This window comes from Armigeres subalbatus, chromosome 1 (assembly GCF_024139115.2).
Source record: "Armigeres subalbatus isolate Guangzhou_Male chromosome 1, GZ_Asu_2, whole genome shotgun sequence".
Classification (NCBI taxonomy): Eukaryota; Metazoa; Arthropoda; class Insecta; order Diptera; family Culicidae; genus Armigeres; species Armigeres subalbatus.
The window spans coordinates 110,249,502-110,308,474 of NC_085139.1; the positions used below are offsets into that span (position 1 = coordinate 110,249,502).

At 44.0% G+C, this 58,973-nt stretch overlaps 3 protein-coding genes across 3 annotated transcripts in view; 2 read left to right on the forward strand and 1 right to left on the reverse strand.

Annotated features, from left to right (window-relative positions):
• Nucleotides 1-10,456: 10,456 nt before the first annotated feature.
• Nucleotides 10,457-24,295, reverse strand: LOC134205339 (CLIP domain-containing serine protease C9-like). The gene is made up of 7 exons (XM_062680513.1): nucleotides 24,100-24,295; nucleotides 23,966-24,034; nucleotides 23,291-23,588; nucleotides 23,150-23,232; nucleotides 11,815-11,912; nucleotides 11,190-11,746; nucleotides 10,457-11,125 (listed from the first exon to the last, which is right to left on the reverse strand). The coding sequence occupies exons 1-7, from the start codon at nucleotides 24,149-24,151 to the stop codon at nucleotides 10,540-10,542; spliced, it is 1,743 nt and encodes a 580-aa protein (XP_062536497.1). The 5' UTR covers nucleotides 24,152-24,295; the 3' UTR covers nucleotides 10,457-10,539.
• Nucleotides 24,296-27,968: 3,673 nt separating this feature from the next.
• Nucleotides 27,969-39,176, forward strand: LOC134206424 (RNA-binding protein spenito-like). The gene is made up of 2 exons (XM_062682141.1): nucleotides 27,969-28,052; nucleotides 38,307-39,176. The coding sequence occupies exons 1-2, from the start codon at nucleotides 27,969-27,971 to the stop codon at nucleotides 39,012-39,014; spliced, it is 792 nt and encodes a 263-aa protein (XP_062538125.1). The 3' UTR covers nucleotides 39,015-39,176.
• A 14,563-nt stretch (nucleotides 39,177-53,739) lies between these two features.
• LOC134206425 (uncharacterized protein K02A2.6-like) overlaps nucleotides 53,740-58,973 on the forward strand; it is a 5,343-nt gene continuing 109 nt past the window's right edge. The window contains exons 1-4 of the mRNA XM_062682142.1: nucleotides 53,740-53,967; nucleotides 54,012-55,018; nucleotides 56,610-58,412; nucleotides 58,458-58,973. The exon at nucleotides 58,458-58,973 is cut by the window's right edge and continues 109 nt beyond it. Of these exons, the coding sequence (XP_062538126.1) occupies nucleotides 53,740-53,967; nucleotides 54,012-55,018; nucleotides 56,610-58,412; nucleotides 58,458-58,973 (3,554 nt within the window). The remainder of the gene's footprint in view (nucleotides 53,968-54,011; nucleotides 55,019-56,609; nucleotides 58,413-58,457) is intronic.

Here is a 58,973-nt window from a genome sequence, read left to right on the forward strand (position 1 = left end):
CAGCGAATCAGCAGCCGCTGGGTTTGCCGAGAAGCCATAAAATAGCGCAACGCGATTTTTTCCTTTCATTCTGACCGGGACAAGCGAAGCAACCGCATCATCGATTGAACACTCACTCACACCTTTTAGCAGGGAATGAAGTCATCGAAGCCACCATCATCAGCCGAAACCTAGCCAGTACAGCAGCAGTCCACCCTACAGACCCGACAAAGCAGCAATGCTGAGCAGATACCGGCAGCAGCAGCAGAGTCGAGCCGAGACCGGCCGGCATTGGTGATGAGCCGAGACAGGCTGAAGAAAAGCCACATGATGCAGCATGCATGTCCAAAAAACAAACGGTTCTTCAGAGAGCCAATGATAGAGATCAATATCAAAGCTTTCAATTTCCTTCGGGATAGAAATTGCAGGGTTGTTACGGAGATCCTGAAATATTTTCCGCGCCAAATCCACGCCATTTCCGCGCGACATGAAAATCCATTCTGCGCCAAATCCGCGCGACCCAAAACTAAATTCTAAGCAAATACATGTTAAATATCAATGCATTGATCAATGCAATATTGGCATTGATAAAAAATATGTAGAAAAACATTGTTTGATACTGACCGCACACAAAGCGAACGTGACTGAATGATCGTCCCATGTTATGAATTCTAAATCTTATCACCCGAAATCCCATGTCCGGGTGTTTCCTTCCTTCTACTACTAACAATGTTGTCTCAGAAAAGAACACCCTACTTCCCACCTGAACTGCAATTCTAAGCTCGCTTGCCCGGCTTATTGGCCTGTATCAAGCGAAAAGTCCCGTTAAGAAATAGACGCCAGCAGCGAGCAACAAGCGTAAAAAAGAAGAAGCCCTTCTCGAACGCGTTGATGATGATGACGCTTTGGCTGACAAAGAAGCGGGATACAAGACACTAGCTGATTGGCCCACCAATTGGGAAGCAGAGAAGATTCAAAATTAAGTAGTATACATAAAAGAAAAGTGCATTCGCTCGCAGAGCATTCAGTCTTTTTTATACCATCACTAGAAATTCGCGGTTATTTGAAAAAAGATCGTTTTCTTCCTTTTTGCACTTAGCCGAAGCAGACAGCCTTTTTCAAGGCTCCAAGAGTTAAAAATAATGTTCTCCTTCAGTCGCTATCGCACGGATTAGAAGGCCCTTCAGTGGAAGGGCTGAGATACAGTCTACATCCCCTGCTGAGCCAACTTGTGGTTTATTTCAGGAAGTCCTTCAGTGGGAAGGTTGCCACTGTCGAGGCTAATATTTCGTGACCGGACAGATACTTGCTGAATTTTTTTGATGATTTTTGTTCGAGGTAGATTTGATTTCTGTGTCGGTTTGATGAGAAGATTTTGCCAAGGAATGGTATGCAACGCCGATTATTTATCCAAAATAGTTGATGTTAGAAATTTGGAAGAAATGTTAGAAATGTTAGATGTTAGAATGTTAGAAATTTACATAATATGTATGTATCTTAAAGGCATGGCCAAGTCAAGTCCTACGTCCACTTAGCGGTTATGTCACAGACATTACCTACTGTTCGTTTTTTAGGCGACTTTAGGCGCCAGGCTCATTTTCTGTTGCGATTAAAAATAAGCGGAGTAGTTTTTTTCATGAGCCGTACAAAATTGCTTTGCTACCATAGACAACCTTAGTAGCCATGTCTTTCAACAGATATAGATGAATACAACTTTCTGTCAGAAGATACCCTTCCAATTGTTATTTTGCTCTCGTCCCGTGCGGATGTGTAACAGTCAGATTGTTTTCGGATTATTTTTGGGCAACCTACAAAACATAAATGTGTTTGACTTGCCACCACAACTACCGGATACCGAGCTAAACCAGCGCCTTGCGGAGTACGGTGAAGTCGATCACGTGGTCCGAGAAAAATTCCGGCAACATAAGTCTCGATCATATGTGCATTGGAGTGAGAAATATTTATATCGACGTGAAGACGGAAATTCCTCCATCGCTGGATGTGTCGAATTGGAGAGGAAATGCGTAATACAAGGATCTACGGATAAAATGCTTCGTGTGTAGGGCAGAAGGACATCGAAAGGATGCGTGTCCACAAACTCGGACAGAAAATACCATTGAACAAAGCTAAGATTGTTATTTCAAATTCGTTACATTTCATTGAAAATACTTCGAAATTTATTGTTTTAACAAGATTGGTTATCAGAAGGAATTAATTATTATTTCTACAAACTTTATCGGAAATGAGCATTGTTAAAAAGCTAAGATGGTTTTAAATATACATTTGAAAATAACCTTGATAGGTTTTGTGAAACAAATTCAATATTTAGTATAAAGCCGCTAGTAACAATTTTTACTAGTTATTAGATAAATCAAACAAGTTGACGTAAGCAAACGCAACTCGATCTGAATTTTAATTTTAGAAGCTAATCGCGTCTTAGGGTAGCTGTTTTCAAATAAGACATTCCCAACGGTGCAACCTTAGATCACTTTTTACTTGTTAACTAAGACCAATTTCCATTTTTAAATACATATTGGATTGGATTTGGATTGGATTTGGATTGGATTTAGATTGGATTTGGATTGGATTTGGATTGGATTTGGATTGGATTTGGATTGGATTTGGATTGGATTTGGATTGGATTTGGATTGGATTTGGATTGGATTTGGATTGGATTTGGATTGAGTTTGGATTGGATTTGGATTGGATTTGGATTGGATTTGGATTGGATTTGGATTGGATTTGGATTGGTTTGGATTGGTTTGGATTGGTTTGGATTGGTTTGGATTGGTTTGGATTGGTTTGGATTGGTTTGGATTGGTTTGGTTGGTTTGGATTGGTTTGGATTGGTTTGGTTGGTTTGGTTGGTTTGGATTGGTTTGGTTGGTTTGGATTGGTTTGGATTGGTTTGGATTGGTTTGGATTGGTTTGGTTGGTTTGGATTGGTTTGGATTGGTTTGGTTGGTTTGGATTGGTTTGGATTGGTTTGGATTGGTTTGGATTGGTTTGGATTGGTTTGGATTGGTTTGGATTGGTTTGGATTGGTTTGGTTGGTTTGGATTGGTTTGGATTGGTTTGGATTGGTTTGGATTGGTTTGGATTGGTTTGGTTGGTTTGGATTGGTTTGGATTGGTTTGGATTGGTTTGGATTGGTTTGGTTGGTTTGGATTGGTTTGGATTGGTTTGGTTGGTTTGGATTGGTTTGGATTGGTTTGGATTGGTTTGGATTGGTTTGGATTGGTTTGGATTGGTTTGGATTGGTTTGGATTGGTTTGGATTGGTTTGGATTGGTTTGGATTGGTTTGGATTGGTTTGGATTGGTTTGGATTGGTTTGGATTGGTTTGGATTGGTTTGGATTGGTTTGGATTGGTTTGGTTGGTTTGGATTGGTTTGGATTGGATTTGGCTTGGTTTGGATTGGTTTGGATTGGTTTGGATTGGTTTGGATTGGTTTGGATTGGTTTGGATTGGATTGGTTTGGATTGGTTTGGATTGGTTTGGATTGGTTTGGATTGGTTTGGATTGGTTTGGATTGGTTTGGATTGGATTTGGATTGGTTTGGATTGGTTTGGTTGGTTTGGATTGGTTTGGATTGGTTTGGTTGGTTGGTTTGGATTGGTTTGGATTGGTTTGGATTGGTTTGGTTGGATTTGGATTGGTTTGGATTGGTTTGGATTGGTTTGGATTGGTTTGGATTGGTTTGGTTGGTTTGGATTGGTTTGGATTGGTTTTGATTGGTTTGGATTGGTTTGGATTGGTTTGGTTGGTTTGGATTGGTTTGGATTGGTTTGGATTGGTTTGGATTGGTTTGGATTGGTTTGGATTGGTTTGGATTGGTTTGGATTGGTTTGGTTTGGATTGGTTTGGATTGGTTTGGATTGGTTTGGATTGGTTTGGATTGGTTTGGATTGGTTTGGATTGGTTTGGATTGGTTTGGATTGGTTTGGATTGGTTTGGTTGGTTTGGATTGGTTTGGATTGGTTTGGTTGGTTTGGATTGGTTTGGATTGGTTTGGTTTGATTGGTTTGGATTGGTTTGGATTGGTTTGGATTGGTTTGGATTGGTTTGGATTGGTTTGGTTGGTTTGGATTGGTTTGGATTGGATTGGTTTGGATTGGTTTGGATTGGTTTGGATTGGTTTGGTTGGTTTGGATTGAATGTGGTTTGATTTGGATTGGTTTGGATTGGTTTGGATTGGTTTGGATTGGTTTGGATTGGTTTGGATTGGTTTGGATTGGTTTGGATTGGTTTGGATTGGTTTGGATTGGTTTGGATTGGTTTGGATTGGTTTGGATTGGTTTGGATTGGTTTGGATTGGTTTGGATTGGTTTGGATTGGTTTGGATTGGTTTGGATTGGTTTGGATTGGTTCGGTTTGGATTGGTTTGGTTGGTTTGGATTGGTTTGGATTGGGTTTGGATTGGTTTGGATTGGTTTGGATTGGTTTGGATTGGTTTGAATTGGTTTGGTTGGTTTGGTTTGGTTGGATTGGTTTTGGATCGGTTTGGATTGGTTTGGATTGGTTTGGATTGGTTTGGTTGGTTTGGATTGGTTTGGTTGGTTCGGTTTGGTTTGATTTGGTTTGGTTTGGTTGGTTTGGATTGGTTTGGATTGGTTTGGATTGGTTTGGATTGGTTTGGATTGGTTTGGATTGGTTTGGATTGGTTTGGTTGGATTGGTTTGGATTGGTTTGGATTGGTTTGGATTGGTTGGTTTGGATTGGTTTGGTTGGTTTGGTTGGTTTGGATTGGTTTGGATTGGTTTGGTTGGTTTGGATTGGTTTGGTTGGTTTGGATTGGTTTGGATTGGTTTGGATTGGTTTGGTTGGTTTGGATTGGTTTGGTTGGTTTGGATTGGTTTGGTTGGTTTGGATTGGTTTGGTTGGTTTGGATTGGTTTGGATTGGTTTGGATTGGTTTGGATTGGTTTGGATTGGTTTGGATTGGTTTGGATTGGTTTGGATTGGTTTGGATTGGTTTGGATTGGTTTGGATTGGTTTGGATTGGTTTGGTTGGTTTGGATTGGTTTGGTTGGTTTGGATTGGTTTGGATTGGTTTGGATTGGTTTGGATTGGTTTGGATTGGTTTGGATTGGTTGGATTGGTTTGGATTGGTTTGGATTGGTTTGGATTGGTTTGGATTGGTTTGGATTGGTTTGGATTGGTTTGGATTGGTTTGGATTGGTTTGGATTGGTTTGGATTGGTTTGGATTGGTTTGGTTGGTTTGGATTGGTTTGGATTGGTTTGGATTGGTTTGGATTGGTTTGGATTGGTTTGGATTGGATTTGGATTGGATTTGGATTGGTTTGGATTGGTTTGGATTGGTTTGGTTGGTTTGGATTGGTTTGGATTGGTTTGGTTGGTTTGGATTGGTTTGGATTGGTTTGGATTGGTTTGGATTGGTTTGGATTGGTTTGGATTGGTTGGATTGGTTTGGATTGGTTTGGATTGGTTTGGTTTGGTTTGGATTGGTTTGGATTGGTTTGGATTGGTTTGGTTGGTTTGGATTGGTTTGGATTGGTTTGGATTGGTTTGGTTGGTTTGGATTGGTTTGGTTGGTTTGGATTGGTTTGGATTGGTTTGGATTGGTTTGGATTGGTTTGGATTGGTTTGGATTGGTTTGGATTGGTTTGGATTGGTTTGGATTGGTTTGGATTGGTTTGGATTGGTTTGGATTGGTTTGGATTGGTTTGGTTGGTTTGGATTGGTTTGGATTGGTTTGGATTGGTTTGGTTGGTTTGGATTGGTTTGGATTGGTTTGGATTGGTTTGGATTGGTTTGGATTGGTTTGGACTGGTTTGGATTTGGTTTGGATTGGTTTGGTTGGTTTGGATTGGTTTGGATTGGTTTGGATTGGTTTGGTTTGGATTGGTTTGGATTGGTTTGGATTGGTTTGGATTGGTTTGGACTGGATTTGGTTGGTTTGGATTGGTTTGGATTGGTTTGGATTGGTTTGGATTGGTTTGGATTGGTTTGGATTGGTTTGGATTGGTTTGGATTGGTTTGGATTGGTTTGGATTGGTTTGGATTGGTTGTGTTGGTTTGGATTGGTTTGGTTGGTTTGGATTGGTTTGGATTGGTTTGGTTGGTTTGGATTGGTTTGGATTGGTTTGGATTGGTTTGGATTGGTTTGGATTGGTTTGGATTGGTTTGGATTGGTTTGGATTGGATTCGGTTTGGATTGGTTTGGATTGGTTTGGATTGGTTTGGATTGGTTTGGATTGGTTTGGATTGGGTTTGGTTGGTTTGGATTGGTTTGGATTGGTTTGGATTGGTTTGGTTGGTTTGGTTGGTTTGGTTGGTTTGGATTGGTTTGGATTGGTTTTGGATTGGTTTGGATTGGTTTGGATTGGTTTGAATTGGTTTGAATTGGTTTGAATTGGTTTGGATTGGTTTTGGTTGGTTTTGGATCGGTTTGGATTGGTTTGGATTGGTTTGTGTTGGTTTGGATTGGTTTGGATTGGATTCGGTTTGGTTTGATTTGGTTTGGATTTGGATTGGTTTGGATTGGTTTAGATTGGTTTGGATTGGGTTTGGATTGGTTTGGATTGGTTTGGATTGGTTTGGATTGGTTTGGATTGGTTTGGATTGGTTTGGATTGGTTTGGATTGGATTTGGTTGGTTTGGATTGGTTTGGATTGGTTTGGATTGGTTTGGATTGGTTTGGATTGGTTTGGTTGGTTTGGTTGGTTTGGTTGGTTTGGATTGGTTTGGATTGGTTTGGATTGGTTTGGATTGGTTTGGATTGGTTTGGTTGGTTTGGATTGGTTTGGATTGGTTTGGATTGGTTTGGATTGGTTTGGATTGGTTTGGATTGGTTTGGATTGGTTTGGATTGGTTTGGTTGGTTTGGATTGGTTTGGATTGGTTTGGATTGGTTTGGATTGGTTTGGATTGGTTTGGATTGGTTTGGTTGGTTTGGATTGGTTTGGTTGGTTTGGATTGGTTTGGATTGGTTTGGATTGGTTTGGTTGGTTTGGATTGGTTTGGATTGGTTTGGATTGGTTTGGACTGGTTTGGTTTGGATTGGTTTGGATTGGTTTGGATTGGTTTGGATTGGTTTGGATTGGTTTGGATTGGTTTGGATTGGTTTGGATTGGTTTGGATTGGTTTGGATTGGTTTGGATTGGATTGGTTTGGATTGGTTTGGATTGGTTTTGGATTGGTTTGGATTGGTTTAGATTGGTTTGGATTGGGTTTGGATTGGTTTGGATTGGTTTGGTTGGTTTGGATTGGGTTTGGATTGGTTTGGATTGGATTTGGTTTGGATTGGTTTGGATTGGTTTGGATTGGTTTGGATTGGTTTGGATTGGTTTGGATTGGTTTGGTTGGTTTGGATTGGTTTGGTTTGGATTGGTTTGGATTGGTTTGGATTGGTTTGGATTGGTTTGGATTGGTTTGGATTGGTTTGGATTGGTTTGGATTGGTTTGGTTGGTTTGGTTGGTTTGGATTGGTTTGGATTGGTTTGGATTGGTTTGGATTGGTTTGGATTGGTTTGGATTGGTTTGGATTGGTTTGGTTGGTTTGGATTGGTTTGGATTGGTTTGGTTGGTTTGGATTGGTTTGGTTGGTTTGGATTGGTTTGGATTGGTTTGGATTGGTTTGGTTGGTTTGGATTGGTTTGGATTGGTTTGGTTGGTTTGGATTGGTTTGGATTGGTTTGGTTGGTTTGGATTGGTTTGGATTGGTTTGGTTGGTTTGGATTGGTTTGGATTGGTTTGGATTGGTTTGGATTGGTTTGGATTGGTTTGGATTGGTTTGGATTGGTTTGGATTGGTTTGGATTGGTTTGGTTGGTTTGGATTGGTTTGGATTGGTTTGGATTGGTTTGGATTGGTTTGGATTGGATTTGGATTGGATTCGGTTTGGATTGGTTTGGATTGGTTTGGATTGGATTTGGATTGGTTTAGATTGGTTTGGATTGGGTTTGGATTGGTTTGGATTGGTTTGGATTGGTTTGGATTGGTTTGGATTGGTTTGGATTGGTTTGAATTGGTTTGAATTGGTTTGGATTGGATTTGGTTTGGTTTGGATTGGTTTTGGATCGGTTTGGATTGGTTTGGATTGGTTTGGATTGGTTTGGATTGGTTTGGATTGGATTCGGTTTGGATTTGATTTGGTTTGGTTTGGTTTGGTTTGGATTGGTTTTGGATTGGTTTGGATTGGATTCGGTTTGGATTGGTTTGGATTGGTTTGGATTGGTTTGGATTGGTTTGGATTGGTTTGGATTGGTTTGGTTGGTTTGGATTGGTTTGGATTGGTTTGAATTGGTTTGGTTGGTTTGGATTGGTTTGGATTGGTTTGGTTTGGTTTGGATTGGTTTTGGATCGGTTTGGATTGGTTTGGATTGGTTTGGATTGGTTTGGTTGGATTCGGTTTGGATTGGTTTGGTTTGGATTTGGTTTGGTTTGGTTGGATTGGTTTTGGATTGGTTTGGATTGGTTTGGATTGGTTTGGATTGGTTTGGATTGGTTTGGATTGGTTTGGATTGGTTTGGATTGGTTTGGATTGGTTTGGATTGGTTTGGATTGGTTTGGATTGGTTTGGTTGGTTTGGATTGGTTTGGATTGGTTTGGTTGGTTTGGATTGGTTTGGTTGGTTTGGACTGGTTTGGATTGGTTTGGATTGGTTTGGATTGGTTTGGTTGGTTTGGTTGGTTTGGATTGGTTTGGATTGGTTTGGATTGGTTTGGATTGGTTTGGTTGGTTTGGATTGGTTTGGATTGGTTTGGATTGGTTTGGATTGGTTTGGATTGGTTTGGATTGGTTTGGTTGGTTTGGTTGGTTTGGATTGGTTTGGATTGGTTTGGATTGGTTTGGATTGGTTTGGATTGGTTTGGATTGGTTTGGTTGGTTTGGTTGGTTTGGATTGGTTTGGATTGGTTTGGTTGGTTTGGATTGGTTTGGATTGGTTTGGATTGGTTTGGATTGGTTTGGATTGGTTTGGATTGGTTTGGATTGGTTTGGATTGGTTTGGATTGGTTTGGATTGGTTTGGATTGGTTTGGATTGGTTTGGTTGGTTTGGTTTGGTTCCGGTTTGGATTGGTTTGGATCGGTTTGGATTGGGTTTGGATTGGTTTGGATTGGTTTGGATTGGTTTGGTTGGTTTGGTTGGATGTGGTTGGTTTGGATTGGTTTGGATTGGTTTGGATTGGTTTGGATTAGATTTGGATTGGTTTGGATTGGTTTGGATTGGTTTGGATTGGTTTGAATTGGTTTGGTTGGAATGGATTGGTTTGGTTTGGTTTGGATTGGTTTTGGATCGGTTTGGATTGGTTTGGATTGGTTTGGATTGGTTTGGATTGGATTCGGTTTGGATTGGTTTGGTTTGATTTGGTTTGGTTTGGATTGGTTTTGGATTGGTTTGGATTGGTTTGGATTGGTTTGGTTGGTTTGGATTGGTTTGGTTGGTTTGGATTGGTTTGGTTGGTTTGGATTGGTTTGGATTGGTTTTGATTGGTTTGGATTGGTTTGGATTGGTTTGGATTGGTTTGGTTGGTTTGGATTGGTTTGGATTGGTTTGGACTGGTTTGGATTGGTTTGGATTAGATTTGGATTGGTTTGGATTGGTTTGGATTGGATTTGGTTGGTTTGGATTGGTTTGGATTGGTTTGGATTGGTTTGGATTGGTTTGGATTGGTTTGGATTGGTTTGGATTGGTTTGGATTGGTTTGGATTGGTTTGGATTGGTTTGGATTGGTTTGGATTGGTTTGGATTGGTTTGGATTGGTTTGGATTGGTTTGGATTGGTTTGGATTGGTTTGGATTGGTTTGGATTGGTTTGGATTGGATTTGGATTGGTTTGGATTGGATTTGGATTGGATTTGGATTTGGATTGGATTTGGATTGGATTTGGATTGGATTTGGATTGGATTTGGATTGGATTTGGATTGGATTTGGATTGGATTTGGATTGGATTTGGATTTGGTTCGGATTTGGATTGGTTTTGGATCGGATTTGGATTGGGTTTGGATTGGATTTGGATTGGATTTGGATTGGATTTGGATTGGATTTGAATTGGATATGAATTGGATTTGGATTGGATTTGGATTGGATTTGGATTGGTTTTGGATCGGATTTGGATTGTATTTGGATTGGATTTGAATATGAATAGTTGAAATTGAAATGATTGAAATTCTTCAGATTGCAAGTACTTAGAGAAAAGTGAGTAGTGTTAGTGAGTAGTGAGGATATCGTGAAAAGTAAAGAACGAAACGAGAAATTATACGTTTTTCACTTTTCATAATAAATAAAACGTGAGATGTATAAAGTGGTGGGTGAAAAAATTAACTTAATTACTTTAAGTCAAGTTCGAGACAAGTACGACCCTACTGTTGAGATCGCAATACGGAATTGTACAAACTCGTCTTATGACAAGTAGATTTCTGTTGTTGATTGATGATGTGATTTCCTGAGGCGTTGCTGTATTTAATGTGGTTTTCACTGATGAAAAAATCTCGCAATTATTTAAATGGAATGAATTATTTAAATTTGACTGTGTTTTTATTTTCAGCAGAAAGTCCGGAAATACATTTTAATGGCATTTTATTCTTAGTTACGACACTCAATCGCTATTTTGAGAGTCCAAATAAACAACACTCTTGATCCACTCGTGGTACTCGCTCACTCGCGTGTACAAAGCTGGTCCGCCTTTATCGCACTGATAGCCGCTGTTGTATATCCCAACGATATACGTAACCGGCTTCATATCGTCTCCGTAGTACAAAGTCGCGAAAAGTCCGCTGCCGGGCTGTCGGCACAGATTCTCCCATTCCTTAGGTGCGCACTGCTGCTGCGATCGATGATTGACGCACATTTCCGACGGTACCAAATCCGGATTGTACAAACCACGGCAGTCACTGTAGTACAACGGACTGGTTTCAACCGACGTGGGGCTACGGTCATGCCCCTGAACGCTCACAGCACTCAAATCCGACGGCATTTTGGCCTTCTCCCGCCACAAACAAGCGGGAACGCTGGACGACTGAATTAGCACCGGATACCGAAGTTTGATCACGGCCACGTTGTAGTGGTTGGATTTCGCGGAAAACTTGGGATGTGGCAGGACGGAGTGGATTTCATTCTTCTGAACAACGTTTTCGATATCGTTTCCGAGTCCGAGCCATATGGTCGTTTTTTTGATATCCAATCTGGAAAAAAAATAAAGCTCGAATTTATCTTAAAGTTATTAAAATGATGAATTCCACCGGTTACCCTTGGACACATAGTGCTGATGTGAGCAGATACCGAGCGGTGATCAAAGTTGCACTGCAGTTCGTCGAATCCTGGCTATCAATGATGGCTACCTGGGAGTGCAACTGATGCTCTTCCGGGGTTCGTCTAAATTCGTCGTACAGCATTTCGCAGTACTCCATATCTTGGACAATATCTCGGAAGTGAGCTTCTGTGTCAGGACCTTTGATCATATCCTCCGTGGAACAACAAACAAGGATGTCTCTGTTATCAAAACCGCATTGGTCGCTAACTGTTCTACCTTTCTTGATATCTTTGATATTCCTGAATGCCGCTGGGCATGTCTCGATCGGTATGCAAACTCCTGTTACGTTATCACTTTTGAAACATTTCTCCCCCAAACCGACATCCGTGTAGTTGTATTCTAGATTCGTGCTCTTCGTTACCTCCCTAATCCAGGGCATGTGTTTCGCAATGGGAACTATCTCGTTTTGACTGTTACAACCAAAGCTGGCTATCATGGGATGCATTTTGTGCTGACCCAGTTGTCGGATTTGCAAAAATCCAGTGAATGATTTCTGAAAATGGACAAGAACACGATTATTTAGCCGCCAATCAATTGCACTGAAAACATTGGCGATGATACCCTTTGACACCACAGCTCTTGGGACGATTTGAGGCACTCGTTTTTGCGTTCTCCTGAGCAAACCGTCGAATTGGACATGGGTTTCTTCAATGTGGAGTCTGAATTAAAAAAATGATAAATATCAAGCAAGTGTAATCATCAGCTGTGAAACTTGGGTAAGGTAATGCAGGTATTGCTTATTTAATTTTCAATGAATCATTAGTATTGCATTATAATGTGGATTTTTATTTATTTAAGCATATTTAAATGAAATGGCGACTCCTCTCGATTTTTTTACCCGAAAATAATAATTTGAGGAGGGCTACAATAAAATTTCTTGAAAATGTTGAGAATTTTCAAAACATTCTTTAACAAATCCGAGGAGTTTTTCTTTCATTTTAATTTTTTATTGTTTTCTCCCCAACCCCCTCCTAGGCCTTTTGGAGAATAGTAGGACATAATTGTTATTTAATACTAGCAAACTCGACGAACTTAGTTTTTCCGGAAATTGATTAATTCTCTGATTATTTCTCGAGTTATGCGGAGATTTCTATTTATATTGTATGGGAGCCCCCTTTCCAGAAGGGGGATTTTCAAACCACTACAGAAACATATCTTCCCTCCCAAACCCTCACAATTTTATTTATTTATTACCAGACTAAGGACGAAGTGGCCTGTGCAGTACATAAAAGTCTTCTCCATTCAACTCGTCGCCAACCACGCAGTCTGCGGAGGATCTTCAAATCGTCCTCCACCTGATCGATCCACTCAAAGTTACGTGCCATAATATCAATGTCGTCGGCGAAACCAAATAACTGGACGGACGTCGTGAAAATCGTACCACTCGTGTCAATCCCTGCCCTTCGTATTACTCCCTCCAAAGCGATGTTGAATAGCAGACACGAAAGACCATCACCTTGCCGTAACCCTCTGTGCGTTTCGAAGAGACTTGAGAATGCCCCTGAAACTTGAACTACGCACATCACCTGATCCATCGTCGCCTTGATCAACAACGTTTTCGTGAATAGGTCGTTGCCGATTGTATCGAGTCGTATTATCTTCCATGTCGTTCGTAATGGTTGTTTTCATAGGCAGCTTATTGGGCCTGCGCAAACCCTCCAGAACGAGGATACGAACTGGACTGGACGAGGACACGAACGCGGACGACGTAGTCTCTTACGTCAGAGACCAATGCGGTACAGAGGTCGAGAAGAAGGGGTCAAGCGTTACTAGAGGCGCTAGCGAAGTTCGACGAAGTGCTAGTCAATGATGGTTCTGCTAGCACGTTCAGAAGGAACGGGGTCGAGTCATGGATTAACGTAACGTTTATCAGTCCTGGTCTGGCACCAGACTTGGACTGGAGGGTGTATGGGGGTTACATCATCTAGCAATTTACTTTAAGATCAACTATGGCGTGCTACATCCGAGGTTCGGGGATTACTGTCAAGTCCGTTGGTGGATGACCAATTACTTCGACAGCGATGTTCCTGGGACTGGGGCTGGAAGTCAACACTGAAGGTCTAAGCGGGGATGCGTTGGTAGCTGTTCCATGCCGAGAAAAGTCCTGCCGAGAAATGGCAGACGCCCGGTATACTGGTAGAGTGCCGAGATTGCGGCGCTTTGATCAACCTGCCTGAATGCTAGACGAAGGATGCAACGTGTCCGCACCGATGATGAAAAAGCGGACCGCCGTCAAGTGTTTCGAGCGGTGAAACTGGCCTTAAAAGGCAAAAATTGGTGTTGTTGCCGAAGGGCAGAAAGCCGCCGGGCGATCCGTCGGCATATAGACCAATCTGTCTTATAGACACGACGGGCAAGCTGCTAAAGAGGATCATCCTCAAGAGGCTGACCCCGTACGTAGCAGGTACGAACAGCAATCAGTTCGGTTTTCGCAAGGGTAAGTCCACTACCTGTAAGGTAGTCCCGGGGGGATCAGGGTATTAGCAGAGAGGGTAACTCAAGTAACCTTCCACTATTTGGGTGGGTTTAGAGGTTGTCGTCCTTCTGTCAACCCCACTCACTGAGTGATAATTTCAGGCGTCTGTTTGCAGATTTGCTTTCATCCCTCTATATAAAAAAACAGCTTTAAACCTAGCAGTCCAAACAGGTTGATATGGATTCCAGACCGCAAAAACAAACCGATTTTGACGATTCACGTATCAAACAAACCGGTTAGGTCTCTAGTTTTCAAACCTGGGAAGAATTGGCATTGGCCTCCTGATTCCAGAATAATTCTGGGGTCGAGTGGGGTATCTTTTTTTCTCAAATCAAATGACCTTGCTAAAAGTCTTAAAACTCATTTTTTTGAGTGTTCTACTTTTTGAAATCATGGGACATGTTCAATGGTGCCTCTTCCAAGATTTCTTGCTGGGTTTGGACAGGTTCTACGGCATTCCAGAAACCTGGTTCCCCCGGGGAATTGCCCACTTTTCGATATGATCCGAAACCCATCTTGCAACGTCTCAAGCTGCATGATTTCGCAAAACAAGCTCAACAGAGTCTAATTTGAGGTACATGAGTGATTCTGGTCGAGTTCTGTGGTATTCCGGGGACCTGGTTCCCCCGGGGAAGTGGCCACTTTTTGATATTATCTGAAACCTTGCGATGTCTCAAACTTCATGATTTCGCCAAATGAGCTCAATAGAGTCTAATGTGAGCTACCTGAGTGGTGCTGGTTAGGCTCTATGGCATTCCGGGGACCTGGTTCCCGCAGGGAAGTGGCCACTTTTCTATTTGATCCGAAACCCATCTTGCGATGTCTCAAACTTCATGATTTTGCTAAACGAGCAAAATAGAGTCTAATTTGACGTACCTGAGTGTTGCTGGTCAGTTTGTGGCTTCTTCCCCTCAAGGTGGGGTTCAGATCATATCAAAAAGTGGCCACTTACTAGGGAGAATCAGGTCTCCGGAATGCCACGGAGCCTAACCAGCACCATTCAGGTACCTCAAATTAGACTCTATTGAGCTCGTTTCGCGAAATCATGAAGTTTGAGACGTCACAAGATGGATTTCAAATCACTTAAAAAGTGGCCACTTCCCTGGGGGAGCTAATTTCCTGGAATGCCGCAGAACCTGTCCAAACACACCAAGCAATCCGAAAAGAGACACTATTGAACATATCCCGTGATTTCCTAAAGTAGGACACACCAAAAAATAAGTGTTAAAACTTTTCGCAAGGTTTAAAAACAAGAGACCTAATCGGTTCGTTTGGTTGGCGAACCGTAAAAATCGGTTAAAATTGTGCCTGCGCTCACCTCTGTCGTCCTGGTTCTGACGCTAACTGCAGATTGGGGGTCTTCCAGCGTCCGACGACAGGCAAGTACAATCAAGTTTTCGTTTCTCTGACGTCTGATGCCGATCCGCTTTTCAGTATCCTGTGTTCGAAAAATCTACGTGCTGTATCCCCTATATGGCCTACCTTTGGGAATCCGGAACGCGACGCAGAGAGACTCAAAGGAGCCAGCAACTTCTACGACTCAGTCAAGCCTCTTGCCATCTCCGCTCATCACAGTCGCTCCGGTCCTGCTGTCGGAAGCGGGGAGAGGGTCGTCCAACAACTTGAATACGGCGAAGAACCTGCTTATCCGTCAGCTCAACCAAGACATGATATCGCACACCTTGCCTCTACATCCAGTACGCTCTCGGAACGCACTCATGCCGCAAGCTCTGAGGAAGCCCCTAATCATCCCAACTCAGTTGTGCCATTCCTGGCAGCGACCAGCAGACGTCCCGGTCCTGTGCTTGGGTCAGTAAATGGGGTCTTCCGAACTCCTTATGTCGGCAAGTACTCTCAATCAATGAATTCTTCTCTGCCTGACAGTGTTCCGATTTGCAGTGCTTCATCCGTTCCTCGTAACATGCAATCCAACATATCCATCTACTACCAACGTTGGAGGAATTAATGGCCTTCTGGACGAATATCGACTATCGTTCTTGATCAGAACTACGACGTCATTGTTCTCGAACTATTTCGAGCTACGTCTTTGGAGCCGGCTACGAAGTTTTTCGCTGTGATCGCAACACGGAGAATAGCAGGAAAACTACCGGAGGTGGCGTACTTGTTGCAGTTAACTCCAGCTTGAAAGCATAACTGGTTGAGGACGATTCTTGTAACACCGTTGAGCAAGTATGAGTTGTTATTTAGCTTGATAGCAGGCAACTATTCCTCTGTGCTGTGTACATCCCTCAGGATCGGACTCGCGATGTGGATCTTATTGACACACACTGCCGATCTGTATCTTGTGCTTCAGATATGACCGCGCCTTGTGATGAGGTTGTGATTTTGGGCGACTTCAACCTTACGAGCATTGCATGGACTCCTATTCACAGCGGCTTCCGTCCGTCCTGCACCCTCAGTTAAGGATGTTGCTCATCATCGCCCTCTAGTGATTGCCGTCAAGGATAATGTTATGCGTGATTTCTTCAACCCCCCCGCCGTGGTGTGGTACGATTTCCATAAGGCGGACCATCGCAGTATTACTAAAGTGCTATCAAATATGGATTGGGAACACATTCTCGATACAGTGGACATTAATTCTGCTGCAGAAACTTTTTCTCACATCATGCGGTGTACATCATCGACAGGCATGTCCCAAAAAAGTCCGTTTGATCAGACTCTCGGATCCCGTGGATGACGAATGCTCTCCGGTCGCTGAAAAGTTGCAAGAAAGCTTCACTCAGAAGTTACACGAAACACCGTACGTTGCCACTCAAATTCCACTATGTCAGACTCAACAACGAGTATAAGCGGATCAGTCGTTATCATTTCCTACGCTACCAAAGAGGGATACAGCGACGACTAAGATCTCACCCAAAGTCCTTTTGGAGCTACGTAAATGAACAGCGCAAAGATACTGAATTTCCATCGTCCAAGGTATTCAATAGTGAATCTGCAAGCACCCAAAAAGGTATATGTAACCTGTTCTCAGCTAAATACGCCAGTGTGTTTGAAGACGAACAACTACCTGTTTATGTCGTGACCACCGCTGCCAGCAACGTCCCATTAGTGAATCAATCGCTCGGTGATATCGAGGTAAATGTCGAAGCCATCTCAAGAGCGATGTCTAAGCTTAAGACATCATCTAAGCCTGGTCCTGACGGTGTTCCATCGATTATTCTCAAAAAGAATATTACCTGTCTGCTTGAACCCCTTCTCCTGTTATTCCAACTCTCTCTATCCAGCAGCACATTCCCATCTTGGTGGAAGACTGCAGATATGTTTCCGGCAAGCATTGCAATATCATCTGAGCACAGGATATTATCTTTGCTTATGCAAAGATATTATCCCTAATCAAAGAGCACTCTGGAAAGATATTATCATTTGAGCATTCAATGATGATCCAGATAGCCAGCGTGTTTCGGGGTTTGTTCACGTTGCGAAAGCGTTGCTACAACAAAAACAGTGAAGAAATGTTTCTCCATGGCGAACATTGCACTTTGTTTACTGAGCAGATAGATAACTAAGATCGATATCCCTGGATATCATCAGTATCTTTGCTCAGAAGATCGAATGATGGGATAAAATGCAATGCCTGGTTTCCGGTCTACAAAAGGGGGAGCAAGCGTGATGTGAACAATTACCGGGGTATCACATCGCTTAGTGCAATAGCGAAGCTTTTTGAACTGGTTGTCATGGACCCGGACCGTTTAACAACCACTAACTTGTTATGCCTAACTTCGTTCGTCACGGATAGCATGATTGCACGCACTCAAACGGACGTGATTTACACGGATCTTTCTGCTGCATTCGATAAGCTGAACCATAAAATTGCAATCGCCAAGCTTGATCATACATGACCGGACGCCAGCTGGTGGTTGCTTTAGAATCTTTTTTGACCGCAGTTTCTTCTGGAGCCCGTAGTAGGCCCGACTTCCACAGATGATGCGCCTTCGTATTTCACGACTAACATTGTTATCAGCCGTTAGCAGGGATCCGAGGTAGACGAATTTCTCGACCACCTCGAAGGTATCCCCGTCTATCGTAACACTGCTTCCCAGGCGGGCCCTGTTGCGCTCGGTTCCGCCCACAAGCATGCACTTTGTCTTTGACACATTCACCACCAGTCCAACTTTTGTTGCTTCACGTTTCAGGCGGGTGTACAGTAGAGTGGCCCAGCCTAGTATGGGGAAAAAAAGTCGTCGGATTCTACGGGGCACCCTCCAGGATTTTGCCTTTAAGTAAGAAAATCATTCTCTGAAAATTTCAGCCTGATCGACTATTGCATAAGCTGGCGCAATTGATTTGAAGTTAGTATGGGGGTTTCAGCCAAAATATATAGAAAAATACACCTCTGTTACTATTTCGTACAGGAAATTAGATGGAAAAGTCCGTTTGAGCCCAGACTTGCAAGAAATGAAGTTAACATGCCAATGAACAATTCGATATAAAATTCTACTATGATTAAATAAACTTTGAATTAGTTTTTAGCTGATTTACCGTGCAAAATCAAACTTCGGACGCTTAAGCACTATCTGATAAACAATCATTTTCAATCACACCGTTTAAATCACCATTGCAAACACTAAGTACAGTATTCATCGTTGAACTACGTATTTAATATGTACAAGATATTGCGAAGAATGTTTGCAATTTATGAAAATGTCCGGCTTCTGTTTGATTCAAACCTCGGACACTAGCGGAGTTGAATTCATAATTCGGACGCAAAGATTCAAATTTTGGACACCTGATTACACAATACCGGGAAGAATAATTAAAAACAATTTTCACTACACAGCTAAGACTGTATTTTAATCATGTCGTAGCATTGTTCTAACATGTCTTATTAGAATGTAACTATACTAAAACAAGCTAAAACTATTAGTCCTTCCGAATCAGCTTGATGAAACATTTCGATGAAATATTTCAGAAAATTTCCCATACGAATTCAAGCGTCCGAAGTTTGAGTGTGTCCGAAATTTGTTTATCCACGGTATTTGGAGTTTGGTTGAGCACTTTGAAATTCATTAATAGCCATGAAAACATACGCATGCAATCAAAGGTGCCTGCGATGCATGATTCCGCGTGCCATTACACATAGGGTAAGGGATGTATTTTGGGCCACCAGGTCGACGGCTCATATTTTGGACAACTGAGTGCAACTTCCTCTTGGTGGTTCAAAATAAAAGCCACCTTAAGGGTGGTCCAAAATACATCCTTTACCCTATCACAGCTACCTTCGATTATATGCGCTTGCAGGCAAGTGGCCAGCTTTTCCGGGCCCATTTTGATGAGCTCCGCTCCGATACCATCCTTACCAGCTGCTTTATTGGTTATTAGTTGTTGAATGGCATCCTTAACTTCCCTCAAGTTGGGGGCTGGTTGGCTTCCATCTTCCGCTGAACTGACGTAGTCATCTCCTCCGCTGCCTTGACTTTCACTGCCTGTACTCTCAGCGCCATTCAGATGTTCCTCGTAGTGCTGCTTCCACCTTTCGATCACCACACGTTCGTCCGTCAAGATGCTCCCATCCTTATCCCGGCACATTTCGGCTCGCGGCACGAAGCCTTTGCGGGATGTGTTGAGCTTGTGATAGAACTTGCTTGTTTCTTGAGAACAGCACAGCTGTTCCATCTCCTCGCACTCCGCTTCTTCCAGGCGGCGTTTCTTTTCCTGAAAAAGGCGGGTCTGCTGTCTCTGCTTCCGTCGATAACATTCTCCTCCAGAATCTGTCTGCACTCTTCGTCGAACCAATCGTTCCGTCGACTTCGACCCGACGTTGTTCACCGCTGCGTCGTTAATGGCTGCTTTGACTGTATTCCAGCAGTCCTCAAGAGGGGCCCCATCGAGCTCACCCTCTTCCGGCAACGCTGCCTCGAGATGCTGCGCGTATGCAGTGGCGACATCAGGTTGCTTCAGTCGCTCTAGGTCGTACCGCGGCGGTCGTCGGTACCGAACATTGTTGATGACGGATAGTTTTGGGCGCAGTTTAACCATCACCAGATAGTGGTCAGAGTCGATGTTAGCGCCGATGTTAGGTGATCTTTCTTAGGCCACGAATAAACACATAAATCTTAAATTTATGTGACTATTCTGTCCTAATAGTGTATGTGAAATAGTAACGCTTCGCACACCCCTGCTCGGTTGCACAAGCCTACCGAGGCGAAACCGTGGTACCCCTAAAAGCAGAGGCAACCCTAAAAGCCGAGGCTGAATGGAAGAAAGGAAGGAAAAAAAAAGGAGAATCAACGAGCAAGGTGTAAGATCGTGGCAGTCGATCCAACACCAAGCGAAGATCAAGACGGAATAACACCAGACTACAACCTTCTTTTGAGGGCATTTTATAAAAACCGCGTGTGAAAACGGTTGGAACCGGGACCCGAGCATCGAGAAACCCACGAAAATTACGATTCAAGACCTTGGATAGGGATCCAAACCGCGTATCGCCGAGTGTTTTCGAAGGCCTGTCGTGGCGTCTGTAGGCACACGTTCCACGGGTTGGCTGCAGTGGTCGTAATTCGCTCGGGTGGCTTTCCGCCGTTATTGGCCGTGCCGCTGTTATTGGCCGACAGTACCGCAATCGTTTGGCCGGAGTCGTTCGTCATCCGACAATTTTCGGGCGGATGTGCCCGGGGATAAACACGTGGTCAACCCTAACCCTACCTGCAGCGTTCGGCGAAGCCACAATTCGGGAACAAGCCTCCGGGTCCAACCCCAACACCGGCGGCGTTGTGCCGCACTCGGCAGTGTGCTTGGCCTGCTTTCGCCAGCCTCCGTGTCCAACCGCAACCATCAACACCGGTGGCATTTTGCCGCGTCCGGCCATGTGCCCAACCTGCCTTCGCCAGTCTCCGCGTCCAACCACAAACACCCACCCCAGCGGCATTGTGCCGCATTCGGCCGTGTGCTCGGTCTGCCTTAGGTAAGGCCCAGTCGTCAAAGAAAGTCTCCGTGTCCAACCTCAACCACATCTGCGACCCACCGCCGCGCTCAGCGAAACTTGGAAGGCGGTCCCTCAATCATTCGAGAGCCAGCAGGTAGCATGCAGACACGGTATGTTAAATCGCATGCCAACAATGGGCCCCAACGTCTCAGGCCGGCCACCCCACTACTAATCCTATGAACTAACCCAAAACAAAAACTTAAAATTAAATAAAACAATGCTTTAAGATCTATTTTTCATTTTCAATTCCTTCTACCAACGTGTTTGTTGATTCGTCCTGGTAATATCCGTATCTGCCTCTTTGGTGTCGTAGTCCCCTTAAGCAGGTTAGAAGTCGACCCTGAGAAATTTGGTGAGCTAGTTAGGGACGTTTGGACGTCCACTCCATAGACGTGAGGACGTCAAGGGAGAGTGTTGCAAAACTTGTCTGCTTACCTGAGGGAACCAGGTCCCCGTAATCACTTTCGCACGTGGCCAATGTGTCCAACATCTCTCAAAAATTCATCTATTGAGCTTGTCTTTCAATATCATGAAGTTTGATATGTCGCAAGATGAGTTTTTATTTATTCACTTTGTCTTCAGCTATGACTGTACAGACGGATTAAAACTTACATGTCTAGTTGTCCTAATAACAAACATTTAAAAGAAACTTTACACACATTGAAATCAAAGCCTTCAGCACCGTTCAGAAGCGCAAAACATCTCTCAAGCGGAGCTGATCGAAATTTGATCGCTTTCTTGAGAACACCAGGTTCCCATGAACACTTCCGGACGTGGCCAACGTGCCCAAAATCTTTAAAAAATTCACGTATGGAATTTGTCTTTCAAAATCATGGAGTTTGATAAGTCGGAAAATGGATTTCGGTGCTAATCGATTCAAAATCATGAAGTTTTATATTTCGCAAGACTGGTTTCTACACCACTTGAAAAGTGTCCACTACCCCAGGAAACCAGGTTCCCGGAACATCCGGAACCATGTCCTGGCGTCCTGTCCTGTCCTGTCCAATTGTATCAAAACTAACTTCTGATGCTGGTCAATGATGATTGACCACGTTCACATCAACATTCTGGGCACTATCGTTCATTTATTAATGGTTTAAAAAATGAGCCGTTTTGACTGCACCTGACCCAGGAGCACCACCCTTCCCTCCCCCTTTAATAAATCCAGCCGGATCGAAACCATAGACATAATGACGCTTCTTCCCTGAAAATTGCATGGCAATCGGACATAAAATAAGCTCATATTTCAATTGTGAATTCTAGGTCAAACCGAAACGGGTTTTAAGAAAATTTCCTGGACCGGAACGGGAATCGAACCCGGTTATCTTCGGCATGTTCTTGCTTTGTGGCCGAGTATCTTACGGAACGACTATGCAAGGCCCTACCCGAGCAAAGTCTGAAAACATAATGAGAGCATATAGAAAACATATTTTGATATTGATATCAAATCGAAATCATAATTTGTTTTCAAATATGAATCATCATTACTGATTACATGTTTTGATCTCATTTTGCTGTTGATTTCTAAATTGTATGATCTGACATCAAACTGTGTACTTATTTTGTTATCGGAACCAATATCAAAATTAGTTTTCGATTTGCTCTCATCGATAGCAGGAATAGTTTTCGATTTGATGTCACAGTAAGATTTTTCTGCTGTAGATTTTGATCTTTTAACCGTTAAAACGACCAAAAGGATATCAACCTGAGTTATCAAAATTAGGCGATTTTACAACAACAAAATTAGTTATCGATTTGCTCTCAAGCTTTGCTCGGGTAGTCAGTTATGTTCTGTTAATTTCCGATTGAATATGTGATAATATAATATTTTCATAGATTTCACAAGCAGATTCTTCTACACAACGAATTTGTTACAAAGAAATTTGCTGGCGTAGTTGTATTTTTATGGATAACTTTCTTATTTTATGATCAAATAGTTGATTAATAACATTAATAACACATAGTTAAGTTTGCCATTTTAAGGTGTTTTTATGAAATATTACGAAAAAATTCAGCTGCCGGTGGGACTTGAACCTACACTATTCCATTAAGTACACTCACGTGTTACCAATTACACAACAGCTGCCCTTGCGAGAAGTTGTTCCATAACCAGCTAATAACGATGGGATATCAGTCAATTCCCCGTATCCATCGAATCTGCTTTGGCAACATTTCACACCTTTTCTCTCTATCCAACTATGTGTATCAGAATTGAACAACAGTCGGTTACGTTTGCATCACAAACATGTGCTTCTATTTGTCGTATTGAGGCGTGTTTGCTTCTGAATCTTTTTTTCGCAATATCTAAAAAAACACTTTAAAATGGCAAACCTAACTATGTGTATCAAAATTAAACATCACAAATCATTAATCAAGAATTAATAACTATGTTACATAAATATTTCTATAATACACATTTACGCAGATATTAAATTCAAATGTCGCGGATGTGAAGTATAGTAAACTGTAATACATACCGTAATCTATTTCCTGTACTTTGGAGTACATTTCTATGGAGTCGGTATCCCATAGACATGCTGCGGCGATGTTTTTGCTGAGACTGCAATCCAAATTGATTAGTTCTTTTCGACGTTCCATCGGTTTTCCCGTTAACTCACCTAATGGTTGAGTTCAATTTCAGCACCGCCAAATCGTTCCCCTCCGCCAAATTGTAATCCGGATGACTATGAACTGATGATACAAACAACGCCTCGTTTGGATTACTAGCAGCGTACAATTTCAATTCATTGGGTTCGCTTGACCCGATGCAACTGGCACTCGTCAGGATGAACTTTTCGGATATAAATGCACCAATGCAAGGGGTATCATGAGGTTTGTCATTCTTGCTAGGAATGTCGATCAAAACCATGTGAGCATAGTCCGTGCATGTTTCTATGTAATACGTGAAGGGGCATGCTGGAAAATTGAATAGAATTTAAAGACAAGTACCAAAGAAGCGTTTATATTTTATGGTCAATCAATTTTCAATAAAAAATATTATCGCCAAATGCAATTCGTTAAAAGCAAACCGCTTGAGGATAAGTCCCTGAAGACGAGTGATTTTTTTTGCCTTTACACCTTCAGCGTACAAGAGAAGCAATAAGTTTCATATTAGTCCATCATATTACTCTTTGTGAAAAGTATAAAATTAGGCACCTATTCTATTGTAACACGAATTGCAAAAGAGTGAAATTTTCATCTGGAATTGCTTCTAAATCATCTTCAAAAAGTACTTATGACTCGGTAAACTGTTTAATTTTCAAATTTACTGAAGCAAACACACTGATACTTACAATCCAACCCTTTCCGCTCGTACGAAATAAAAGAATTCCTATAGTCCGAGAAACCACTCTCGCCCGCCGCTAGAAAAACACACATATCAATCAGTTGAATTATTTCGACCGACAACGCAAGATTCAAAACCTACCGGGAAAAACCAGTGCGGCTACCATTAGGCCAAATATTGACACTCGAAACATATTTAGTACCGAGATCAGGTTTGAGAACGCTTAATCGGTGACTCTTTAACAAAGTGCGGTTTATCGATGCCCGTGTGCTTCTCGCGCAAACTGTTCACATTGACGACCGGAGTCAAACTGATCGCAGCATCTCCACGGTTTCTGTTTCCGTGCTTCCGAAACGTAGACGAAAGAAGCGAAAAAACTGTGAACCCTATAGATAGTAGAATCTATAGATAGTGGAATATATAGATGAGCGAAGATAAATCCTCTGTCTCCAAACGAACTGTCAAACGTGTCTCCAAACGAGCATGACGTCACGATTTCAATGAAATCGTTAAGGGCTGTGACGTCATATGCGCGTGTGCACGGGCAAAAAAATCGACTCAGCCATGCTTTCGCTCATCTATAGATTCTACTATCTATAGTAGAATCTATAGATGAGCGAAAGCATGGCTGAGTCGATTTTTTTGCCCGTGCACACGCGCATATGACGTCACAGCCCTTAACGATTTCATTGAAATCGTGACGTCATGCTCGTTTGGAGACACGTTTGACAGTTCGTTTGGAGACAGAGGATTTATCTTCGCTCATCTATATATTCCACTATCTATAGTGAACCCCCTATATCGTTGCTATGAGTAAGATTTTCGAACACTTTTATGTCCAAATTGATTACATTCCGGTGATGATTTGCCTACGTTCATTTGGGCGCTTCACTTAGCAAGAAGGCGTTCGAATTCTATGCAATTAATACAGCTTTTATAATGGTGGTATACATGTTCAAATATACCATTTATCATTACGAAGTGAACGTAACAATAAATTCAATAAATAATATCGGTTCTATCAAAGGTAGTTGCCTACTTTCCGGGTTTTGACCACCAGGATTGGCGATTAATTATTAAGGTACATGCTGTGGTTGAACACATTGATCGTTGTAAATCTTCTTATATTGAAGTTCTAACCAAAAGTATGCCACCAAACGACTTGCTTACTTTTGGTTATTAGGCCAAGTAGTCAAAAACAACAATAATTGAGCACAATCTCTTATTTAACCGATTCGATAAGGATTTTTTCTACCTTATTTCAACATAAATGTTGAATATGCTGCTTCAAAAATTTATGAAAACCATATGGAAATATGGAGGATTTTTTTTAGATCTTCTAGGGCTTCCAAACCTCCCTTGAGTTCAGATCTTGATGATCTACATAAACAACCAAGCGTTTTATGGAGCCTCAATCATAATTTAAAGTAGAAAATGCTACCTGAGATATAATAAAACTATTTTTATTAAATCGCAGTGTTACCAAAACACCAACGGTACTCCAAACTATTCTTGAGTTCATAACTTGAAGGTCTACAAGATCAACAGAGTGATTCATAGGTTCCCGAGCTTATGTTGGAGCAGCCCCATGGGACATCATCACACCAGTACAAACAAAATAGAACATTCCCAGAATATTTACGGTACTCCAAACCATTCTTAAGTTCAGATATTGAAGATCTACAAGACCGAAAGAGTGATTCATAGGTTCCTGAGCTTGTTGGAGAAGCCCCAGTGGGCATTTTTACACCAGTATATACAAACCACAACAATCCCAGAATACCTAAGGTGCCCCAAATTATTCTTGAGTTCAGATATTGGTGGTCTAAAAGAGCAAAAATGTGATTTATTTGTTAGTTGGAGAAGCATCATGAAACATCATTTTTACATCATTATATAAAAATCACAGTATTCCTTGATCAATTACGGAACTTCAGAATTCTCTTGAGTCTAGATCTTGAAGGTTTACAAGAGAAACAGAGTGATGCGCAGGTTCCCAGACTTGCTTTTTAGTTTGAATAGCTCTAATGGACATCATTACACAGTACCAGGGTTCGGTTTTCTCACTCATATGAATAAAAACCCAGGATTGACAGCGGAATGCAATTTTTCCATGCCACCCAGTGAGCAAGTGTTCTCAAACAATATTTCATCCGGATATAAAGAAGGGTGATAAACTAGTGAGCACTGGCTTGTCGGATAATTTAAATTTGCGCCTTTAAATTCTCCATCTTGCCACTTCTCCGAATATTTTTTCAAGCATATTCACAAATACGAGAAAGGCAAAATGTAGGTCCGCGACGGGATTCGAACCCAAAACAATTTTAAAATGTGTAGGGGGCCCACTATAACCACACCACCACACGAACTGATTGAAGGCAGGGATAATTTCTGTATTGACACCTACTACTTATCGTGGCGCATCGTCAGATCAATCAGTTTAGGGGAGGAGAGGAAACTGAGCGGCATATGCCCCTGCTCTTTAATCTGTTCACCTCCGGCAAAGGCGGTATTCTGTCTCTTTTTCGGAGATGCCATCTCCATCGTCTGCAACGATAAAGTGATCAGAGCGCTAGTGGAAAAACTCCAACGAGGCCTGGATGCCACGACAGAGTACCTCAACAGCTGAAAGATCTGTATCAACGCGGCGAAGACCCAGTTCATCATTTTCACCCACTCTAAATCCTCTAAACATGTTCCGCCTTCCTCCTGTTTTTTTTTTCTTCCTAAGCAATGGAGGGGGAATCTGCTCAACAGACATCCTGGGTTGACCAGGAAGTGCGGGGTTAGGGCCCAGCAGGACTGCATCCCCGACCCGCTAAACCGTTTCCATTGCCGCCAAGCCCATCGTCCCTTCGGTACAACCAGAAAGAAATGCTTCAAAGGGGGGCCAGTGCATAACGCACCCTCGAGGTTAGCTGCGTGTCCTTGCAGCATCGAACATCGTGACTCGCTTTTTTAGAAGAACACCATGGTATCGTGCCAGCGCATTGCCGGCTTTCCAGGTGGCCTTACCATGCCCTATGTCCTCGGAAGGTGGGCAGGGTCGACTTCGTGCCTGTTTCCCTCTGCACGACTGGTATCAAGAATGATGATGCCGCGTGCACCCCAAATTGACCTTTCTGCGATAGGGCCTATTCGCCAGCACACAGAGGGACTTGCCGACGCGGTGCCTACGCCTGCCCCAGCCTTGACGAGGACCCCTTTCCGTCCTCGGGCTCGGAACCCGCCCGGTTGACCGACGCCGCGAAAGCGACGATACCATGTTGTTCTTCACGCGGCCACTTGTTCGATAAAAGGATCGAGTTCGACCACAGAGCATGACCATCGGTATGACCCATGAAGCCGACTCCGAACCCTTGGACCACCTCTTATTTGCGCCTGAACTAGCCATTCCTCGAGTCCACGCGCCACCTTCTGTGTAGCTCCGAGACGATTTGGACGATAGCCGTTAAAACGGCGTTCCAGTCAACTTCATCTTGTTACCAACAACTTGGAAATAACAGATCTACTTCACACACTATTTTTCATAGTTAGGATGATTATTTGTTTTGTATTAAATTAGATTTTTGAAATACCCTAAATAATTACTTCCGACATTTTGTCATATTTTTGTGCTTTAAAATTAGTTGAAATATATTTTGACCTTACATAAAAACCTTACAAATACATTAGGATAGCTCTCATCTCTTTACTCTTAATAATATCTCGTCAAAGTTGCCAGTACTGACTCCCTGGAATAGATGTCTGACGAAAGAGGCAAGAACAAAGATAGAGAGATACCCGACGAGAGAGAGGAGAGAGAGTAAAGCGGAAAATCTGGACTGGTATGAAAGGCAGAAAATATGGAAGAGGAGAACGTGGTAAACAGCCGAATGAAGTGGACGTGATGATCGGCAAAGGAAGACCGGAGTGATCAAGTGTACCGGGATGATCGTCAAATAATTCCCCGGTGATTCACGGTGGCCTGCAGAAAATATTTTAAGCTGATAGTTATTCTGTGATTCTGAATGTGCAGTGCCGTTCCTGTAGAGGGATCCCGAACACGATCCACAGTACCGGCGAGTCCCGTGCTGGTGACTTACGAGCGTGTAGTAATTGCCGAGTCACACGCTGCGGGAGAGTCATAGTCACAGCTATGGCGGTGAGGATCTTGCAAGGTCCGCGTGGTTCGTCCCCGCTTGCAAGATTCCAATATCCTATGTACTATGGCCCCGTATGCGAGCGCGTGGAACGTCGGGAAAATGACCGAATTATGTCCATTTGGATCGAGGAAAAAGGCTGCATGAGCTCCATCAGTTCCCGAACGGCCGCAACGAACCCCCCTTTACAACCCCCCCCCTTTAAATGTATCTTATCTCTTTAAATATACGTATGCCTAAGTAAATCTCTTTCCCATATTCCATTTTATGTTGAGAGATACCCTTAGTAACTACTAAAGGTCCGCCTAAGTTTCCCTAGTTAAAGAGAAATCGTGACTCCTCCGAAGCAAGGTGCGCCGACCCTGACCCTTGAGCTAGTCGCCTCTTACAATCTTTACACATCCTCTGGACTAGGTTGTCCGGGGTAGTGTACAGACCACATGTGGCAAGCATGTGGTCACGCATTGTGCGAAAACGCGGGCACACGAACAACACGTGTTCCGCCGTTTCCTCTAAACCTACGCACACCGGACACTCGGGCGAGGCCGAGTGTCCGAACCGGTGTAGGTACTGTCTGAAGCAACCATGGCCTGTAAGGACCTGGGTCAGGTGGAAAGTGATTTCCCCATGGCGCCTCTTGACCCACGTACCTATCTCCGGTATCAACCTATGTGTCCATCTACCCTTAGTGGAACTGTCCCACGCACGCTGCCATTTGACCATTGAGGCCAACCTGACAGTCCTACGGATGCCTCTCGTGCCGCGCATTTCGAAGCACTCTATGTCTTCACCGATAACGATGTCAATAGGCATCATACCGGTGATGACGCAAAGTGCATCGTGCGACACGGTACGGTACGCGCTCGCCACTTTTAGGCACATGAGCCTATACGTACTTTCTAACTTCGTTCTGTAGCAGTTAATACGCAGGGCCGTGCCCCAAACTGGCCCCCCATACCTCAGTATGGACAGAGCAACGCTAGCCAGAAGCTTGCGCTTGCTGGCATAAACCGCAGAGCTATTGGACATCATCCGGGGCAATGCCGCTATAGCTGTGGAGGCACGCTTGCAGGCGTAATTGACGTGGCTACCAAAGGTGAGCTTATCGTCGATCATTACCCCCAAGAGTTTGATGGAGCGTTCAGAGGTGACCGTGCAGTTGCCTGCCCTTATCACCGCTTGTTGCTCCGACTTTCGGTTGTTAACAACAACCACCTCAGTGGTGAGCCAGTTCTAACTTCCTGGAACTCATCCACTCCTCCACAATTGGGATCGAGTGGGCTGCAGTCAACTCCACCTCTTTGATCGATTCACCGTAGACCTCCAGCGTTATATCGTCAGCGAAGCCGACGATTGCCACGCCCACCGGGAACTTCAACCTCAAGACACCGTCGTACATGACGTTCCATAACACCGTACCGAGTATGGAACCTTGCGGAACCCCTGAGGTTATGTCAACGCACTTACGACCCGCCTCCGTGTCGTATACCAGTACTCGATTCTGGAAGTTGCTTCCGAGAAACTTGTACAGGTTCTCGGGAATTCCAAGACGCAGGAGCGCATCTGCAATAGCTGCCCAACTGGCACTATTGAAAGCATTCCTCACGTCGAGAGTCACTACTGCACAATAGCGAACTCCCCTCCTCTTACGCTGGATAGCTATCTCCGCGGATTTGGTAACCGACAAGATAGCGTCTACGGTCGACTTACCCTTTCGGAAGCCAAACTGGTTACTCGATAGACCATCCGCACCCTCCGTGCTTATCAACAACCTGTTGAGGATGATCTTCTCGAGCACCTTCTCCGCCGTATCAAGCAGGCATATTGGTCTATATGCCGACGGATCCCCCGGTGGTTTTCCCGCTTTTGGCAATAGGACCAAGCTCTGCCTTTTCCATGCTTCAGGGAAGACTCCCTCGTCCAGGCATCTATGCATGACAGATCTGAACATCTCGGGAGCCTCGGCAATGGCCGCTTTGATGGCCAGGTTCGGAATACCATCCGGTCCTGGCGCCTTACCTACACTAAGGGACTGTGCAATCCCCGCAAGTTCCGCCACCGTTACTCTTCCCTGGTCGGCCACCCTGGCCCGTGGCAGCTCCTCAAAGGGAGGCCAGGGACTTGGGTCGTGACGTGGGAGGAGCCCCGCGATGATCCTCTCCAGCATCTCTGGAGACCGCTCTGTAGGGGCCATCGCCCCACGTGTCTTGGCCATTACGACCCTAAAGGCGTCACCCCATGGATTCGCGTTGGCACTTTGTCACAGGCCCTCGAAGCAGGCTTTTTTGCTTGATCTAATCTCAGTATTCAGAGCGGCTCTAGCAGCCACGAACGCCACCCGTCGTTCAACACGCTCCTCTTCTGTGTGTGCTCGCTGCATCCGCCTCCTTGCCCGTAGGCAGGCGCGGCGCAGGTTCGCAATTGCTTGAGTCCACCAGTGAGACGGTGGTCTCCCATTCCTAGGGTGGACTTTCCTAGGCATGGTGGCATCGCATGCACGCGAGAGTACTGTTACCAGCTGCTCGCCGCTCAGACCGAGAGTATTGTGCTCGCGGCGGAGCGCTTCCTTAAACACCTCGTCGTCGAAGTATGATGTCTTCCACATACGGGGACTAGGAATCGCCCCTTCTTCCGTCCGCTGAATGCTGGTCGTATAAGGTACCCCGGGGCAAGTGGGACCTAAAAAATCGCTAGTTCAGCAAAATTGTTAACGCAAACTTAGAAAACAGGCTATTTCAGGACATTAACCACGGATACATCATTATATGCTTCCGTTGTTGAAGTGTAGACGTGTTGTAAGCCATTTATTCAGTTACAAAAAATATTGTTTGTGACATAAATAAATTTACTTGTGGGACCCACTTACCCCTTCAAACGGGGCAAGTGGGACCTATTCTGCTTTATACTGTCGAACGTAACTTATTCTTCAAATAAGATAAAATAAGTAGATAAAATGTTCATATAATTTCTGAGTCGTAGTATTTCAGATCATGGATGGAGGTTTATTGTTTGTCAGACTTTTGTTTTTTGCAAAAGAAAGGGATTACAATGTTAGCAAATATAAAAACAAGACAACAGCCGGTTCACTATTTAATTGTCTGTTTCCTTGCTTTCCATTAGCTTACTTTTTTACCACATGTGTTGGATGGAAAGGATAAGCAAATCTTTGATCACTTTTCGAATGAATGTTTCTCTGTTTAGAACACAAATTATTACATAAATTAGTACTTCAAAAGGAACGTTTTTTATTCAGGCGATGCGCAGTGATGTGAATTTGTAATAGAACGAAATGGCCAATTTATGTCTTAAGCATTTTATTTATCTGAAAATCTGTTAATCTGATGCGAAGTTTAAAAATAGCAAAACACAAGACAAAACCTGTTGATCTATTGTAGAATAAATGGATTGTTTGCACTGTCAACGGAAAATTTCGCATAGTTATAACCATTGTTTTTTTTTCATGAGGGAGATCATTTTCAGGAAGTAAAATACAGATTTGGTTAGTCAACTGTACACTACTTCTTGACAACGAAATTTCGGTTGGTTAACCAATGATATCAACTGCATTTGATTTTGATCCATATGATTTATGAGTTTCGAAGTTATTTTTCACTAGACATCAATTTAAAAAGGTAAAATGGCTTTATCGAAAATGTTGTTCAAATATGTCCCACTTGCCCCATGTATGTTAAAACTCAAGGGCAAGTGAAAATTGCAGATGTTTGCTTTAATCAAAACTTTTAAATCGTTTTTGATGTCACACAATTATTTAATTGCTCAAAATATTCACTCTCCACATCAATGATGAATTTAGAAACGACTATTTTGTTGGAAATCCATTGGATTAAAATAAAAGTAATAGCTTTTGCCGGTAGTTTAAAGTCATGATTAAACAATACCATTAGTATGGAGCCGCAAATGGTTTTGATTCCAAATATTTTTGTGTCAGGCGAATTCGTTGATAGTTCTGCTTCATCTTTCTAGAACATTGTTATCATTAAAAACGTTCACCGATTAATCGGCAGCCATAGTACCCACTTACCCCGTATTTTCACTTGCCCCGGGGTACCTTAGTCGATACTGTAGCGAACCGCCAGGTGGTCGCTGTGAGTGTAGCCATCATCTACCCTCCAGTTCGAACTACTTGTTTGGCCAGGCCTCCAGAACGTAACGTCGATAACCGTTCCAGCTGTAGGTACTTTTGGTACCGACATTAGCCAAGTCCACATCCAACATGGCCAGTGATTCCAGCAGGATCTGCCCCCGTTGATTCGTGGATCGGCTTCCCCATTCCACGGCCCAAGCGTTGAAGTCCCCCGCTATCACCACCGGCCTACGCCCAAGCCGTCAAACAATCTAGCATTCGACCGAACTGCTCGATCGACCATCGAGGAGGCGCATAGCAACTGCAGAAGAAGACCCCGTTGATTTTGGCAATGACGAAGCCCTCGTGTGTCGAAGACACCAACTCTTGGACTGGGTATTTCCCCGTTGTCCATATCGCCGCCATTTTAGACCCATCGGTGACCCAATTACCGTTCCTGGCGGGTACCCGGTAAGGATCTGCTATGATGGCGATATCCGTCCCCCATTCGGCAACTGTCTGACACAGCAGTTGCTGGGCTGCATCACAGTGGTTCAGGTTTAGCTGCGTTACCTGCACTGTGATTTTGCAACACGCTTAAACACCGGGCACTTCGAACCCCCCATGGGGTGCTTGCTGTTCGCAGCTTTGCTGGAACAGATCAAACAGTTGGGAGCGTTCGTGCAGCATTGTGCCTTATGTCCCTCCAATCCGCAGCGTCGACAGAGCTTATTTCTGTCAGGGCCTTTGCAGTCCCATTGCTTGTGCCCCGGTTCCAGGCACTTGAAGCAAACTTCGGGTTGCTCATATATGCCCACAGGGCATACCGACCATCCCACCTTGACGCTCCCTAACTTGACTATCTTGGAGGCGTCCGCTGCAGGCAGCTGAACCAATGCTACCTGTGTCCCTGCCGGACCTTTCCGTAGCCGAACGGATGCGGTGGACGCCTCCACTTCACACTGTCGCCGCAGTGCCGTGACGAGCTCTTCAACTTCGGTGATCTCGTCCAGGTCTTTAACCCTTAGATTCACCTCCGTCGTGAGTGCCCTCACCTTGACCGTCTCGCCTAGGACTTCCTCCGCCAACTTCTTGTAGGCGGTGCCCTTTTGCGAGACGCCCCGCTTTAGCTCGAGGATCATCTCGCCCATCCGGGTACGTCTTATTCGACGTACGTCGGCGCCGAGTTCACCGAGCTTGACGTCACTCCTCATCGCCTTCAAGACGCCCGTTTTGATGACTAGGGCATCGCCCCTGGAGCGATTGGCGCCTAGCCTAGACTTCTTACTACCCTCATTCGCCTTGGCCTTCTTTTCGGCCCTTGACGTCTTCGGTTTCCTCTTGTTCTTGACCAGGGTCCAGGAGGCGTCATCCCCCTCTATTTCCCTGGTCTGTAGCGGTTGAAAGTTCTCAGCCTGTCGTGACCTTTCCAGGTCCTTCCTCCCCCGGTTTTGGAGGTACCTGGCCGGGGTTCAGCTTCCCAGCCCCACTACCCTTGTTCGGGGTAGTAACCCTCCGCTCAACCCCTGGAGACTGTCTCCCCTGTTTTTGTGTCTGCTCCGTTGGAGCAGGCACCCCCGACGTGCCCGCGAATACTTGAGCCTCAGTCTGGGTAGACTTTGGCACCACCGTCTTCACTGGCACGCCCTCGGTCGATTCGACCTTGCCCAAATCCGCAAATTCTTGGCGTCCCGACCGCCGTTTCCAGCTTGGCGTCCAACATCGACTTTCTCCCTGTGATCATCCTCCCTGTGATCTATTGCATACTGGCATCACTGCTATGTTATATGACGTGCGGACTTTTACCTCTTGAAATATTCCCGTTTTTTTAATCTGTTATTTCGTTTTTGTGTGCTCTTTCATCGCGTTAGTGTATCGGTAGTTGGATGTTTTTTTCTCACTAGTCATAAGACGAGTTAATACAATCCCATTGAATTCCACCACTTAATTGTATCTTGACAGATACGTATTTCGACCTCAACAGTAAGGCCGTCTTCAGTGTCTCGTACTTGACTCGAGTCGTATTAACTCATCTTATGACAAGTGAAGACATTCCACTAAAAAGCTCAAAATAATTTTCTTATCAAAATGTTTTTTTCTGTTTTGTCGGTCGGTCGTCAAAAACGTGTTTCAATTTGTGCATTACCCGTACTACCATAATAAATCGTAAAGCTCCCTGCCCTAACGCACTACGATTTTTGCCGAAGCGCCATCTACCAGAATACATCGGAAACTACTGAACCTATTCAGCGCTAAGCTCTATAGACAAGCTTTTGACATACACGCGCTCACGTTGCCTATTCGAAGGCGGTCGAAGGCATGGCTAAATTAGCATTAGCATTGAGCAATTCGCACATATTCGTAGGTGGTACAAGCCAAGACTATTGTATGAGAGTAGCATCACTTTCATCCGTTACCACAGATATTGATTTGGGACTAATCACTATCTCTTAGATGGATGCAATGCACTCTCCAGTAGTCGAAATCTGTCCTGGCCACGTCCTTGCGAATGCTGAGGAAGGGGAAGGATGGTTAGTTGGACACCTACTTAAGAAAGATGCAGAGAACTCTACGACCTCTCATAGGTACCACGGGAGGTTTAGGAATTGTGTGGAAGGTTATAAAAGTAGGAATCGTTTTTGGTAGAACGTGAAACACAGAAAGAACTAAGATAGAAATACAAAGTAGGAAAGGGACGAGCCTGGAATTGAACCCACGACCTCCTGCTTATAAGGCAGAAGCGGTAGCCACTAGACCACCGAGCTCGTCTCGCGGTCGACGGCATGGCTAAATTATGCGCAAAATGTGTCGATCCCATTACTGGTATTAATGTTGTTCGCTGTCGGGGCTACTGTGGAGAATCACTTCATATGAATACTTGCTCTGGTGGTGTTACGCGCGCAATGATGAACTATTTCACTACGCGGAATCTGTTTTGGATGTGCGATAAATGCGCCGATTTGTTCGAAAATGGGCATTTCCGAGCAATATCAACTCAAGCTGACGAACATTCTCCACTTTCTACGCTCACTACTGCAATAAGCGAGCTCCGTGCCGAAATAAAGGAATTAAATTCAAATCCATCAGCTCTGCCATTGACACCTGCTACAAACCGTTGGGCAACATTAGATCTGCGCAGACCGAATAAGCGACCACGCGATATTGATGTTGCTGTGATGGCTTCTGAAAAATGTCAAATCGGAAGCAAGCAACCAACCGATAATGTTGTTTCCGTTCTAATATTCAAAGAAGAAGTTTTGGCTGTATTTATCTAAAATTAGACCGGATGTAACCAATGAGGCGGTCGGTGCTACGGTTAAGTCTAACCAGCACTAGACACCGATCCGGATGTAGTGAAGCTTGTTGCAAAAGAAAAGGATATCAGCACTCTAAGCTTCGTTTCCTTCAAGATTGGGCTTGACCCTTCGCTGAAAGAAATGGCACTAGATCCAGCAACTTGGCCTGAAGGAGTAGTTTTCCGTGAGTTCGAGAACTACGGGTCTCAAAAATTTCGGATTCCGCTAAAATCAAGAAAACCGTTGACGCCACGGCTGGTGCCACAGGACATATCGCCCTCGCTTTTCGTGACTCCTGTGATGGACCTAAACTAAATACCTTCATCCCGGAACGCACCGATATTTGCATGTTGGAAGCCTCATATCCCCCCATTACAGTCGAGCCAATGCTACCACTGCTTATCAGTCGTCCCGGTCCTGTGTATGGGTCAGGAGAAAGAGGCTTCCAGCCTGCCATTTCAGGCAAGTACGTTTTGAATTCGCAACTTTCTCTACCTGACAAAATCATCACTTCTAGTCAACCTACTCCGTGTATTTTTTCTGACGACAATGGATTATCACTGGGATGCGTGCCTGCTAGCCGTAAGGAGGCCCCATATCCCCTCAACACAGTCGAGCCCCTCCTGCCAGCGACCAACAGTCATCCCGGTCCTGTGTTTGAGATCGGAGGAAGGGTCTTCCGCTCTCCAATTGCAGGCAAGTACTCATCTGTTTTGAATTATTCGCTTCCTCAACCTTCAACCGATCGCAGAATTTCTACGTCAACGCATACTGAAGCATGTCAATCGCCTCCAACATTGAAATCGTTACTGGGATGCGCGCCTGCTAGTCGTAAGGAGGCCCCAATTCCCCTCAACACAGTCGAGCCTTGCCAGCCAGCGCTCAGCAGTCATCCCGGTCCTGTGTTTGAGATCGGAGGAAGGGGCTTCCACTCATCCGTTTCGAATTATTCGCTTCCTCAACTTTCGACCGATCGCAGATTTTCAACGTCTACGCTTATGGGTGTTTGTCAGTCATCTACGGAATTGGGGTCGTCACCGGGATGTGCGTCGGGATGTATTACCAAAATGTCAGAGGATTGAGGACTAAATTAGACGACATTTTCCTTGCTTCGATCGACTGTAATTACGACGTTATTATTCTAACGGAGACTGGTTTAGACGACAGCATCAACTCGCTGCCGGCGACCGGCGACCCCTCCCTGGAATACGCCTCAACTGAAAAAAACTAAAGCGCAGTCGAAGACGTTGGCATCTTTACTTGAGAATTCATCATTCGACCTTTGCAAGATTCAAACGCGCTAGCGACGATTACAGACGGTTAAATGCTGCACTGTATAAAAGTCATGTTCTAAGAGTGCAGAATAATTTACGTCGTGAACCTAAATCTTTCTGGAGCTTCGTGAATAGTAAGAGGAAGAATACGTCTGTCACTCCTAATGTGGTTTATGAGGACAAGTCGACAAGTGAATCTGAAGCGTGTGATCTATTCCCCAGACACTTCGCATCTGTTTTCCAGTCGGAGTCATCTAACGTTGAGGCTGAGCTTGCTACGACAAACGTTCCATTGGACGCTGTGGATCTGAATACTTTAGAAATATCACCTGCTATGGTAACCCAAGCCGCTAAAAAGCTGAAAAAATCCTTTTCTCCTGGGCCGAATGGAATGCACATCCTTGCGTTGATTGGCGGCCACCCAATCACGCGTTGGCGCATGTTTCCCAACACTATGAAGCCGGATTCCAGCTCGTTGGTGGAGCTGTGATAGAAGGTAGCCGCTCGATGCCCGCTTTTCCCCACTTTCTGTCGTGCTCAGCAGATTTCCTGCAGCGCATACTGGGGAATTCCGATGTCAAAGGTGAAAATGGTTCAATTAAACCTGAGGAAAAATTCTAACTGCCAGAGGCAATTAAAATGTATTAATAAGGCATTTTATGAGACGTTTCGCGGTGACCCGTTTATTTACTTCTAATGTTTTGTTTTGGTATGAATCTGCGTGAACATTCCATTAGGTCCGAACACAAAATAATGTTTGTAACGTTTTACTTTTCATTCGTGTTTTCTTCAGCATTTCATGCTTAGAATGCAATGGTATGAATTATCTAACGATACATTTTGAGAATCATATGAAAAAATATGTTCTAAAACCCTGGTAGACGAAAAGTAAAACAGGCAGAATTGATGATGGGACCCATCGGAATGTTCTTCGCGAAATTACCAAACAAACGGGCTCCCACTAATTGTCAAAGTAGATAAACACGAGAAAAACAGCTGTTTCGATCTGTCTCATAAAATGCCTTATAATAACCTGGGTGCTGCGGATAGAGCCGCTTTTGTGCTCTCAAGTGAGTAGCCGGATATTTTGAAATCAATCCCATAAGCAAAATTATTTTGCAGTTACTTGGCTGTCAAACATTTCCCGCTCTTCGAATTTCTCTTTCCATGCTGCATGGAGGCGCACAAATGCGCGAGACTCTACATGACTTTACGATGGTTTACATACTTTCCGGCTCCAATCAGATGCTGAATCTTATGAAATCTCGTAACGAGTGCATTTTATTTGCATTCCTACTAATTTTTAACTCGAAATATAATGTGAAAATATTTGTTAAAAAGAATGCAAAACTCAAACCAAGTTTATTTTTATTTTTTCCCCAAATAATAACAATACCATTGACGAATACATAGACCGAAATGTCCGGTACAAAACCATCAGAAAATCGGGCACCATGTCTTCTTCTTCATTTTGAAGAAAATACCCCTCGTGGGTGACGAATTACATAAATATTTTACGAGCGCTGACTTACCCCTCTTGACGTTTTGACAGTTTGTCTGTTTGTTTTGCTCCTTCACCTTGCGACGACGTTTCGGAAATGGAAATGCTTTTGTTCGTTACCAAACGTTGGACATGGCTCACCGAGCTAAGGTTGAGTTGTCCGGTCAGTACATTGGCAAGTTCCAGTGCAAGATAGGATACGGTAAAGCTACTCCGACGACCAGAATTTGGGTTGGTGGTGTTGGCGCATGGACTTCGGTTACTCTGTTGGAGCGTGAGTTCGACCGTTTTGGTGCCATCAAAAAGATCGAATATAACAAAGGGGACACCCAGGCCTACATTCTGTACGATTCTATTGATGCTGCTACGGCTGCTGTGAAGGAAATGCGTGGATTCCCGTTAGGGGCACCGGATCGTCGTATTCGTATCGATTTTGCTGATAACGGAACAACACCATCGTTCTCAAAGCGCAGTGGAGGTTTTGAAGAAGGCGGTGAGTATCGTCGCGGCCCCGACTACGAATATCCGGAAGGGGGTGCATCATACGAGGAAAATTCATCGTACGGCTATGGTGGAAGACCGTTCCGCGGCCGTGGAGGATTCCGCGGACGTGGTGGTTTCCGTGGCGGTTTTCATCGTGATGGCCCACCGCACCACGGGGACAATGATGAATGGCGTCGATCAGGAGCATATTTGGCAATTATTCATTGCCCTATAGTCCAGGAGTCTAAAATTCAGTTTCTTTTTTATTTAATTTAAATTATTCTTTGATATAATTAAAATTTAATTTTATTATAGTTGAATTGAAACTTGATTTTAATGCAGTTTTAGTTTACTTTACTGACTACATGTTGAGGAGTTTGCTGTTGAAATTTTCACACTCGTTCTACATGGAGAAATTCAAACAATCTAATAAATTGATAAAAGCTATACTGCCGATCTGCGCATAATTACCATATTACCTTTGGTGAAAAAATCCAAACTCGAGTCAATTTATCCCACCAATTTCAGAATCAATTGGATCTTGAAATTTAACAAATATTTTTGAAATATTATGAGCGTAGGCAAAACTTTTCCAGAACATAAAACGTATTACTAATTATTTATTCGGTTTTCATTCTCTTTTATCATCAAACAACTTCATTTTTTCAGTGGGACAAATTGACTCGAGTTTGAGATTTTTCTTCAAAGGTAACATGGGACAATTATGTATAGAATGGCAGTATAATGTTTCTAAAAAATTGTTTTATTTTATTTTCAAATTTTTTGAACAAATTCTAGATAGTTGAAGCACGTTGAAGGCCATACTACATATTACGTAAGCACTTAGGGGGGAGGGGTGGTCTGTCGTTCTCTTACGCATTATATAACTGAAAAACATGTGTATGGAAAAAACTTAGATGGAGGAGTTGGGTTCGAAAAACTCATAAAAATAGTTTACGTAATAAATGCACAACCACTTATTTGATTAGTATATCAGAAGACAATATTAAGGTAATTCCTAACAAACATCGACATGGGACTGTTATACTTAATCCTAGTTTCTATCTACATACTTCATTTCTATTGTATCTAATTCAGATTTAAGTTAGCTTCGTGTTAATTTGAATTGATTTAAAATTTATTTTAATTTTAAATGAAAAAATTGAATCTCCAGTTTTATTTACATGTTATTGATTATTTAATTGGATTATTTAATGCAATTTATTATTTCATCATTTAAATTGATTTTCACTCATATTCAATAGAAGTTCAAATGGAATTGTGCTTCAATCATAATCTAATTCATTATCTTCTGAGATGAGCCAGCCGCGGGCTGAAAATCTCATTAATAAAGACATTAAAAAAAATCATTATCTTTATCTTTATATCTTTATTATTTTCAATCAATTTCTAAAAACCTAATAATTTCGCGTATTGAACACCCCCAACTTGATTTTACTATGCGTCGAGCTGTTAACCTGTGAGCTAACTGCCAAGTAGTCAAATTTTCAAAAACTGGTTTTCAAACATTAAATTTATGGTCTATGAGTATGAAAAAAATATGTTGTAGTTCAGAAAAGGCGTTCTGTCGAATAAATTAAAAAAAAAATTAGCATGTTTTTCAAATTTCAAAAATTCATTTTAGATGAGCATTTTATTATTTTCATATTTATTAACAAAATATAAGTTTCATTTATAACAAACTATTCGGAAGGTGTTCGCTACTACGCCTACCAAATACTTTTTTGATGAAGGTGTTCAATTTCGAAATATGTATTCAGTTGTAGGCACCTGTTGTCTTACTGATTTCATGGTGTGCCGCTGTATGCTCGCTCAAAGTTAGGAATTCATTAATTTCCAAATCCAATTCAGGTAATTTAAACACTTTTAGTTACCTACTGGTTTGGTAATGTAGCTTTACTTTTTCTATAGATTTAATTTTAAAGGATAATAATTTCAATTTAGTTTTGATTTAACTTTGGTGCAATAATTATTCAATTTAAATTTATGTTCAATTCATTTTTTTTAGTTGCATACAGAAAAAAATCAATTTAATTGTTAACAAATCTCTATGTAATTTCGTTGAAATTTTAGTCCACGTCAAGTTTTAAATAAGGTCCAATTCGATTTAAATTTAGTATTAATTTTATTCAATTCCTTCAGCGTGATGCTTGGCTGAACCAATGGATTAAAGATGCAATTGTCCCCAGCCAATATTCGGTGCCGTCATCCCGCAAATATTCGTGTACGGTGCGAGATTTTTGTTGTGCAATTTTTCCAAGGTGGGCTTGTAAGCGTTGGTTTCTGGTACAGATGTAGTAGCGGATAAAACTATTAACACCGATCAGAATTTGGTTCAGAAGCGGCTTACACCTGTAAAAGTAAAAATAAATTGTAATTGCAATTTATTAATCATACGAAACACCCTGTCGATTAAATCTTAAATAAAAATAAAATAACTTACCTACTTGGATGTAAAATTACAATTACAATGTAATAAACAGCCCACTGGTTTTTTTTTTAATTGCACCGTCTGTCCATCCTCAACTCTAGCAACAATCAGGAACTGGTACGCTCATTTACTTTCGCTGTCCCGTCTGTTATCGCACGATGGAAGCTCGTATCCTTTGATTGTTCGTTCTGTTTCGGTCGGCGAAAGATATCTACTTTTGACCCGCCTGAATGCCGATGGATTCCCCCCTACTAGAGCTAATTTCCAGGAACGGGCTCAGGTGGTTTTTTTCCTCGTCGAAAATTCGTTCGCTGCAGCTGCCACCGCAGAGTGCCAACGAAATGTGGGACAGAACTGTCGCCGGCACATCAATGTAACAAGGCGAGTTGCTGATCAAATACTTTCTGTATTCTATATATTTTTTTCTATATTCGACATTCTCTGTAAGCCACAATGCGCCACCCCCTTTGCAATTTCTGCCGTCCAATTGCGAGTTTTCCACATTTGCAGCGGCCTCTCTCGACATCCAGCCTAAATTTGACCAGCGAAAGGGCATCTTTCGTTTCCAGAAATTGCACGCAGTCACATATGCACCTATGTTCGGCCAAAATGTCCAAAAGGTTTCTAGACAACCGTGATCTTACTTCCGGTAAGTTCTTCCATGCTGCAACCAGTAGTTCCCGCTTCGAGCATTGTTCACCGGTTCGTGTCCAATTGAGCCATTGATGACATCACCGGCCTTCGAAGTTTTGCTTTTGGTGTTTTCTCCCTAATGCGCAGAACTGCTGCTGCTGTTGGTGTTTTTTCGCGCCACGACCGACTTTTTCAGGAACTGCAACATCGAGGGAGAAACAGGTGCAACGTTTTTCAGCCACTTTTTTCTACGAATTTAAATGTTTTCTTTAATTTTCATTGAATATTCACCGTTTTCGTGTGCAACAAAAAAGATAAACAAAACTGTTTGGAGGCGAAAGTATATTCCAATTGGACTCAGAAGTGACATTCCAATTCGACATTGTTGTTTCAAAAGGGCGTAAGTCGCAACCGTGAACATTAACTTCTTCTGCTGATTTCAGGAAGATTAGAGACTTCTGGCGGTATTTTCCACTTCCGCTCGATAGAAGGCGCGGAGCGCCATCAGTTCCAAGTAGTTGTTAACTGGGAGCGGTCCCATTTGTTGAGGAATTTGCAGGAAAAGGCATTGTTTACGTTTGCAATATTGGCCCTTTTTTTTTTTTTTCTCCTTTGTTTTGGCACAGACCTATTGATCCATATTTGAATATTGGCCCTTATGAAACAACCGTGTCGAATTGACGTCAAATGAAAATGCGCAGGGCCTTTGGACTTCAGTCGAGCAGCAAATTCGATTCGAACATGTTTTTCAAAGGTGTTATTCGGCTGTCAGAAATGTATGGGAATATTAAATCGTATTTAATACCTTCGAAAAACATGTTATTGGCCGAATAACACCAAAGCGCGAATAACATGTCATTCGACCGTAGTGTGGATATAGTATTAGATATTATAAATTCAGTAGAAAACCGAATTACAGCCGCTATCAAAATTGGATTTTTCTCACAATCCATAAGTTAAATCTAATTTCGGAAGTGGTGCGCTGTATAGCACATCACCAAATGAAAACAGCGCACCACTTCCGAAGTTAGGTTTAACGTAAGGATTGTGAGAAAAATCCAATTTCATTAGCGGTTATAATTCGGATTTGCACTGAATTGATAATATTTTTATGAAACATATTGATTTAAATTATTAATTTTGATGTTTTATATCTAATTACAATGAAAACTATAGATTTGTTTACAATTGCCAGTTCCGCCCTTTTGAAATGTTGATGCCGAATTGATTTTTGAATCAGAAACAGGAGGTAAACAAAAATGGAAATGACAACTGTTGTCAAACTGACGTGATTTGAATTGAGGGGCTTCTCAATGGTCGAGTGATTGTAATAATTGTAATCCGTCACTCCCCAGGGGTATATAGTGGTGCCCGAAAAAATGGCCACCACTCCGTCTATGTATTCGTCAATGACAATACTTCTTAATATAAGATTTAAAACAAACATAACCACAATCTTCAATGTTTGGCTCCGGCACAATAGAAAATTTTGGCTTCACTTTGACAACCTAATCGATTCTATCCGCACCACCCAGATAATAACTAAAAATATGACATAGCAAATAAGGATGATAGTGTTAAGAAAACACGGAACACCTAGTCTAAGAGATGAATGCATGTATTAGATAATTAGCAAATAAAATCAGTTAAAAAAAAAAAAGAGGAAGAAAAAATAAAGGTGAAAAAAAATGATAACTTCTGTTTCGAACAACCTACAGAAGAGATCAAAGGCTTATTCGAAATAGAATATTCTATGTGCTATGTCATGGACGTGGAGAAGTTATGTAGATAGTTATTGAGCTCGTTTTGCCCCAATGTCCCACATATCACAAGTTTTTATATTTTTTGTCATTTTATCTTTAAGACATTGTTCTAAAATTGTGTTTATCTCTTCACTGTGGAACCACAGAAGGGCACTAAATGTATTTTGCTAGTAAAATCTGGAAATTTAAGGGATTTTGGGGTCAAATAAGCATCGAAGTGTATTTTATGTGAAATTTTCATGTATTCTGTAAAAAATGATAATACAAATTTACAGATAATTGTTGAAATTATTGTCCCAAAGTGTTAATCAGATAATGATAAATGTTTGCCGAATCAAAAACTAATGATGTAAATAGCTTCGCAATATCCCTTTAAAATAATATACATAGCTCAATAATTCCGAGTGAAAAAATGATGGAGTAACATTAATTCAATTATATTTTATCAATAATACAATAAAAATAGCAAATATTCAATATGACGTATGACAATATGACGTACCGAATTTGTTGGAAAATTCTCTTTCGAATAATCTCTTGATAGCTTCTGTAGGTTGTTCGTAACGGAAGTTATCAATTTTTTACACCTTTGACATTGGATTTCCACAGTTTAATCGCAACAAATGTCCGATAAATAATTTCCAATTATTGACAAAAAACGTTGAAATCTTCTACACAGAAAAAAAATCCATGGTAACGGTTACTATTTTGTAGACTACGCCATGTTTTTAAAACAATCACAAATTTTCAGTTGAATTAACCATGTATTCGGACAAATTCACCATTGATTCAGTTCTTGCAACAACATTCCACCAGGACCACAATTGATTTTTACTGCGCGCATGGTAAAATCAAACGGGTTTGTTGTCTGCTGAAAATCGTCGGTGCGTATTCTTAAATTAACACTCGGAATGGTAGTTTCGACCGCAACATTTTTTTGCGTGTATGATAGTGTTAATCAAACACGGAACACCTAGTCTAAGAAATGAATGCATGTATTAGATAATTAGCAAATAAAATTATTAAGAAAAAAAAAACAGATTAATCCACCTAGCGGTGACGATGCCTTCTTTATTCAATCGTTTTGTTTTGCCGTGGTGTGATACGCATAAAAAATAATTGCCTACATTACGGCTCTTGCATACGCTGGGTATAGCAAATCAAGTAACCAAGCTTATATGATTCAACACACCATTTTCTTCATAACTTTTTAACGCATTGGCCGATCATGATTAAATTCGTGATCGTGAAATTAAATTAGTGATCAACTAGGGTTTGTCCCAAATCGAATGCAACTTGTTGTGAAAAAATCTGTTAAGAATTACTGTATGAAAAAAATGGCTTATGTTTTTTCGTGTGCACACACATACATACACTACACACACATACACACGGACTGACAGACATTTGTTCAGTTCGATGAGATGAGTCGATTTGAATATAACTATTGCTGTCCAAAATGTGCTGAATGTTACAAAGTCGAGGAATGTACTTCTGAAAACGAAAAATACATCAACTGCAGTATTTTGAACAAACAGCAAAAATATCGGCTGATCGACAACTTGAAGAAAACCACTGTTCAAGGAGTTTCGACAAAGAATAAATTATGCTAGCTAGCAACCAGGTTTCAAGCCAAATCCGCTATGCTGTACATTTAGCACTACTTTATATCAGTCAGGCAAATTTGAGAATAGTATATGTGCAGCCAGAGCAGCAGGGACTTTGTCCAAGGGATTGACGATTCCTCCCCAGGCCATCTGCGAGCTGTGGTGCTTGCCTAGGATGTGGTGGGGTTTGACAGTGAGCCCTGTTAAATTCCTATAAAAAGCTGCATGTATCCGCAAGTAGGCCCCACCAAAGCGACTGTGTGCCACTCAAAGCGCACAAGCCCAAGTCCTGGTGTTAGGCTAAACAGCCCTGACACGACGGCCCTCCGACGAGACAGGAGGTTTGACCCAATAAGCCGCCTGGAAAACCAATAATTACGAACAATATAAGAGATAATGCGACTCGATATAATCGGCAAAGACCTAGGCGACGAATAAAGGATCACGATTGGAAGCTTGGAACATGGAACTGCAAGTCGCTAGGTTTCGCAGGTTGCGACAGGATGATATACGATGAATTACATCCCCGCAACTTCGACGTCGTGGCGCTGCAGGAGATTTGCTGGACATGACAGAAAATGTGGAAAAGCGGGCATCGAGCGGCCACCTTCTACCAAAGCTGTGGCACCACCAACGAGTTGGGAACCGGCTTCATAGTGCTGGGTAAGATGCGCCAACACGTGATTAGGTGGCAGCCAATCAACGCAAGGATGTGCAAGCTGAAGATTAAAGGCCGTTTCTTCAACTATAGCATCATCAACGTGCACTGCCCACACGAAGGGAGACCCGACGACGAGAAATAAACGTTCTGCGCACAGCTGGGGCAGACATACGACCAGTTTTTCACTACACAGCTATTTGGTGATCGGTTCACCGTTTATGAATGCAGCATGGGCGAGATTGCTGCAACACCGCACGAGGGCGAACGAGGCACGATACAAACAGGCGCGGAACAGACAAAACTCGATTTTCCGGAGGAAAAAGCGCCAGCAGGAAGATCGAGACCGTGAAGAAACGGAGCAACTGTACCGCGCTAATAACACACGAAAGTTCTATGAGAAGTTAAACCGTTCACGTAAGGGCCACGTGCCACAGCCCGATATGTGTAAGGACATAAACGGGAACCTTCTTACGAACGAGCGTGAGGTGATCCAAAGGTGGCGGCAGCACTACGAAGAACACCTGAATGGCGATGTGGCAGACGAAGATGGCGGTATGGTGATGGACCTGGGAGAACGCGCGCAGGACATAATTCTACCGGCTCCGGATCTCCAGGAAATCCAGGAGGAGATTGGCCGGCTCAAGAACAACAAAGCCCCTGGGGTTGACCAACTACCAGGAGAGCTATTTAAACACGGTGGTGAGGCACTGGCTAGAGCGCTGCACTGGGTCATTACCAAGATTTGGGAGGAGGAAGTTTTGCCGCAGGAGTGGATGGAAGGTGTCGTGTGTCCCATCTACAAAAAGGGCGATAAGCTGGATTGTAGCAACTACCGCGCAATCACATTGCTGAACGCCGCCTACAAGGTACTATCCCAAATTTTATGCCGTCGACTAGCACCAACTGCAAGGGAGTTCGTGGGGCAGTACCAGGCGGGTTTTATGGGCGAACGCTCCACCACGGACCAGGTGTTTGCCATTCGCCAAGTACTGCAGAAATGCCGCGAATACAACGTGCCCACACATCATCTATTCATCGACTTCAAAGCCGCATATGATACAATCGATCGGGACCAGCTATGGCAGCTAATGCACGAACACGGTTTTCCGGATAAACTGACACGGTTGATCAAAGCGACGATGGATCGGGTGATGTGCGCAGTTCGAGTTTCAGGGACATTCTCGAGTCCCTTCGAAACCCGCAGAGGGTTACGGCAAGGTGATGGTCTTTCGTGTATGCTATTCAACATCGCTTTGGAAGGTGTAATACGAAGAGCAGGGATTAACACGAGTGGTACAATTTTCAATAAGTCCGTCCAGCTATTTGGTTTCGCCGACGACATAGATATTATGGCACGCAACTTTGAGAAGATGGAGGAAGCCTACATCAGACTGAAGAGGGAAGCTAAGCGGATCGGACTAGTCATCAACACGTCGAAGACGAAGTACATGATAGGAAGAGGTTCAAGAGAAGACAATGTGAGCCACCCACCGCGAGTTTGCATCGGTGGTGACGAAATCGAGGTGGTAGAAGAATTTGTGTACTTGGGCTCACTGGTGACTGCCGAAAATGACACCAGCAGAGAAATTCGGAGACGCATAGTGGCTGGAAATCGTACGTACTTTGGACTCCGCAAGACGCTCCGATCGAATAGAGTTCGCCGCCGTACCAAACTGACAATCTACAAAACGCTAATTAGACCGGTAGTTCTCTACGGACACGAGACCTGGACGATGCTCGTGGAGGACCAACGCGCACTTGGAGTTTTCGAAAGGAAAGTGCTGCGTACCATCTATGGTGGGGTGCAGATGGCGGACGGTACGTGGAGGAGGCGAATGAACCACGAATTGCATCAGCTGTTGGGAGAACCATCCATCGTTCACACCGCGAAAATCGGACGACTGCGATGGGCCGGGCACGTAGCCAGAATGTCGGACAGTAACCCGGTGAAAATGGTTCTCGACAACGATCCGACAGGCACAAGAAGGCGAGGTGCGCAGCGGGCAAGGTGGATCGATCAGGTGGAAGATGACTTGCGGACCCTCCGTAGACTGCGTGGTTGGCGACGTGTAGCCATGGACCGAGCCGAATGGAGAAGACTCTTATATACCGCACAGGCCACTTCGGCCTTAGTCTGAATAAATAAATAAATAATTCACCGTTTATCGTCATGATCGTCATGATCGAAATCCTGCAACATCAACAAGAAAGAGAGGCAGTAATGTCCTCATTGCTGTAGCAAACCGATTGAACTCTGCTTCATCTTCAGTCGATATAGACAGTACTATAGAGCATCTTTGGGTCATCATTTCCATCGCTGATAGAATAATTTCTGTCGGTGTTGTCTACTTGTCACCGGAGATTCACAGTAACGTTACCATCATTGAATCTTCAATCCGCTTCGAATGCTACTAGCTTCCTGAAATCTGGAGATTGTCATCTTTTATTTGGAGATTTTAATCAGAACGACTTGAACTGGGTCCAATCCTCGTCTGGTTACTATTTTGCTGATCCAACAAACTCCAGCTTTTCGCAAGCTAGCTGTGGCTTTTTGGATGGCATTACCCTACTCAACATAACTGTTAAGCACTATCGCGATCGAATCTTGGACTTTATTTATTATTTATTCAGACTAAGGCCGAAGTGGCCTGTGCGATATACAAGAGTCTTCTCCATTCAGCTCGGTCCATAGCTACACGTCGCCTATCACACAGTCTACGGAGGGTCCGCAAGTCATCTTCCACCTGATCGATCCACCTTGCTCGATGCGCACCTCGCCTTCTTGTGCCCGTCGGATCGTCGAGAACCATTTTCACCGGGTTACTGTCCGACATTCCGGCCCACCGCAGTCGTCCGATTTTCGCGGTGTGAACGATGGATGGTTCTCCCAGCAGCTCATGCAACTCGTGGTTCATTCGCCTCCTCCACGTAACGTCCGCCATCTGCACGCCACCATGTATGGTACGCAGCACTTTCCTTTCGAAAATTCCACGCGCGCGTTAGTCCTCCACGAGCATCGTCCAGGTCTCGTGTCCGTAGAGGACTACCGGTCTAATGAGCGTTTTGTAGATTGTCAGTTTGGTACGGCGGCGAACTCTATTCGATCGGAGCGTCTTGCGGAGTCCAAAGTGCGTACGATTTCCAGCCACTATGCGTCTCCGAATTTCTTTGCTGGTATCATTTTCGGCAGTCACCAAGTACACAAATTCTTCTACCACCTCGATTTCGTCACAACCGATGCAAACTCGCGGTGGGTGGCTCACATTGTCTTCTCTTGAACCTCTTCCTATCATGTACTTCGTCTTCGACGTGTTGATGACTAGTCCGATACGCTCAGCTTGCTCTTCAGTCTGATGTAGGCTTCCTCCATTAGAGTGATTCAAATTTTGACTTTTTCGCTCCTCTATGCTTAAACGATGACATTTGCTGTTTTATTAATCCTCCTAAATGTTTAGTTGATTTGGATGTAACTAGACTGAGCACGAGCAGTTTGAAGTTTGTATGAAAATTACTATGAAAAAAGTCACTTTTGGGGAAAACGGTTCCGCAACGTTGCTCATTTTGTTCTAAAATTATACGACTTTATTGGCAACATAGAAAATGTTGCAATGAAACTGGTCGTCTTTGTTGCGAAACGATTCTGTGCTTGTAAGAAAAGTTATTAGGAAAATACTGAATCGTGGTAAATTCAATTTAACACGTAAAAGAATAACATCAATATCAATAATGAGCATTTTTGTTTTCTTTATAACTTTGTTTACAAAAGTCAGATCACTTCGCAACAACAAATGTCCTATAACTAAGGAAGTATTCTATGAAGTCATCGGGTCGATTAAATTTGAATATTTGATGGGTTGCAACATGGAACGGTCTTTTGCTTTAGTAACGATTTCTATAGTAATTTCCATACAAACTTCAAACTGCTCGTGCTTAGGCTAGTTACATCCAAATTAACTAAAAAATTAGGAAGATTAATAAAACAGCAAATGTCATCGTTTAAGCATAGGGGAGCGAAAAAGTCAAAATTTGAATCACTCTATTCCTCCATCTTCTCAAAGTTACGTGCCATAATATCTATGTCGTCGGCGAAGCCAAATAGCTGGATGGACTTATTGAAAATTGTACCACTCGTGTTAATCCCAGCCCTTCGTATTACCCCTTCCAAAACAATGTTGAATAGCAGACACGACAGACCATCACCTTGCTTGTCGTAACCCTCTGTGCATCTCGAGAGGGACTCGAGTATGCCCCTGAAACTCGAACTATGCACATCACCGATCCATCGTCGCTTTCCGGAAATCCGTGTTCGTGCATTAGCAGCCATAGCTGGGCTCGATCGATTGTATCATATGCGGCTTTGAAGTCGATGAATAGATGATGTGTGGGCACGTTGTTTTCGCGGCATTTCTGTAGTACTTGGCGAATGGCGAACGCCTGGTCCGTGGTGGAGCGTTCGCCCATTAAACCCGCCTAGTACTGCCCCACGAACTCCCTTGCAATTGGTGCTAGTCGACGGCATAAAATTTGGTAGAGTACCTTGTAGGCGGCGTTCAGCAATGTGATTGCGCGGTAGTTGCCACAATCCAGCATATCGCCCTTTTTGTATATGGGACACACGACACCTTCCATCCACTCCTGCGGCAAAACTTCCTCCTCCCAAATCTTGGTAATGCAGTGCAGCGCTCTAGCCAGTGCCTCACCACCGTGTTTAAATAGGTCTCCTGGTAGATGGTCAACCCCAGGGGCTTTGTTGCTCTTTAGCCGGCCAATCTTCTCCTGGAGATCCGGAGCCAGTAAAATTATGTCCTGCGCACGTTCTCCCAGATTCATCACCATACCGCCATCTTCGTCTGCCACATCGCCATTCAGGTGTTCTTCGTAGTGCTGTCTTTGGATCCTCACGCTCGTTCGTAAGAAGGTTCCCGTTTATGTCCTTACACATATCAGGCTGTGGCACGTGGCCCTTACGTGAACGGTTCAACTTCTCATAGAACTTTCGTGTGTTATTAGCGCGGTATAGTTGCTCCGTTTCTTCATGGTCTCGATCTTCCTGCTGGTGCTTTTCCTCCGGGAAATCGAGTTCTGTCTGTTCCGCGCCCGATTATATCGTGCCTCGTTCGCCCTCGTGCGGTGTTGCAGCAATTTCGCCCATGCACATATTCAAGAGACGCTGCGTTTAGCTGCTCTTCCGTTGGGAGTGCCACTTCCAGCTGCTGCGCGTATCATTGGGCTAGTCTACCGTCTTGTAGTCGCCCAATGTTAAGCCGCGGCGTCCGACTTCGACGTGTGTTGTACACCGTCGAGAGTTTTGAGCGCAGACATACTGCAACGAGGTAGTGGTCGGATTCAATATTCGCACTGCGGTAAGTGCGTGCTTTCGTGAAGTAGGAGAAGAATTTACCGTCGATTAGAACGTGGTCGATTTGGTTTTCCGTTACGTTGATTAGGTGATTTCCATGTGGCCTTGTGGATATTCTTGCGGGAGAAGAAAGTGCTTCGGACTACCATTCCGCGGGAGGCTGCAAAGTTTATGCATTTATGTCGTTCGATACGGTATGCAGACTATCCGGTCCGATGACCGGTCTATACATTTCCTCCCTTCCTACCTGAGCGTTCATGTCACCAGGGTTGTAAATATTCGGCAGCACTGGATGAAGGTAAACAAGCATTAGACTGGAACCCAGCGCGACATCGCAGCAGAGGCAGACCCAGAGGCTCATGGCGGCGAAGCCTCAATAAAGAAATAAAAGAAGTCGACCGAAATCTAACCTGGCAACAGGTTAAAGCGATAGCCGGGCAACGCTCAGGATGGAGATCTTTCAAGTCGGCCCTTTGCACCACCGGAGGTGTACAGGATCCGTAAGTAAGTAAGTAACTGGATGAAGGTAATGTTTTTTTATATCATGTTTTTATTTTCTTCCTGCTTTGAAATCAACCTCACTTTCCCGGAGAGACAGAAAAGTAAACAACAGAACTCACAACACCCACTGCGCCGCGAAGATGAAGTTTACCACAGCAAAATGTACACATTCACCCACCAAATTGAAAAAAATTCACCACGCGTTTAAATGGGCCACTCACATTCATACGGTATGGCGCGAACTGAGCAGCCTGTCAGAGCGACTTGTGAGTGGCTGAATGCGAAATTGAATGGTCGGTGTTGGAACTGATTTTTCGGCTGCACCCAGTCGCACTCACAACGGCGGCGATGAAGGCGACTGCAGATTATACTGAGATCCATGGTTTTCACTGCATTGACTGTGAAATATTTCTACCCTGCATGTCACCGATGACGATTTTGATGTCCCGCAGTGGGCATCCATCGTATGCCTGCTCCAGCTGTGCATAGAACGCTAAAATACGAAATAATTTCTACTAACCTAATTAACACTACTCGCATCCCATAATTGCCGGCCAATTCTGCGACTTCCTGTTTCCAGCGCATGAGAAGAGAGGAAGAGAGCATAATAGCCAAGAGAAGAATCACCCCGATTAGGACCGAATGATTAGATGACAGAGAGTGGATTCGAGACCATGGAAGCCTATACACGTCGTCGCAAGCTCCCGTAAATAAGTTGTTCTCCCTAAACCGCACCAGTTGTGTTGGACAGATAGTCTGGTGGAAAAGAAAAACTTTCAGAAGCCTAGTGATAGTGTACCGCGAAAAATCAAAGTGAGAAAGGGTAGACCCAGTTAATTCAGCCCACGGACACGTGAACTGCTTTTTAGCATGACGACTAGTGTGCACGTGATATTGTCGCAGTAAAAGGGAACCGACAGTCACTGGTGTCCCGAGACGATCCCCCAGGCACCACGTGGAGGACAAGTTCTTCAAGAAAAGTATCCGGAAGGCCTTGGCAATGAAATTGCCCGGAAGGCATCCAAAAATCGAGGTGGTGGTGGCGAGCTCTACGCTGGTGGCCGACAAGCTCCCTCGTTATCTATTGTCAAGCCACACGTGGCGTGTAAGCGGCAACGGAAGTTTTGGGGGTGAGGGGTGTTGTGAGGTCCAGCGGGAATACCCCCGCTCATACAACCCAAAATCCGATGAGTTGCCGCCCCGCTCACGAGCTCTATAGAAACGTCACCTTCAATTTGGCGCTTAACCCACCGTCTAGGATTACTTCGTCAACAACGTCCTACCCAGCGAAGAAACTTCATCCACAGTCGACGGTGATCCCAAACCGCAGCACGAGGGTCATACGTAAGCCATTAAGGATCCAAACATCGCCAGGAATTCCGGAAGCCAAGCTAGGATTCCAGCAAACTGCCGCTACAATAGTGTGGATAAATACGCAGCTTTGATTCCGACCCCTGGGAAGAACGGTGCCTTATCATGCAGCCAATCCGCAGCCTGTAGCTGTGAAGGTATGTTCCCGTCCAAAATCTTCTCGCATGCATTATAAGGGTCCCAACGACTACAGCATCGCCGCAACGTTTCCCTTTTCCCCTCCTATCGTTTCCGAATCCTTTCTCCTAATGCTAATTGTTGCAGACAACCTTATCGCAGCGTACCATTCGGTACTCTGCACGCCGCTGTGCTCTCACTAGGCAGCATAGCTGTCACTGTGTGATGCTGGAGATGCGCATCAATGAGATTTCAATGTGGTTGTCGTTGTATTTGTTTTGTATGTAGTTCAGTTTTGTTTACGTCTCGTACATGAGTTATTTTTGTACCGTTTTAATGTGTCGCGAAATATAGTTTTAATCACTATTCTCTACGCGTTTTATTCCTCTTATGTAGAGGATCGCGAGAAGAAAACCATCGGGTTTCACGGTATAAAAGTGGCGACGAGTATTTCCGCGTGTGAGGGTAGTTTTTACCGTCGACAAAAACTCAACCAACATTTCGTCACCCGTGCGCAAAAAGAGAAAGAGGAGTGCAATGGCTGATGGTGAAAACGGGCAAAATGGTGTTGATCCCACGGGAGTGTTTAATCCACGGCAGCAGTTGAATCAACCGATTAATCCCGTGCCGGTGGCTCACCAGCTTCAGCAGCAAATTCATGCCCCCGTTGTGACTACTCACCAGCAGCAGCAGCCGTTCATTCCGATTTCAACTGCTCAGCAACAGCAGTTCCCAAACTTCCCACCCCACCAACCGCAAGCCCAGGTTAGTACCGAGATGTTATGCAGTTAATGCAAATGGTGCAACAGACGATTGCCCAGAGCCAACAGTCACAAGCACAGCTAATGGCACAGCTTGTACAGAGGCAGCAGCAGGCCGAAGAACAGCAGCAACAGTTTCTTCGGAGTATTTCATCGTCGATAAAAGTGCAAGTGCCACCCAACCCGGAACAGATCCTTGACTCTTTGGCCAGCAATATCAAGGAATTTCGGTATGAGGCCGAAAGTAATTCCACTTTCGCAGCTTGGTACTCGCGATACGATGACCTTTTCGATAAAAATGCTACAAGGCTGAATGACGAGGCTAAAGCTCGTCTTCTCATGCGCAAACTGGGCTTATCGGAGCATGAAAGGTACGTGAGCTACATTCTTCCTAAATTCCCAAAGGAGTTTACTTTCATGCAGACAGTGGACAAGCTGAAAAGCTTGTTCGGAGCTAAAGAATCGGTGATCAGCCGCCGATACAGATGTCTGCAAATTGCGAAGAATCCTACCGAGGATCATGTAGCGTTCGCCTGCAGAGTGAACAAAGCTTGCGTCGAGTTCGAACTGGGGAAGCTCACAGAAGAGCAGTTCAAGTGCTTGGTCTACGTGTGCGGCCTAAAATCGGAGAATGACGTCGAGATCCGTACCCGACTCCTCACTAAAATAGAGGACAACAATGACGTCACATTAGAACAGCTCTCCGAGGAGTGTCAGCGCCTTTTCAACCTCAAGCACGACAGCGCGATGATTGAATCTCCATCTCCGTACGGCCAAGTGCAAGTGGTGAGGAAGTTTGGTGGTAACCGGTTCGCCAAGCAAGAAAGAGAGTCCCCAAAGCGTTCTTCCGGTGCCGCCGCTAAGAAGCCTAGTTATCCGTGTTGGCTCTGCGATGCATTGCATTATATTCGGGACTGCAGTTATAAAAACCACAAATGCTCCGATTGCGGCCAATTTGGACACCGCGAAGGATACTGTGATAGTGCTACGTCCCGGAAACCAGGAAACAAACGCAGGAAACGGGTAATATCAACCAAGGTGGTTATGGTCGACATGTGCAGTGTGCAGCAGCGACGTAGATTCGTCTCCGTTGGTCTTTTCGGATCAAAAATTCGGCTGCAACTCGACACCGCTTGTTACCGCGCAATAGTCGTCACAATGTGGAGATAATCCTAAATAAGGACCAAACATTATTTAAAGGCACTAAGGTAGGAATTTTGTTAAATAAAACTTAGTTAGACACAAAATTTGATAAAACGGTTAAATTGAAAAATGTACATGCTATAAAAAGACCCCTCCACCGGGGTATACTATAAAGAGCAACTATCTCGATGGGATCACCTCATACATGCGGCACGACCCTTCTAACCGAAGGAAAGGACACGGTAGGAAGCGAAAAAGACGGAAAGTAGAGAACGGATAAAAGCCAGGGGAGTCAGTTAGCGTCGGTTCGTGGTAAGGGATAGAGAGTGTACCGAGCTCGTTATTCGGAATTCCCGTAGTCAATACCACCGCGTGGCGCGCATATCCGGAAAAAGAAGTGGCCGGGACAATTTCAGTGACGAGTGACCGGAAAAGTTCCAAGCCGTCGAAGGAACATTGAACCACTTTTTCCGTACCAGTGGCCAACGAGCCCCAATAGTTATTTCGTTGGACCACACGCGGCGGAATAGAAGACCCAACGATATTGAGGATCTGGTCCACAAAGGTCCGGAGGGTTCACCCACGCTTTTGGAATCCAATCCGGTGTGTTCTCTATCCATCAGCGGGTACTAGGGGCGGCTGCCTTTAATTTCCTCCCAAAATGGAGCCATCGAAGTAGAAAGGCCATTCGTTGAGCGTCGCCACAACGGACGCCATCTTGAAACCCGTGACCAAACAGCGAGGGTCACGAAACGAACGTCCACAGGCCACCCTATAAGAAGTTCCCGAAAGTTCTCGTCCCAGTCGCGGAACCTTGACGACTCAATCGACATCGACCCGCAAGCGCTGGTAAGGATCGGGAGAGTGAGGAAGATAGGCCCCCTCCCATCCCTTGCTTCGCAGAACCTTGACGACTCAACAGACATCGACACGCAGACACTGATAAGGATCGGGAAAGAGAGGAAGATAGACCCCCTCCCGGTACTCTACGTCCCAAACTGCTGCTGCAAGACAATCCGGACCCAATCGGTGTATCAACGGACCCATCGCACCGAAAGAAACGCAACCCCCCCCCCTCCTGGGGAAAAAGAACACGTGAGATAAGGGAACATCCACAAATTACGTAACGCTTAGAGGGGGGAGGGGGGGTTGGCCATAGTGTGACAATCCATACAAAAATTTTCAATGATTCATACAAAAAGTGTGACATAGGGGGGAGGGGGGGTTGAAAATGGCCAATTTTTGCGTTACGTAATTAATGGATCTTCCCTAATGCATGTACATTCTGACCCATTTCTATACACCTAAATGTGAGGGCCCCAACGGTTCCTGTAACGGCCGCATCGATCGCTAGCATGTTCTAAATTATGATTAAAACCAAAAAATTTTAAGTAAAGAGATATATATATGTTAAGCTAAATGATTTGTTATTCTGTAATTCTATATTTGGTCTATGGTGTGTCCCTGATTGTTTTCTGCACTGTGACGTCATCGAATCTACAGTTTCCACTTGATTGGTGAGGTGAGTAGCCCGAAGCAAGTTTCGCCGACCCTGAGAGGGTGTAGCCGCGGGGCTAGTCGGTCATCACACGCTTCCGACATCACTGTCATCAGCAGGGAGAGTTGGCAGAAAATAGGGAGTCCTGCCCTATCGCCGGCAACAGTAAAAGCCAAGACTGCTTCCGGAAATGTCTTGTTGCTCGATGGGGAATTCGAGTGCAACGTTACCATCGGCGAAATTACGCGACGTGAACGAATACGTGTTACTGCGAACCAGTTGCATCTACTCGGTGCTGATTTAGTCGATGTTTTCAACCTCTGGTCCGTACCCATGGACACCTTCTGCTGTCAAGTGACCGGATCTTCGTTGCCTACCGCTGCTCTCAAGTCGACTTTCCCCAACGTGTTCAGCGAGCAACTCGGCTTGTGCAGCAAAACGAAAGTGAAGTTAGAGCTGAAAGAAAACATTCGACCCGTTTTCGTCCCGAAACGTCCGGTTGCATACGCTATGTACGACGCCGTAGATCTTGAGCTCGACCGCCTAGAGAAGCTAAATATCATCACCCCGGTCGAATATTCAGAGTGGGCCGCTCCAATCGTTGTCGTCCGTAAAGCCAATGGTTCCATTCGAATTTGCGGAGACTATTCCACAGGGTTGAATGCAGCGCTTCAGCCAAACCAGTATCCGCTTCCCCTTCCGGATGATATTTTCGCCAAGCTGGCTAATTGTAAGGTTTTCAGCCAGATTGATTTGTCTGATGCCTTCTTGCAAGTGGAGGTTGATGAGCAGCACCGTAGGTTGCTCACGATCAACACGCATCGGGGTCTCTATTCCTACAATCGTCTGCCTCCCTGTGTGAAGATCGCGCCTGGGGCGTTTCAGCAAGTCATCGACACGATGCTAGCCGGCTTAGAGTGCACTTCCGGCTATTTGGATGATGTCATAATCGGCGGAAGAACGGAGAAAGAACACGATCGCAATCTACGGGCTGCTCTGAAGCGAATTCAAGATTTCGGCTTCACAATTCGTTCTGAAAAGTGCACATTTCGCAAGCAACAAGTGAAGTACGTAGGCCTCGTCATCGATGCTCGCGGGTTACGTCCAGATCCAGCTAAGATCGAGGCAATTATGAAGCTGCCACCTCCCACAAATGTGTCTGAAACGCGTTCGTTTTTGGGGGCCATCAACTATTATGGCAAGTTCGTCCCCAATATGCGCAAGCTACGGTATCCGCTCGACAATCTCCTCAAAGCTGAAGCGAAATTCCAATGGACTGCAGAGTGCCAAACAGCGTTTGAGCAATTCAAGCGAATTCTTTCCTTGGATCTACTCCTTACTCATTACGATCCTAAGCGGGAGATCATAGTGTCCGCCGACGCTTCTTCTGTCGGGCTCGGAGCAACGATCAGTCACAAGTTCCCCGACGGCACCGCCAAGGTCGTCCAGCATGCGTCTAGAGCACTCACGAAAGCCGAGCAAGGGTATAGTCAGCCGGATCGAGAAGGTTTGGCCATCGTCTTCGCTGTAACGAAGTTTCACAATATGCTTTTCGGGCGGCACTTCCGACTGCAAACCGACCATCAGCCTCTGCTACGAATTTTCGGTTCCAAGAAGGGAATACCAGTGTATACTGCCAATCGCCTCCAACGCTTCGCTTTGAACTTGCTTCTCTACGACTTCGACATCGAGTATGTGCCAACTCACAAGTTTGGAAATGCAGACCTGCTCTCGCGATTGATTAACCAACATGTCAAGCCCGACGAGGATTACGTCATCGCGAGCCTCAACTTGGAAGAGGACCTTAGGTCAGTAGTGTCTAATACGGTTAAAGTTTTGCCTCTCAATTTCAGAGCCGTCGCGCAAAGCACCCAAGCAGACCCTCTGCTCCGAACAGTCTACCACCACGTTCAACACGGTTGGCCCCAGTCCAAACTTCCGGGGTCCGACATCAAACGGTTCCAATCCAGACAGGAATCGCTCTCCGTGGTAGATGGGTGCATCTTGTTTGCCGAACGGCTCGTCATTCCATCGCTACACCGCAAGCGATGCCTTGAGCAACTTCATCGTGGTCATCCCGGCATGCAGCGAATGAAATCCCTTGCCAGGAGTTATGTCTACTGGCCCAGTTTGGATGCTGACATCGTGAACTTCGTGAAGACATGGCAACAATGTGCATCAGTGGCCAAATCACCTCCTCATTCTCTACCGGTGCCATGGCCAAATCCAACTGTTCCGTGGCAACGTGTCCACATTGACTACGCCGGTCCGATCGAAGGCGAGTACTACCTCATCGTTGTAGACTCGTTCTCAAAGTGGCCAGAGATCGTTCAAACCAACCGTATCACATTGGCAATGACTATTAATAT

Bases quoted from the DNA above. Each gene is read 5' to 3' on its own strand.
- LOC134205339 (XM_062680513.1), bottom strand. From the start codon at position 24,151: ATGTTTCGAGTGTCAATATTTGGCCTAATGGTAGCCGCACTGGTTTTT. The intron at 23,589-23,965 runs GTAAGTATCAGT...TCAATTTTCCAG, and splicing joins CGAGCGGAAAGGGTTGGATT to CATGCCCCTTCACGTATTAC. The intron at 11,747-11,814 runs GTATCATCGCCA...GTCCATTTTCAG, and splicing joins AAGAGCTGTGGTGTCAAAGG to AAATCATTCACTGGATTTTT.
- LOC134206424 (XM_062682141.1), top strand. From the start codon at position 27,969: ATGTGCAGTGCCGTTCCTGTAGAGGGATCCCGAACACGATCCACAGTA. The intron at 28,053-38,306 runs GTAATTGCCGAG...ACGTTTTGACAG, and splicing joins TGGTGACTTACGAGCGTGTA to TTTGTCTGTTTGTTTTGCTC.